The sequence below is a fragment of the Mytilus trossulus genome, chromosome 2, assembly GCF_036588685.1.
Source record: "Mytilus trossulus isolate FHL-02 chromosome 2, PNRI_Mtr1.1.1.hap1, whole genome shotgun sequence".
Taxonomy (NCBI): Eukaryota; Metazoa; Mollusca; class Bivalvia; order Mytilida; family Mytilidae; genus Mytilus; species Mytilus trossulus.
This window is the reverse complement of record NC_086374.1, coordinates 35,992,957-36,065,045: the sequence shown is the minus strand read 5'-3', so window position 1 is coordinate 36,065,045 and position 72,089 is coordinate 35,992,957. Positions and strand designations below refer to the sequence as shown.

General features: G+C 31.5%; 2 protein-coding genes across 2 annotated transcripts; one reads left to right on the top strand and one right to left on the bottom strand.

Annotated features, from left to right (window-relative positions):
* Positions 1–7,987: 7,987 nt before the first annotated feature.
* LOC134705082 (pancreas transcription factor 1 subunit alpha-like) lies at positions 7,988–9,431 on the bottom strand. Its single transcript, XM_063563849.1, has 2 exons — positions 8,933–9,431; positions 7,988–8,498 (listed from the first exon to the last, which is right to left on the bottom strand). The coding sequence occupies exons 1-2, from the start codon at positions 9,357–9,359 to the stop codon at positions 8,314–8,316; spliced, it is 612 nt and encodes a 203-aa protein (XP_063419919.1). The 5' UTR covers positions 9,360–9,431; the 3' UTR covers positions 7,988–8,313.
* A 29,709-nt stretch (positions 9,432–39,140) lies between these two features.
* LOC134705081 (pancreas transcription factor 1 subunit alpha-like) lies at positions 39,141–41,218 on the top strand. The gene is made up of 2 exons (XM_063563848.1): positions 39,141–39,616; positions 40,897–41,218. Exons 1-2 carry the CDS (start codon positions 39,184–39,186, stop codon positions 41,100–41,102), a joined length of 639 nt encoding a protein of 212 aa, XP_063419918.1. The 5' UTR covers positions 39,141–39,183; the 3' UTR covers positions 41,103–41,218.
* The last annotated feature ends 30,871 nt before the right edge of the window (positions 41,219–72,089 follow it).

The following is a 72,089-nucleotide window of genomic DNA, read 5'->3' as shown; positions in this document are numbered from 1 at the left end:
CCTTATATATGTATTATGAAACTTAAACATTATGCTTATTACCATAAAAAATTTATCAAGTTCGGAATTGGGGAGTGTCACTTTTACCTTTCTTGAGTTATGCCCATTTATAAACATAAAAAATGCTAAATCTGCCGTTTCTATTCTCTACCTTTAGTTGCCTCAATCAAATCTTATGAAACTTATAAACAATACATATTACCATAAAACACAGAGCAAGTTCGAAATTGGGGGTAACACTTAAACCGTTCCTGAGTAATGCCTCTTTTATAAAAAAAAAAAATTAAAAAAATATATATTTCCAAGCACCCCCCGCATCTGTGGCAAATGGAAACATTCTTTAATCTTTTCTTAACGCCTTTAAAAGATATATATTTTGGTATGTGAGTCTACTGTGATGAGTTACAGATCGAGTTTACGTTTCGGTGTGCTCCTCTGATTTTTGCCGAAAGGAGTAGTTCCAGTAAGACCCCTTTTTGGTCCCAAACTATAGCAGTTTTACAAAATTGTAAAATGTTAATTTTTAGTTATTCATTGGACAGTAGCATGCTTCTGCTACATAAATTTGGGCTGATTTTGACAATGCAATGCACATATATCGAGTAATAGCAACTTAAAGTCATGCTAAATTACTGAAATCTTCACAATTCTAGTATTTTAGTTAAATTTTAGACGTTTTTTGTGTAAAACGAAAGTGGCTGCATTCGTGTTCATCCTAAATATTGAAATGTAAGTTGTATTTTATGATACTACATAACATATATAAAGGTTGAGGATGAACACGGATGCGGCCACTTTCATTTTGACCAAAACTATCTGAAAATGACATTTTTCGGCATATTTGGTAGATTTTTCATATTTCACCTTGAATCGGTACGTTTTTTATGACTAAACCAGTTAAAATCTTTCACATAAACTAATTGATTCAAATAAAATAGACACTTAAGTGTTTAAAAAGTAGTCAAAATCTTTCGTCAGATGAACATGAAATTTGAGGCCAATATCGTCCTTACCGAAAAGTACTCCTTTCAATGGGTACAAATCATTTTGATACACTTCAATTATTGGGGTCTTGCCGTTTCGGAAGTGGGGACAAACAAGCGAAGAAAACTAGTTTTCGGGTTTCCAGACAGTTCCCTATGTTTGAGTGTATTGCTTTTTTGAAAATTGTACCTTGAAAGGTTCTGAAATCTAATTTACTCGACATTGCGGAACAACCAATTTAAAACTTGAGAAAGAAATGGGAATTAATCTAAAAACTCGAATTGCTCAGGTTTTTTTTTATTATGATATTGGGCCCCGTTTGAAATCGGTCCACTTTGATGTCAAAAGGGTCTAAAAAATTAACTTTGATTGATATTTTATTCAAAAATTGAATCTTTGTGGCTTTTTACCGGATATGCTGAATCTAACACAAAAATGTATACTTTAACAGGAACACTCTAAATTGCAGACGTTGAAGTTATATACATTTCATTATGATATGTTATACTGCTGTCTCGCGTTAGGTTGAAGGTTGGTGCGCCGGTCAAAACGTTTAAACCCGCTGCACATTGTATATGCCCCTATCCTGATTAGACACGGATTCATGCATGGTCACCTTTGAACTTGAATTTCAACAAATAAACTTGCAATATTTCCAAAGCAAGTGTATTTGTGAAAAGTACACTTAGTAAGATACAAACAATACAAGTATACTTTCAGTAAATGAGAAAGGTGAGAAACAACTCGACAAGTAAACATTATTAGCAAGGAAAGTGAACAAAAACATCTTCACAATATGAGAATAAACATTTTGTTCACTTTGTTAATATAAACTTGTTCAGAAGAAGTTAACAAGTGCACTTTCGGAAAGTCGGAAAGTTTAGAAAACAACTAAACAAGTACACAAAATGAAGTATACAAGATGTGTTGCAATACCTCTATCAGACTAGTTTTATGTTACAAGTTAACAAAGACCATGTATACAAGGCGAGTCTATACTTTTTGTTCACTTTGTCAAAGTCAACTTGTTCAGAAGTAGTTAACAAGTATACTTTCTGAAAGTCGGAAAGTTTAGAAAATAACTAAACAAGTACACAAAATCAAGTTCACACGGTTGGTTATAACTCAACTTTACCATTTATTTATGTCAACAAGTTGAGCTGAGAACTGATCAACTCGTGACTATTATAAGCTTCCATAACATTCAGGCAACTGAAGGATCCTCAATGTTTGTCGACAATCATCTTTCGCATGACAACCTTATATTTTATGAATATCCGACTTGTGTTACCAACAGTTTTTATCTTCCCCTGTGTATTTCTAGTTATTCGTGTATTTTTGTTCTTGATTTTATCGGTTTTATATGTTATTTGTATGAAACGGCTTTTGCTACCTGTGACAGAGTTTCAACAACTTGTTGCAGCACTTGCTGGTTCCCTTATAATGAATCTACAATCACGTCTACCCGATTTTCTTCTTTTCCTGATTCATTTTTTGGAACGGTTATATATATCTTTCCTTTTGTTGTTCTGTAATCACATTATTCAATTCAAAACGCTTTCCGATTTGTTTTCAAGTACTCTTGAAAAAAAATTCTTTGACGAAAAGAGTTTATCTGAATCGTTTTTGTAATGATGGTGAAAACGGATTAACATATAAGAACCTGTTGCAGCTCATTGTTCTAGCATGTTGCTGCCTTATAAATAATTCATAATTGAATAAAATTCAAGATTATTTTTTTTATTATAAAATTTGTGGACGAAGTTTGAAAGTCCATTTGCCAATATAACAGAGGTTCGATGGACAATGTTGTGTAATTTATATATATATATTAATCTTTCCTGTATCTTTTCTCGTCTTTTTCATTAAGTTCGCCATGTTCTAAAGTACGGAGCTGGTGTATCCAAACGTTTTCTCTTCTTTTCGCATTGGTTTCTCATTCTGTGCGTTCTATGACATGGAAAGTAACACTACCAAAAGGATGTTTCTTTGAGTAGTACTTCGTTTGAAGGGACAGGTTTAGTTTATTTTTTATCATGATCGCTGGTTATTTTTTCGATCAATAAATTTGCCCATAGTGTCTCCCATATACACTGGATGTCATAGGTGTTACATGCTCATACATCAATTGTATTCAGTTTTACACATGGAATGTGCGTAGATAGTGTAATTTTGTTTTGATAAGGAGCGACCGAAAGAAATGCTTGTATTGGCATCTTTGTAACATGAGCAATTTCTTCTCCTACATTGTTTGTAGAAACCAGAAGGTGGAGTAGCTAAGTTGCTGTATTGATACGTTCACGTTTCGAAGTGAAAATATGTATATATCATGTTTTATAATTAATTTACAGCGAGGGGCTTACTGAAAAGTGACAAACACATTCAATGTGTCCAATATTTAAAGTACTAAAAGTGTTCTTTGTGTCCCTTCTCTAGAAGACTCGAAAATGATAAAAACTACAGATCAAATAAAATTTAGTGCTACATGTTAATGAGGTAAATCTCATTGAAATGTTCCATAAATTTTGTAGCAAGGTATACAGCCGAAAGAACAAAACTAGAATCCCAATTTAAAGGGAAAAAAATACCCTTCAAAATGTGCATTTAATAACCTAAATGTAAAGATACTTGTTGATCTACTAGTACTTATTATATTTGAGAAAAAAAATATATGTTTGTGCTTATACACAATTCATCATCAGAAACAAGTTAGACCGATTCTTTTGAGAATTATCAAAACATGTTCAGCCATTAACATTAAAAAAAGAATTGTTCGTATAATACTAGTAACAAAATTCCGAGCGTTTTTACATGAAGGCTTCAAAGAAAATAGAAGGCTTCAAAGAAAATAAATGCTATTTTAAAGGTAAGAATAAGCAAAACACTGGATGTAGAAAGAATTTTGATTTTGAATTATCTCTCTTACTAGTAATTTGAAAATATAGGTTATTTTTTTTCTTCTTCATTGAATTGAATTTGAGTTATTCCTCTTGTTGTGGATATTCAGATAATAATATCGAACTTTTTATTTGATTTACAAGTAGCAGGTAACATTTAACAAATAGCAGGAAATTTAATTTATAATTAATTTCATAAAATGCCATCTCATTTCTTTTAATATCAATTTATAGACGAGAAACTAAAAGACAATAGTTGAGAATTTTACAGTTATTTAAGACTGCATAATACATCTCAAAATGGGGTTTTTTTTATAATGAAACGCCATAAAAAGCTGAGAAGTGACACCTCTACTCAAATGAAAATGACGATGTAGTTCGAAGTAATTGTTGCCTATGCCATACTAGATGTTAACGGCCGTGTATTAATTTTGTGTCACCAGCAATAAGCAGGTGGCGAAAAAAGGGTTGAGTATAAAAAATGGTTTCCACTGTAACTAGTTTGTGGAATGCTGTGATGATACATGTACGTTTTTATTCTTCAATAGTGACCGGCCTGAAAATAATAATTGACCAACACATTATAAAATCTTTAGCATGAAAAAGGGATTTATTAGCAACTAAACTATTATCATATCTTAATGCAATTTATGGTTTTTCAATATGTAAAGTTAAGTTGTAGTTTGGCCATGAATAGGAAATCAAAATTAACAGAAAATGGGCGTCACCTTTCATCCACCCTCTTAACAAGAAATCAATTTATCATTAATATAATTCTAATCTTCAGTGAATGAGGAAAGACAACCTATAAAATCGTATTGTTATACTATTATAGATCATTATAAATTTTGAAAAACAAACTTCAGGGTAACAAATGTAAATATCCCCCGTATTGTCATACGACATAAATTATATCAAAATATAATTCAACGGCAATAAACTATCCTAATTATAGAACTGTACAGCATGAATCTAGATTGTAGGATAAAACCGACCTTCTTCATTCTTAATTGTAAATCTTTAAAAGTCTGTTTATTTTAGCAAACAATTGAAGCAAAATAAACGTTGTTCGTACGAACAGTATGATTATAAGACTTTCGTGATATTATATAGTTAATATGACAGTATGTGTCAATCATAACATGTAAGTTTACGCAGGTGGCACGCGTTCTGGTGCACATACGAAGTAAGCATATAATTATATTTGCAGATTTTACGTTTTAACTTTATATAACATAACTATTAAGTTGTTTATTGGGAAATAATGTAAGTCGATCTAAGGGCAAAAGGTTTTTCCTGGCATCTTATGCTTTTATGACATCGTCAATTATTCATTGTCACTTTAATTTGTTTAAGTTTTGAAGTTCTCCATTTTTTTTAGGCTAAGCAAATACAGTTTTATAATTTTTAACCTATGTAACATAGCCAAGTCTACTTGTGATACAAGTCTTAGTAACTTCCAACTGCTCTATCAATTAGATATTTACAGAAAATCCATTAAATAAATATAACCAGCTCAGGCTACATTTGTAAGTTTTCCAAAACAATAAAAGATAAGACAAGACCATGGAAAAAAAGAAAAAATCATAACAAAAACATAAATTTTGAAGACTCATTGGTGGCCTTGGACTGTTTTCTGCTCTTTGGTCGGGTTGTTGTCTCTTTGACACATAATTTGTTTTACAAATGGAACTATAACAAACTAAAACGATTTTTTTTAAAATAAAAAGGAAATTGTTTTCTACAAAGAATATCGTTCATTACAATGAATGTATGAGATACATGTTTACACGTACACTTATAAAATGTGTTTGTATATAAAAACAAGGTGCAGAATGCAATACAGAATTCCGATTCTTTGGGAACTTCTTTTGAAATGGACTCAATAACGGGAGGGCGTTTTATATACAATGTGTGGTCTTACGAACGGACATCACTTCACAACCCTGACTCGGAATATTTGTGGACAAACACCAACAATGTGTTAAAAATAAATATTTTTTAATCAATAATATTCCCATTTCTTTCTTCCATTCAAAAAAACGAAAAAAATGTATTGTTCAAATGTTAATTTTAACATACATTTAAACAAAGAGATTAGACAACAGAAAACCTATACAAACACTTTCTCATATGTAAGATGGATGGAATAATTCACTGATACATGATATACTTCTGATCATTCAGAGATCATACATTTATTGCAGTAAGTCAGTGAGGCAACCCCTTCTTGATTTTTATTTTATATAAATAGATGCATATTTAAGAAATACTTTGTCTTTCTATACTTCGTCAATACAAATATCCTTCAAACAAGAGAGAAAGAAATATCAGCTGTAACATTGGGTATATTGAATGTGAAAAATAAATACTCATTAATGTACTGAAGTATTTAAAAATCACTTTCATAAAACATGTTATGTTAATTATTACAAGAACATATTTCTTGAATCTAAGCTTTTTAACTATTAATCTATTTTATAGAGGATTGCTGCATTGTTTTATTCAATCTTTCTTAACGATATAATTACTACTTCGCCGTTTGTACCTAGCCTAGCTGCTATCTAGATATATTTAGCAGCTACATATAGGTTAGCTACACGTACAGTGCCGGTAAAAAATCTACGTAGCCCTATGTAGCTGCTACGAAATCGAACGCAACCCATTGGAAAAATTCTATACAATGCATTTTAAACAGCAAGCAGTTATAAACAAAAACAGAATTAAAGTGGATACATCAATTTCAAGGTTGAGTATAATCAGGATTAATTGTACGTGTTAATATAGTTTTGTACTGTACGTGTTAGTATAGTTTTGTACAACTACCAAGCAGTCCTTAGTCTGTATAGTCAACTTTGAGGGAGACGGCATTTTTTGTTAAGAGATAATAGCAATAGTGTATGTCAGTGAGATTTTTAAAATATTGTGACCTCGAGATATGTCGAAGTCCACATATAATGGTGAATAGATTAACAACCCAAAATGAATGCAATACAAACAATAGGTTATGTCAGAGAGTGGAGCATATATGTCTTTATAGTTGTATGACAGGGGGAACGATAACCATCTATATACTTAAGTACTATATTAGTGAAAATATCATATTTTTAGTTTCCAATAAACAAGAGCAATCCCTTTTCAAACGTTTGTATTTGGCTTGAGATTTTTTTAATATTGTGACCTCCAGAATCACTTTTTAGATACTTTAATTGTCGAAATGCACATCTGATGCAGAAATATAGCAATGTTTTTGGGTTTTATTTCCTAAATCCTTGGAAGGGTTAACTTCCTATATCAAGAAATACTAACATGCTGCTAGTATATCGCATTATCCATACTACCATATAAATGAATATGTCAGTTTCTTTTTTTAGAAATGTGCGTTTTGCATGCCGTCAGAATGTGGGGTTTTAGTGTATTGTGTTATAGAAGGAATTTGTTTAATAATTCTTTTTTTTTAATGAATACTGTGTTTGTTTGTCAAGCAATTTTGCATAATAGAAAAAAATATAAGTATTCGGTTTCAAGTTCCAGCAACACGACGGGTGCCACATGCGGAGAAGGATCTGTTTACCCTTCTGAAGCACCTGTAATCATACCCTGCTTTAGTTGGGTTTATGCTGCTTAGTCTTTAGTGTTTCGTGTTGTTTTTTGTATACTGTTGCTTTTCTTTATGGTTGTTTTTCGCCATTGTGTTGTCAGTTAATTGTTGACTTGTGATTTTGAATACCCTTTTCATATCTTTAGCCTCTCTTTTTGATGAAATATTGTGGGATTAAAACAATGAAATTATATAGTTTTATATATATATATAAGGAAGATGTTAGTGAAATTTTTAATTGTTTTGTATGTACAGCTTAGTGCTAAATGATATGAGAGCAAAGTCTTCAATTAAACTTAAAATATACATATGTTTTTTGTAAATTGTTTTCAAATGTAGTGATAGCTCTTTTTACTGGGTTCTCTTAGTTGCTCATTAAAACGATGATTATGTATGTTGTAAACCGCAGCTGTGTGAAAAGAGCAAGCATTTTGATTTTTATCAACAGTGATTGAATTGTCCTCAGACGATTCTTTTTTATTCATTAAAAATTATAACCTTGAAAAAACATATAAATATAACTTTATTATTCAGTAACTAGTCGTTTAATATATTCGAGCATCAACAAATGACCATACAATATATAGTTTGACTAGAAAATATATTAATTTTAAATATATATATATTTATCGTCAGTATACTTTGCAACTTTTCACAAAGTATTATTCGAATCACAGGCGTAAGCAATCTCAAGCACTATCTGTTAGTAGTCTTATCACAGTTCCTTGTTCTGAAAATGTCTCAAGACTTTCATGGGAATTATACCATATGGAAACAGGCACCTTTATCCAGAGGTGATTTTGGGGATTCACCTTAATGAGTCTGTATAGTTCATCGATAATTATTAAAATCGGTCGCAAACGATGATATATTAATTAGATCTGATTCTGTTGGACTTTCCGGTATCCATAGTTTGGCTGTATGACGATTGTTCCCGATTTTCGTTGTATTTCTACTGTCCGTCCAGGATAAAGAATGACCTAGAAGTTCTTCTCCATTATCTCTATTGGTAAAATCTGAAAGAGAGATAAGAATATTAAGTCAAAGAACTAGAACAGTTTTAACAAAACAAAAAAGAAAAAAAGCATTGTTTTGAGTCTTTATTTTTTTAAATGTTTTACTATCATTTAATAATATCTTTTTGGAACTTAGTTATTATTTCAAAATTTAAGTGTGTATTTTGTGTGTGTGCTTATAACATTTTTTTAACGCATATTTTTATGAAGAATAACATAATATATGTCTATGAAGTCAACCTTACAAAATTAATAGATCACTTAATTCTCTGCTATACTCTTTTTTGCAAGAAACATTTTTGTACATTTTTTTCCTCGTTATCTGTAAGACCGCGTTTACTGACCTTACAAGGCATGATAAAAGACAAAAAAAAAGTGAAAACAAAATAAAGCAATAACTTCGAAATAAAGATTGACAAATCCTAATATCTTACCTGAAAAATGGCACCGAACAATAACCTTCTCTTGTTTGTCATCAGTATTTTTATCCTGGGAATAATCGCTACAGCTTTCAACAATCCCCGAAAGATATCCAATGTAACGAATTGCAAGTTTTAATGTATCCACTTTAGAAAGTTTTCTTTCTGTGGTAACGGTAGGAGGAATAGATTGTCTTAGACATTCGAAGGCTTGGTTTATAGACTTCATCCGTCGTCTTTCCCTCATATTAGCCGCCTTTCTCTGGTGTACCCTTTTAGGTGGAAATGATTTATGTTCGTCACTGCTACTGTCTAAATTGTTAAAAAATACATTTTCTTGGTCGGAATCATTGGAACTCGGAGAATCTAAACTAGTCGAATAATCTACGGCATCGTAGAAATCTAGAAAGTCGTCCTCTAATGCATAAAGATAATTTTCCATTTTTAGATTTATAAGGTAAAGATAAACTTATTCGTGTGACTGGCCCGTGTCGAGATATTAAATAGATATGTACACACTACGATCATATTTATATATTATAACTTAAAATCTTTGGGCACGTGCCACGGTGGGGACCATCGAAATCAACCAATCAGAAGGCCTGTCGCGTGCTTCTCACGAGTAATTTAAAACGTCTTTAAATTTTATTGACAAATAGGAAAACTATCATTTTTGACAAAGTCAAATTTGATACGGTAGAGTTGTTATCATGGTTTAATAGCCCTTGACAGGTACCTGGTGACTGGGTTTATTTTGGGTTTCTATTGTTAATAGTTTTATCACTTTAATACCCGAAGATACCGGTGCCTTTAATAATATTAAGTTAAATCGCTTAAAGTGTCAAATAAAATATTTAAATTTCAATCAGAAATAGTTAGATTTATCAATTTTATGTAACAAATTAGATAAAATAAAATCCCCTGTGACCATTAAGAAAAATTAAAGGCAGTTTATTAATGTAATTCAACAAATCTGGAGCATCAGGAATAAATAGCTAAATATATATATAAAAAAAAACTCGGGTAATTCAAGTTCGATTCATGAAATTTAAACTAAAAATAGCAAAAGAATAAAGCTTAAGAAAACGCAAAAGAAGAATCATCTAAGACAATCTTCGTACTTAACTTGTAATTATCAAATAGCTAAAGTTTCGTATTTCAAAATTATTTACAAAATGTTTTTGTGTGGGTATCGTTGTTTGCAAAAAGATGATTTGTAGTTGTTTCCCGACTGGCTAATATTAAATGCATCAAACTTTGGAAGAATGCAGCTGAACGTTGGTGAACCTGCATATATTTAAAATGAACTCTTTTCATAATAGTACTTACAAGGTCATGTGTTTTTCTTTCTCAGACTGCTTACGACGCATTTACACTTAACTCGTTGGATGTGTACTGATTGATATTTTGTTTGGATACATCATTCTTTTATGAGTATTTATTGTCTTTGAAATAGCTTTAAAAAATCATCTGTGGCTTATTGGTTCATTCTTGTGTGCTCTATGTTGATTTAATGACTCAAGATATGTTCAATTGAATTTCAGGGGTGTATGATAACTCAGTGACAATTATACTTCATCTTTTTTTATCATTATATAATGGAAATTCCTTCATTACAGTTTCATTCCGATGACAATTACCTTTAGTAAGTCGATTGCGTTGGAGTAATGAAACTATAGGCAGTACCAATACCGATAAAAACAGAGTAATATGAACTATAGTGTTGCATAAAACAGTTTAAGATTCCTAGATGGTGCTTCTGAACTTAACAAGGTCATATCACGTGTATTGGTAAATATATTAGGCCTAAGGGAAACTATTCCCTTTTATTCGTTTACACCATTGCATGTATCGTTGTTCTTAGACTTAATTCATATTAAAGCTGTTTGTTTTTTTATACTCTTAAATTAAAATGCTTTATATCTTTGGCTGTCATAATTGATTTTTTAACGGGCGAAGTTAATGTCCTCTGGTTATTTTTGCCCAAAGGTTGCTATCGCAATGATACACACCCAATTGGTTTTGTTTTAACCACGCTGTTTAAGAATCTTTAAGATAACTTTAATGGGTATGTTATGCAGCCGTATCCCCTTATCCAGCTTCTAGTGACCAAAACGGCTATATTAACATTAATTTTTACCTTAAATATATACAGTTCATTTCGAGGTCCTCATGGTGACCGACGTGTCAGCCTTGTAGGTGTCTATAAAAAAACATTGGGTATTTAAAACTAAACGCTTAAGTGTCCAGTGTTAAATTACATGATGGAAATAATATGTAAATGTGCATTTTCTTCTTTGTTTTATTGTGGTCATATTCTCGCGAAATCGATGCTCAAACAAATTATGTTATATTTTCGGACAATATACATATTTATTTTGTATACATACGTATAGCTTATCCTCCTGTTTTACACATACTATAATTTTGAAATGCAGTTACAAACTTATCTTTGCATTATAAACATAAAATGAATGAATTCGGTTTTTGCTAGATTGTAATTATATTTTTTTCTGTAAAGTCCGTCTAGTAACAACAAAGGCTGGACTTTTTAAAAATATATAACTTGAAGTATTATACCAATTTTGCCGTGTTACTCACCCAAAGCAACGGTTTACAAAACTTCGACGATGAAATGATTCAATAATAAAGAATTGATATGCGCAATTGTAATTACATTGATTCAGAAATATTGAATTAATGACAAAGAAAGTCAAGAAAGTAACACTATCACAATAAATTTTCAACATTTAAAATCCTGCTACTGGTAGACTGACATGGACGTTAGACGCCAGTATGAGTACTTCAACTCCGGGTCAACAACCATCAACTTGACAAAAGTCTATTCACTTTCTGTTTCATGCATTTGTTTGCTGCATCTCTCAACGTTTGATGACAACAGTCGTTTTTTGTCAGAAGAGTTATGATAAACATAATTTGGGAGATGGAGTATCAATAAGGCGTGGTTAGCAAAGATTGAAAAGTATTAAATTGAAACATTTCAAAAACCAATGTACAATGAGAGAAAACGAAAGTGTCTACCTCTAGGTCCACCCTGCAGCGTTAAAAATGGAAAGAAATATTAAAAAAAAAAATCCTTTGTGAAATCTTCTAGTGACACTGTGTAATTTTTATACCAGATAAACTTTAAAACAACAATGAAGGCATTTGATGTAATGATTTAAACAATTAAAAGAACACATATGCTTCTCCTTTCAAGTACTTTTTTCTTCTTACACAAGAAACTAAATTAATTGTTGAACGATATTATGAGACACACCACAGCGGATACCGTTAACACATGAGGTCAGATTCACTTGTTTTCCCTGAATGATGTTGCAGTATTGTATTTTGTATATTTGGTAAATTCTGGGCATGCATTTTTTGTTTGATTTTATTATATGCATAAACTTTTAAGAGCCATTTAGAATTGCAAATAACATTGGAGCTTATTTGATTAAATACAAATATTGTTTTCCTTATTTGTGAAACATGAGGTTGCAAAATATTAAACATACACTTGATAATGTTGAACAAACAATAACTTCTCAGACACCTTTCAATATCTAACTTCAAATTAATTATTCAAATATCGAAATCGAACGTTATAAATTATTGATACGGTCATTTTGTAACACGTTATTATCTCCCAATATTTGATTTGACAATATGTAAAATTCATTAATACCTTCTTCATAACATGACACGAGTCAAAGTATGTGTATACAAATACTTTTCAATACAGAGAATAAAATTGAAAATGGAAATAGGGAATGTGTCAAAGAGACAACAACCTGACCATAGAAAAAAACAATTAACAGCATGCAGAAGGTCACCAACAGGTCTTCAATGTAGCGAGAAATTCCCGAACCCGGAGGCGTCCTCCCGCTGGCCACTACAGAGAAGTTTGTTCTAAGGCACATCTTATGTATCCGGTATAATAAAAACAATTAAATAGGAACAATAACTTGTCGTCTGTTCCAGTGGTTGATATTTTACCAAAATAGACAAGTTTAGTTTATAATCAGAAAATTCGTTTCATCTTCCGTTGATATAAGGAATAAAAAAAAAAAAGAGCAGTGAACATAATTATATCAAAATAACCATTATATGCTTTAGATTTTATAGTATTGAATAGCCATTATATGCTTTAGATTTCTATAGTCTTGAATAACCATTATATGCTTAGATTTCTATAGTCTTGAATAACCATTATATGCTTAGATTTCTATAGTCTTGAATAACCATTATATGCTTAGATTTCTATAGTCTTGAATAACCATTATATGCTTTAGATTTCTATAGTATTGAATAGCCATTATATGCTTTAGATTTCTATAGTCTTGAATAACCATTATATGCTTAGATTTCTATAGTCTTGAATAACCATTATATGCTATATATTTCTATGGTCTTGAATAACTATTATATGCTTTAGATTTCTATAGTCCTGAAAAGTCCATTATATGCTTTAGATTTCTATAGTCTTAAAAAGTCCATTATCGCTATATTGCAGCGTGACTGGCAAAATAGGCATGTGTAAAATATATGTCACCCCGCGCAACAGCAATATCCCCAGTTTGAATTTCAGGCTTTATATTAAAGAAAGTTTATAAACCTTAGGTTCTTATTTGTTCCCATTGCAAAACACGTTTCTATATTGATTAACGCAATAAAGTAGTTCTTAAGTTTTAACTTTCAAATATATCATTTCACTGAAATCTATACCTATCATATTATATATTTATTTATTTCACTTTGAATAATTATTTATTCCCACTCGTTCAAAAAAACTCTCACAGAAAAGAGACGGATGAGATATCTTCGGCTAGATGTGTGATTAAAAAATATGGGAAACGTTATACTACCAATGTGTGTAAAATTGAAAATAGAGCCGTAAATTTCTATATTCCGTTAGAGATTCCACAATTGTTCTCCCTTTTGGTACTGGAATGCATTTTTTCTATTTTTAATTCAATTCAATTCTACCTAGTATATTTCACGAACTTAATAAAAAATATTTGCTTGTTAAATTAGGAGAATAAGAAATAAACGAATTTCCTTCTAGTTTATTTAATTTATTCTTATTTCCATCGTTTTATTTGCACACCATGAACAAACAAATTGATTGAAATAAAATTGAAATGAAAATCCATAGTAAAAGTCGTGTCTTTGATATGCATACAAATATAAGCTTTGATGGTCACATTATTTGTTATTTATATTCGGAGAGAACAGTACATGACAAAATTCATATCACAGAGTGTATCACTATAATAATCAATATATACCATTATCATTCAGAGAGCCGATGAGGGCTGATACCGATCGATGGTTAGTGCAGCAAATCTAACGATACATTATACTCTTTTTTTCATATTTTTAACATGGTTTCAAAATGTAATAAAGGGACGTATACACTCATAAGTCGAAAATAAACTGAAAACGTCATGGCAAATGAATTATCAGATTCAATGTTGTTAGAACAAGTGATCTCTAAATTTCTTACTGTGCAGCGATCAACCATCTTCTTGTGCCGTTTACGAGAGAACGTCGATATGAATGGCTCAGAAAAGTAAAATTAACAATAGGGAAATTGAAATCGTCATGCTTTTTTAAATGTTTGTCGACGTCAGTTTAAAAAAAAAGAAGATACACTTTATTCAACCATAAGCTGACAGCTTACCTATGCATTAGAGTTATGAACTTCAAGCAGTCAGGCAATATTGAAATGTTTCTATGCATCAGGCATTAATATTTGCTGCGATACACTTTTTTGCGTAATATACACTTTTCTCAATGTATAAATAACATCATTATATAGATATACTAAAAAAATAATTTGGAAATATATTATCCAAGTTAAAACTTGATCATTCGAAAGAGATTTCTAAAGAAAAAAAAACCCCATATCATTGCTACAAATGTCATGTTAGTGGTAGGTTTAGCTAGCTATAGAATCAGATTCAATACAGCATTTTCCTCGAAAAGTGCCTGTGCCAAGTCAGAATTATAACAGTTCCATTCTTTTAGTAGGTTATAGAGTCTATTGATCTTGACAGTTTTTATGAAATCTCTTTTTTTTACATTCGAGTTCCATATTTTTGTTGATATTTTTTAATGATTTTGTTTTCTTTTTACAATTTATTAAAGTAAGTTTATGATTGCGAAAATTAAAAAAATATTAAAAAAACGGCCACTTCACTCTCTGTGTTAAAAGCAAGAATATGATTTTAAACCTTTTAAAGAACTATAACTTAAAGAAAGCAAATTTAACCTTGCAATGACACAGCTTGTACAATCAATATTGTTCTTTCTCACGACGAATTTTAAAGAAAACCATTCTAAAGATTTTTTTTTTATTAAAATGAAAAATGAAAGTTCTTTAAGTTCTTGAATTTATCGTTAATTGTAAGATTTTTAATTTTCTGGTATCTCACAGTCTGTTGGAAAAGTGTATTTGCTCGAAACAAGAATCAAATAACATAATGTTTATTTAACAAAGGTAATATAGTTCTATCAAGTGTTTATAGTATTCGACTTTCATCGGCTTTAGAAGTAAATTGTTTACTTCTGGATAACAAAGACATTGTAAAGATTAAATATAATCAATATAGTATTGACTTAATAGAGTAACTTTTCTATGTCTAAAGCGGCCCGACAGAGTTCACTGTTGCTTCTTCGTCTTTATAGTTCATTTATCAACAAATTGTTACTAATACAATATTTCCCTCCTTTCTCGGCGGGAATTCTATTCTGTACCCAATTACCTAAAATTATAATATACCACAGTTGATCAAATAATGGAATGACATTTTTGAGTTTATTCGTGAGAAATGTATCATCTTGCAAAATCTGCTAGAATAATTTGTTATATTTACTTTTGGCGCGTGGTTTTTATACAAAGAAAAAAAAGAAAATTCATTAATTTCCTTTCAGAATTTTTTTTAATTTTTCCTAGATGCAAATTTATGAAATCATAAAATTAAAATTTCAAGAAACTTATGGCACAACCCTCTAAGATACTGCTGCCCTAAGAATGTTCTGAACAATTTCGTCACCATAGATCATTAATTTATGACAAAATATGGCATCCTTTAATTCACATGCAATTAGGTGTACCTTTGTTTGAAGCAGCATGTCCTAATATTGCTCTTTCCCACCATCATACAACAAAATGCCATGAAATATTAAAAAGAAGTCCAACTTAAATGAATTATCATATCTTGCAAGATGCAAACTGGCTGGAAAATACATATTTTTTCTGAATATAGAAAATGAATAAATTTCAATATCGTTTTTTTGGTTCTCCCTTGTCGATATATGTTATTCATTGCCACTCTTAAGAATTTTACATGATTACCAAAATAGTGCGATGTCTCAGCTATCGATTTAGTTCCGTTAAATGCTCTTTAGAAATCGTGTCAGGGTGATCCGATGATTACAATTACTTATTTATCTATAAATATCATGTCATAAGTGTTAATAAAGATTATATACTGTTAAATCAAACAAAGCTACTTTGTAATCAGTCGATTACTTTATTTTTACAGAAGAGAATGATATAATTAATCACATTAAAAATTGCAGTTTGGTCTCATTGTAAGTATACGAAACAATGTTTTTTTCAATATATGTATAATGATGATTGTATTATATGAATTACAAGTGGTTGGCGGCGTTTTGAATTTGCGCCGATTTTTTCTCTATCTGTGTTAGATTTTAATAAAATATTGAATCTTGCCAAATGAATACATAATCACAAGAAAAACAATATCAAGATAGGCACACCGTCTCTGTGACTCAAGCGACATAGGTGACGACTATCATTACATTATAGAATGTAAATTACTTGAGTTAGAAAGAATAAAATGTTAATTTTGAAAAAATCTTTAAATTTGGACAGCGATTTAACTCAACAAAGATTGTAGTAAAAATAAAATGTCCATTTTTCAAAGATGCAAATGTAAAAGTCATTCCTTATAGTTAATTGCAACAAGTATTTTTCACTCATTTTATCTTCATTTCGGACTGTAAAACCAATGGTAAATCTGGTGATAGTTATTTTGCGGAATGTATAGTTATACAGTGAAACCTGACTAAACCGAATCCTGCATAAACCAAACATTTTCTTAAACATCGTGTTACCAACAGTATGCGTTGTGAACCTGATAAAACAGAACATCGGCCTAAACCGATCAAAATAAGTCCCGAAGAGGTTCGGTTTAAGCAGGTTTCATTGTAGTTGGAAAATGAACTATGAAATTGCCTTGTGACAGGGTATCTGTATACGTAGCGGAACTCTTGTAGTAACCGTACGGCTCCCAGATATGGGTTGAAGGGGTCAGAAGGTCTGTTGTAATACAAATTATGTGCTACTTTCAAATATGCCGTCGTTGATTTAGTAGCAGTCACAATTTAAAACCTTTGTCTCGGTCGACATACTTCACAGAACCTACATCTATTGAACGTATTCTTTATTAAACGTCCTGAATATGCTAAAATATTTTCCACTGGGCTTTCATCCGAAAAAAGTTTCCGAATATAAATGCTTATTATAATATCAAATTAATTAATTATAAGAAAAATAAAATGTTTGTTCCTTGATCAAGATGGAGATTTTAAAATAATAATCATCTCTTATATCACTTTGATGTAAGCTTGCAACATTAGCGGGACATTCAGTTTTAACTTGTAATTTGTTTCTTGAGTTTCGGAGTGCTGATAACTTCTCGACCCCGAGTACTTCAGAGTTTTGAAATATCTATATATATGTTCATTGATCACGCGCACCGCACGATTCTTTTTATCGCCATTTGATAACTAAAGTGGTTAATCAAGTCCAATGGGAGAATACACCTACTGTATGTAATACAGATGGAGGGTCAGTAAGACCTGTGGTCAGTACCTTATCATAGTGTCAACAAAAATGACCGTTAAAATACAAAGAAGGGATTATAAAATAAGTGGCTGAAAATCCTCAGTCAATATTTCCACTATCTCTTTATTGATATAAATTGATAATAATGAAAAATAATAAAATCTGGATATAATATAACGCAATCCAATAATATAGTAGACTGCTAACGGCCATTAAACCTATTAAAAGAGTCCGACTACCCGAGCCATTTTAGACTCTAACTTAAACACCTGTGTACAGGTGATGCAGAAAAAGTTATTCACAATGTATAATCATTAAAACATATGAAAAAGAGTAAACACCATAAAGACTACAAATATTTAAAATATTTGGTTGAAAAAATATTATTAATAATGCAATTGTCTTTGGAAAATATAAAACAATCTTTACCCAAAAAGGTTAAAAACGATGACCATGCAGAATGGTGGAATTCAAACATACATCATTCCGGCAATTAATTAGAGAGTTTATTTTAACAGGAACATCTTGTTGCGGGGGCATTAAAACATCTTTTAGATATAAATAAAAAAATATATATCGGGTATATGCCAGTAAGTGGGTAATCCACGAGGCAAAGCAGACGAGAAAAACTGAAAAACTATAAATTAATTAAAAAAATCGTTTTTGTTGTTGGATATTTCATTCGGATAGTCCAGTCTAATCCGACATTTCTCAACCAATCAACCACCCAATAACTTATAGAATATAACTGATGAATTATGGAATTATTCATAGGCAATATAGGAAAGGTGTACTGACATAAGTAGTCTCTAAACATATTAACTCCAAATGGAGCTTTCGTTAGTAGAAGCCATATTAACTATGTGTATCAGTGAGAAAAATGTTAAACATAAAAATATAGTATATATACCAATACACATAATTAAAAGCCGCCTGTTGATGTTTCATAGCCTGAACGGTTTCAGTCCAAAAAGGACCTTCATCAGAGGCAGAATGGTGGATTAATGCTTGCACCCTATTTGTATAGATATGGTAACTGGCGGTTGAGTTAACCGCGGTTGAGTTATGGATATATTCATACCTTTCATACTGTTTAAAACTGAACTAGTAAGATGAAAGACCTATGGAACAAACTTCTGGATAATTTTAACCCAATGCTCATTCTATATTTTTTTAATCGATTTTCTCATTATCTCAAAGATACGTGTGTGTATAGAAATCAATGTGACTGTTTTCCATTTTATTTTATTTTTTACCTCGAAAAGAAGAATAAAAAAGATAGATGTCTTATACTCAAATTAATGTGTGGGTCTATAAATGAATTACACTCAAACTGTTATTATATAGTCAACATATTAATATACGACATGTATGTTGCTATATTAAACAACTTTAGTTTTTTCATGACGGTAAGTGGCTTGCTAAATAAGACGATGGCCCCAAGTTGTTACTTTCTTGTTCGTTTATCATATTTCAATAATAAAGCAATTAGTCGTGTAAATGTCTAAACATCAAATAAGGTCAAATTGAACAATCACTACAATATCCGCCAGGGGATATAACGTTGACCACTGGGTCACATAAGAACGAACTCGTGTTATTTTATTTCTCGTCAACACGACTTATCCTTGCTAACTAAGGATCTGAACACTGAGATAGACGGATCATTTATATCCTTGCTCTCTACGAGTCCTTTCATCAAACTGGTCAATTACCGGACGCAATATGTTCCCGGACATTGAAAATTGCCAGGACAGATGTAGAATTCGTCGCTTGATTACTTTTCAATGATTATAACATACATTTATGAAACGAAATGCACAATGAAAAGTTTATCAAATATTGTTAATACTTTTGTCAAGCTGTGTCATGCGTACAACAAATATTATCAGAGAGAAAGCATATCAATTGCACAGGTGACATTTATAAAAAAAATGAATGTTTAGAAGTATTTCTCTCGATTAATTTCTTTCCACCAGTCCCTCTTTCACGATAGTTTAAACAGTAGAAACTTTCTGATGACAAAAAGATATGTCTTTAATTGTTCTATTTTTGACGCCTCCTCAACAACGTGCAGGATATATAGAATAACGGGAGTGTATTTTTTTTTATCTGCATTGTGTGTCGAAAGGTTTATATCAGCATGGCCTTGGACGGTTTTAGTAATCATATTAAACGATTTTTACAAGAGATTTTATGCGCATTGGAATTAGAAATGATAGGAATAATTGCACTGCGATCTCGCGCCTACATTCTTGAAGAGTATTTATCAAACGAGTTTAAAAAGAACTACAAATGCGTTGTATACTTTTGAGATATGTATATTTTTTTCCGTTTGAAAAAAATATATGCACTGTGACTGTCAGCTGTTATTACTGAATGGGCCAAGAAAACACTTTTCGGAAATAATAATTAAAATACAATGCACAAGTGTCGTTCAAATGGAACAGTTTTCCTGAATAGCATAAACGTGTCCCTGTATATGCTTGCATTTAAATGCAAAATAGTTTACATTGAGCAATGTTTTTTTTTTATAAGAATTTATTAATTTGTTCGAAGACACATATCAAAACAATATACTGACATCTTAATCAGCAAATAAGGCAAAACTAAATTCCTAAAGCAGTCTCAGAAAAAATGAATTTGTATTTGTGTATAGCCGTAAGCGATATAATAGCAAAGTCACCAGAACACACTTCTTCAAGATAAGATAATGGTAATCCGTAATATTCATAAATATCAACGAACTTGGTGACTTTATGTATTGTTTCGTAGTATTATCTATGAATAATAATTGTTTATGCAGATTTGAAGTCAATTTGTTTGCGAACCTCTTCTGTGTATATCTGGTCATATTAGGAAAACAGATACAGTAAGCCGTTAGGCCGAGTTAAGGAGTTTGAACTACTACAATATGTTGATAAATTAATCAGCTGTCTTTTGTAGCGACCCTTCACTTTATCCTGTAAGTTTTGCTTAAGAGAACTATCTAGAGCTGTATTTACTGTAAGTTTGGTGTAAAAGGTAATAATCTTTGATAAATATAAGGTTTAATCTGGTACGTTTTCGATCGCGTGACTGTCGCGAGACCGATATCCACACCTTTTAAAATCATTTCATAATTTCTAAAAATCACTTTTTGAACATACTTGTAATAATTATTCATAGTTTTATATCAAAACACTCGTGGTTAATGTTTGGTAAATTCAAGACAAATACAGATTTTTCTCAAAATTATAGTACTTAATTTCTATGCCAATAAAATGATATCATATAATTGAAGCTAGATCTTATAAAATTGTATCCATCCCATTTTCATAATGATTTAATACCTTGTTTACTGTGAATACTGCTGCCTTTCTGATAGTGCACATAACTATTGTAATTGGATACGTTGTCTTTCTCTGATATTAAAAAGTTTTGGATTCCTAATGAAATTGGCCTGGAGCATCACTGATAAGACTTTAAATTTAATTGTCGAAATCTGGTGAAACAAAATTAGAACCAAAATTTTGCTTCAAACAATTAGGTAATTGACTCTCATCAAAATTTTACCAGACCAGATATATTGAAAATATTCTATGCGAGGAACAAAATGGATTCCGTAAACTCAGATCATGCCTCGACCACATATACAGCTTATGTACCATTCTAAGAAACAGAAAAACACTCAAACTGGAAACATTTATGTGCTTTGTTGACTTTTCAAAGGCTTTTGACTCTATTGACCACACTTTACTGTGGCACAAACTTATGACTGTCGGAATTCACGGGCATATGCTTAAAACAGTCCAAAGTATGTATTCCGTTTTGAAAAGCTGCGTCCGTATAAACGAACAATATACAGATTGGTTTTCTATTGGTAAAGGAGTCCGTCAGGGTGAGAATTTAGCGCTGACGCTATTCGCCTTATTCATAAATGATCTGGTACCTGAAATAAACGCTCTGGGCTGTGGAGTTCTACTAGAAAATGACTTTTCACTCAGTACGTTGCTATATGCAGATGACATAGTTTTCATTTCTAGCTCTGCCGCTGGCCTACAAACACAACTAGACACGTTAGACAACTGGTCGAGACGATGGCGCTTAAATGTGAATATTGACAAAACTAAAGTACTGCATGTAAGGAAAGCTACAGTTGCACGAAGCGAATATGTGTTTAAAATTGGCGATAAAATTGTTGACTATACTTCACAGTATCGCTACCTAGGTCTTACAGTGTCAGAAACAGTAGACTACAACATCAGTGTAAACGAGTTGATTACTGGTAGCAGTCGTGCTTTGGGTTCCCTTGTTTCGAAATATTACAGTACAGATGGATTTGATTATGATACATATACTAAACTTTTTGAAAGTACAGTCGCCCCAATTATGACCTACTGTGCTGGAGTATGGGGGTTTAAATCATATGAAGGACTAGACAAACTGCAAAATAGGGCTATACGGTCTTTTTTAGGAGTCGGAAAGTTTACACCGATACCGGGAATGACAGGTGAAATGGCATGGATTCCAGTCTCTATCCGAAATCATTGTCAGATGATAAAGCTTTGGTGTCGTATTGTAAATATGCACTCGGAAAGATTACCATCACGAATATATGCTTGGGACTGTAGTTTTTCACGAAACCACAAGGATACGTGGTACAACAATATAAAATCAATTATGAGCGGAAGTGGACTTGATACTTTATTTAACTCGAAATGTACGGATGGACTTAGTACCAAGTTTATTAGTAGTTTTGCAGAAGACATGCTAATGCAAAAGTACCAGATCACATGGGAAAAAGCCGTAGAAGCTATGCCAAAACTCCGCACGTATAGAGACTTGAACACCACATACAGTGTTCAGCCGTATCTAAAATCAGACATTTCACGCCATGAAAGATCAGCAATTGCAAGACTGAGATGTGGTGTTTTCCCCCTTGAAATCGAGAAAGGGCGTTATCGGGGAGTTCCAGCTGATAGACGACTTTGTAAAGTTTGCAGAACTGGAAGCGTAGAAGACGAAAAACACTTTTTACTACATTGTCCTACCTATTCGTTACAGAGAAATCGCATTTTTATGGACTGTCAACAGAGATATAACTGTAATTTTGATAACATGTCTGACATGGATAAATTAAAATTTTTACTTAGTGCCGGTGTTAAAATAGTGTCAAAATTTATCACTAACATTTGTGATATTAGAACACAAACATTAATGAGAAAAAAATAACTACTTATTTATTGTACATTTAAATTGATATTTGATAATTGTAAGATAACTATGGGAATTTTATAGGTACAGTGCATCATACGCCTATGAAGGCTGGCTGACATAAAATATTGTTTCATAATTGTATTATAATGTTATATCAGGCTGCACTTTAATAAAACAATATATATATATATATATTGATAGAGCAAAAAGTGAATACTTATATAGTTTTTATCAATAAGTCGACAAGTTTAAAATACAGATTGTGTGTATAATCTTTGCTGTAATAAAGACATCACTTAGGGAAGTTTCTGTCAATATTTTTTTTTATATTTAATGGACTTTTAATTTGTTTTAAATACAGATCCTATGAACTTAATTCACTTTCAAAAATTACAATCATAATAAACTGGTTGGGTAACACCAATTTATTATTAAATTTCTGCAAAAGGAATCATACTCTTACTATTGATATAGTTAAAGGTATCGTCAATTAATGATATCTACTGGGCACTGTATAGATAATGTCCAATAAAGTCACTGCAAACACAACATTAGAAACAACAGAATTTTACCGATGTTAAAATCTCATATATTTTTGACATGCTGTGAAGTTTTCAGTCTTGTAAAATACCTACAGACAGTACTGTTCAACTAACATTGATTCCGACCCGACGGATAAACATCCAAGGCAACAGTAGTTTACTGACGTTCAAATATAAAAAAAACTCCACTATAATATATATTTTAAGATGATGTGTGTATTGACACGTTGTTAATCTACCAGTCTTGTGGAATACCTAAGGATAGGAATATTCAACTGGCACTGATTCTGGTTATAAATAACGGGCAACAGTCGTTTACCGACGTTAAAATCTCAAAAATCAACTATAGTATTATAAGATGATATGTCTACTTTTTGGCATGCTGTTAGGCGATAAGTCTTGAGAAATACCTAGGCATAGGAATGTTCAACTAACATTGAATCCGACCCGACGGTTATAAATCCGGGGGAACAGTAGTTTACCGATGTTCCAATCTCAAAAATCCAATATTATACGAATGTATGTCTACTTATGGCATGCTGTTAAGCTACTAGTTTTGTGGAATACATACGGACAGGATTGTTTACCTGGCAGAGTACGACCCGACAGTTATATATGAGAGACAACAGTAGTTTCCCGATGTTCAAATCCTAAAAACCCTTTTCATAAGCAGATATGTCTACTTTTCGTCTGCATAATTATATAAGTATGAAATGTCAAGAAACATCCAGCTGTACATATATGTATATATATAACTGGTGTCTGGATAAAGAGAACCAGTCAGTCATTGCAGCAAACGGGATTAATGCTAATATCTTTGTTTGTTGTATTTGTTAAGTCATATTGTATGACAAAGGCAATACAATGACAACCGAATGACATGCTTAAAAAATCTATATGTAAAAAAGAAGATGTGGTATGATTGCCAATGAGACAACTGTCAACAAGAGACCAAAATGACACAAACATTAACAACTATAGGTCACCGTACGGCCTTCAACAATGAGCAAAGCTCATATCTCATAGTCGGCTATAAATGTTCCCGATATGACAATGTAAACTATTCAAACGAGAAAACTTACGGCCTTATTTATATAAAGAAATTAAATAAAAACAAATATGTAGCACATACACAAACGACAACCACTGAATTTCAGGCTCCTGACTTGGGACAGCCACATACATAAATTATGTGGCGGGGTTAAACGTGTGAGTGGGATCCCAACCTTCCCCTAACCTGGGACAGTGGTATAACAGTTCAACATAAGAACGAACTATAAAAATCAGTTGAAAAAGGCTTAACTCATCAGATGAACAAAAATACAAGTGGCCGTGGCCGGGTACTTGTACATCCCGACGACAAAAAGACACTATGATTATATCTAAGAGTACTCAGCTAGTTCAAAGCCAATTACAACTAATAAAAAAATAATGCATCTAATACTAAGCTATCAATCAGTACACATCCAACATCCAATGGATTTAGTGTAAAGACGTCATAAACAGTCAGAGAAAAATATGACCTTGTGCAATGCCAAGTTACGGGTATAGACAAATTGTAGATCCATGAGTGTGTATTTGTATATAACATACTAGTAATATTTAGTTTGCTTTTAATTTACTGATAACAAAATCAATATTTATACCAATAAAACAATATTCAATGATCTTATTACAGTGTTGAATTGGTAACCTTTTAGAATAAGTTTATTTAAAGAAGCGATAAGTTTACAAGGATCATTTCTAAAATTCCGGGCACGGTTAACAACATTTCCGTAAAAATGAGGATGTGCTTTCCCGTTTAAAATAAGTTTTCTACAGGTACAACCAAACTTCTAAACCAAATCTATGGAAAAATTTAGTAATGGTTTCAAGTAATTAATGGTTTAATAATTTACTAATAATACATAGATTGCGTTCGATAAAATAAAAAAACGTCACACCAGACACGGGCATAGCTAACAAGCTGTGAAATATAAACACCGTAAGATGATGCCAAAGGAACATCACCATCTAAAAAGGGAAAATTAACAATAGGGAACGAAAAATCGTCCCTTTTGTCGTAAATTTTAATGTGGAGTTTCCCGTTTGAAACCAAAATATCTAAATCCAGGAAAGGACAGTTTTAACCGCATAAATTAGATTTATTTAAAGGTTCTTTGGGGTAAATTTCAGCAGTATATTGAGAAAATTCTTGATTATTTAACGAAAAAATATCATCAAGATAACGGTAAGTGTTGTTGAATATATCAATAAATTGCAATTTCGACGGGTATTTACTGCGTTTAGTCATAAACTGTGATTCGTAACAGTACAAAAACAAGTCTGCTATTAAAAGGGCACAATTAGTGCCCATGGGTACACCTTCAACCTGGCGATACACTTTGTTGCCGAAACGTTCATAAATATTATCAAGTAGAAAATTAACAATTCCAATCATCTCATCACACCTCCAGTAAGTATATCTAGCATATTTACCTTTCCAAATAGAGAAATAGGCTTTAAATGAGTTGCAGCAACTATATTTGCATTCAGCTTTACCAAACGACCATTTCATTAAAAAGGAAAACCTGTGTTTAATAAGATAGTGTGGAAGTGTAGTGTAAAGAGTAGAAAATGATAGGCCTTCAACATAATATAAATGTTCTCACTATACTTTAATTCAGAATTCGTCGCGAGACTGCAACAGAAACTAATAAAGATTTATCACCAAAAACAAACAGCTTTAAGGAAAAATAACATCATGACATAAGCAACCACAGCTATCAATACCGGTATGACTGTTAGTCCACCAAAACAAGAGATGCCTTCATCCACTAAAAGTCTGTTTAAAGTACTAAATCTAATCAAAAGTTTCTAAACTGGACATTTTAAATTGAATTTTGATGCTAAAATGACAAAAAGAATTATTCAACATCTGTGAAATATAAACTCCATAAGTTGGCTAGTACAAAAATAAAAAAAACTGAAAAATCAACCAAACCTTATTGTCAGTTATATAGTGATGACAAAATGTGATACGAAAAGTCTATTTTTATTTTTTTTCTATGTTTCACGTGGTTTAACTATTTGTGTATTATTTTGAAGACCATATGAGTATTTGAACCGTACGCGTCGGACTGTAAGCGTACGGTCTGCCTAATATTAAAAATTAGGTTGATCTTGAAAGTTATTAGATACCAATATAAATTGCAGATCAACCTAACTTAAATCTCAAATTAATATAAAAAGTTCAATTGTAATCGGAACTTAATATTTGATCTATTTAAAAAAAAGTCACGCTAATTTAATCTGTTGAAAATCTCCTGTATTTAGCCTGTTTGTAATACATTAATTGAAATATGATCACTGAAATTGAAGTTATCTAAAGTAAACAAGAATCAAGAAGACATTTTTTTAGAATATTTAGGAACTTGATAAAAAAATGCAAATGCAAAGAAACTTGCAAGAACAAAACATATAAATGTAAAACAAAATGTGACGTTCCTTGTGGTAGCAAGTGTCACTTGGGGCGAGAATACCAAAATAGGATTCAAGCATATAATTGAACAAATATTAATTTCAATTGTTCGCTTATTCACCAAATTCATTAATTTGTAATAATAACATTTTGTAAAAATAAAAAATATATTTCGTTAAATTTGTTTACATTTCACCAATTTGATCCAAATTATGTATGTTCAGTTTGTACGGGACCGTACGGTCCAAATACTCATATTTTCTGGAACATAGTTAAACCGTCGTGTTATTCAGCATTGTCTATCATTTGTAAAACAATAACTCATCTATCTATGTATCAATATTAGCGTTGTAATGTCTTGTTTGCTTGTTATATGAACTGATAATTTGTTCGTAAGAGTTTGTATCTAGCAATAGTTCAAATATTGTTACATTTCATACATAAGGTAGAGTTCTAACAAAATACAAGAGTTATTGCGCTTGTTTATTATTTAAATACAGATTTAGTGGACAACGTATATTCAAAGTTGTGCGAAAGATTATGTAGTCAAAGCAAAACAAAAAGAACAGGAGTTTCTGTACAAACAAATCTTATCGATGTAAAAAAAAAAACCTATTAAAATATTCATGTGCTTGAGTCCACAAAAGTCATCATCAGAAGAACATATCGGGTTTCTATTTAATGGAACCTTCTTGCAATATGAAAATTAAGTAACAGTTACATTTCTAGTGGTCTGCGTTTTAACAAATCATTTTTTAAATGAATGAAATCGAGCAGAAAATTAAAACACAATATGCATTAATATAACGTTTAAAAATATATTAAAAGTTACTAAATACAAACTTTCGAATTTTGTGAGATAATAAAAAGCATGATGTCTGAGTATCATGTCGTCTAATAGACAATTCGAAGATCGCTCCGCGTAAGGTTTTGTCGCGTGCTGCACATTGAGATGCATTACACAACCATTATGATATGACAGAAAATGTAAATTTTCTTATATCATTACTTTACAATTTTCTTTTTTATTGAACTTTTATATTATCTGGTTCTTTGCCTAAATGACATGTATTATAGAGAATTGCTGACCGATAAAATTGCTATTTAATTCACACTGGGCATATTTGAAAGTGCTGTGCGAGAGTTATTACTTTTAAACTGAAGCTTATTTAGTAGCATAACTAATTTCATATTTGTTGAATTTCATTACCCAGTAAAAAGTGTTTATACATGTTTGCTATGCAAAAGAAGGCATTCAATGTAATCTTTATCTTAAAAGGGAATTAACATTTTTAATCCGTAATTTTTTTTTTAAATAATAAAAATACTGAACTCCGTGGAAACCTCATAACGGAAAGTTCACAATCAAATGGCAAAATCAAAAGCTCAATCACAGCAAACGAATGTCATATTTCTGACTTGGTACAGGTATTTTCTTTTGAAAAAAATGGTGGATTAAACCTGGTTTCATAGCTAGCTAAACCTCTCACTTGAATGACAGTTGCATAAAATCCATTACTTATATATTGACAACAATATGTAAATACATCAAACAGACATAATAGGAAATAAATTCCAAAATAGTGGTACAGCAATCGAAACAGGTATCTTAAAAAAATTACGCCAGATTTTCATTACATTTTTATTTTATTAAACGAAATAACTATTTTTGTGTTGAGGTACGATTATTATCTATAATGATTAATACTTTTAAATTTCGGATTTTCAAATATTTTGGCCTCGAACATCTCTGAAGAGACATTTATGGTTAAAATGTGCATCCGGGTATTCGCATACGTACAGTTTATGTTATAACTACCACAGGGTCGATACCTCTGCCGGTTGCTTGTTTGTTTCCGTGGTATAAGCATCACAGTAGTCAGTATTTCGGTACTGGCCTAAAAATACGGGTATTGTTAATTTAAATTTTGAAATTATTTGCAATCGATCAATATATCACCCTCCCTCTAAGATATAAATCCATGTCCAGATTTTGCTATATTTAATGTTATTTCTAGTTGGATCTGTTTTCAACTTTTGTTTTCATATAGTTTGGCCTCAATCTTCACCAAAAAGACATTAATTGTCAAAATGCGCATCTGGTTTATTATAATTTATGCTGTTTATGTGTTTCTAAACCTATATATAATACATTTCAGATTTTCAAGCCTGCATATACAGTATATATGTATAAGTTGATACGATAGTCCAGAGTTGTGATACCAATTATGATTACCTTGACAGGGTTGCTGCATACAAAAAAGCTGTGAAATCAAGAAATTTTTTCGTTAACCGTTATTGAATATCTATATTGCAGATGAAAACGAATATGTTATAGCTGCCGCTACCATAATTCCGTCCTCTTTTCCTCGGAATGAAAAATGTCAACGAATTTGTATTTACACGACGGTTGCAACATGTGAAGAAGGATTTGCTTAACTTCCGGAGCACCAGATATCAAAGTCTGTTTTTGGTGGAAAAGCTCATGCTGCGCAGTGGTGAGTTTGTCCTTTTGTCGATAATCGTTTTCTGTCATAGCTTTGTTAGCTTGTCTTTGAGGTATATGGACTTATTCATTCCTTAGGTATCTGCCAACTTATTTTTGATGTCATGACGTGTGTGAATAAGATCCACTGGTGTGTTTATGTGTCATATGTATGAGAATTGATCAGTTATGAAATTTTTTTAAAAATTTGATTATTTCGTATTATATGTCGATCAAGGCGAGGTAATTCAAGTCAAAACTTATGATTTAAAGAGCAATCTATCCTAATCTTCTTGCCTTCCCACGTTCAAAATTTAAAAAAAGTATCCATATAATATCCTTTATAACAATTGTTCATATTTTGATGTTCGTCGATCCATATTACTGTTATATACAATTATATACATTTTTTTATGATCTGAAAATAATAAATAGAAAGGAAATTTTATACTTAAATGAAAATAATTTGGATTAAAGGGCAAATTCTTCACCAATCGTGTTAACAGTAATTGTCTTTGATTGACTATAAATGTTTTTAAAAAGGCTTATATACATTGATAGATTTAAATCACGATGTAAAATGGTAACGGACTTATCGGGATTTTGTCGGCGTTTCCGCACTAATCGGTTTCGGCAACGGACTAACCGCGTTTTGTTTTGTAAATGATTTAATAAAATTTCTTTGTAACAAGATAATCATACTAGCATATTTTCTGTGTATAACTTTTATCATCCAATAGATAGATAGTGGATTTATCCTGATCATGGATGCTAAAAGTTGTTACTTACTTCAATTTCTCATATTTGAATTTTCTTTTCAATACTTGCAATATTTGAATATAAATAGACATACTCTGGAACTAAGTAGGCTGATTGATTTTTATACCCTCACGTCTTTGAAATATAATATTTTAGATTATACTAATCATTAAATTGGAAGGTATAGGGTATGCATTTTCTTATATATCTGTGCTTAGGTCTACAAACACCTTGACGTATTTGATGAAAAACAATAATATCCTCGTTTTTGATTTTGTATTTAAATATAACAAACATAATATTTTACTACAAGTAATTTCATAGAAAGATTATGATGTGAACAAAACATGTTTTGGGTAGGGCTGCTGTTCATAATTAGATTTATAAAAAAATATCTTTTAAAATCACCATTTTTAGCAAAATATTTTTATATTCACATGGGCATGACGTCATAATGACATGTATTCAATAACCAGAATTTAGCACTTTATTCATAATTCAATAAAATGAAGCAATTGTTTTTTTTTTAGTTTTAAGAGCCGACAATGTTATAGGTCTATATTTTTTTTCATGAATCCTCCCTTCCTTGTCTGCTAAATTTATTTGGGTAAATTAAGGTAACTGTTACAGTAGTTTACCTATGTTCAAAATGAAACAAAGTTTACGTTTGCAAAGGACAGCTAACAAAATGAAACCAATACGGATAAGTATGAAGCACTCAAATCTATGGCGGGTTCCAAATCTATGACAGATTCATAATCTGTAGCATAGAAATATAGGTTTCTAAAATATTTAATCCGGCAATTAATATAATTGATATCTATTTTGAAAACCACAAACTAGTTAACTTTGTTTTACTGAAAGAAAGAAAACACAATCAAATAAAGCCATTATTGTCAATAGCCAACCACATTTCAAAATTGGCCACGTGTCTCAGCCGTCCGATTATTGTACTTCCGGAACAGTTTCAATTTTTGCACGTGATTTTATTTCTTTTTACTTTGTGACAGATATCGTATTAGGTTTTAATGACTGGACATTTACATACTTTCTCCTACTCGGGACAAAAATCAGAAACAAAATGAGTATTTTAATGTTCTAATACCAATCTATCATTATCTGTTTTCTGAAATATAATCCCAAACGACGTTCCAATTTCTTTGGACATGCAAATAAAAGTTAGCCATGATGGCTAAATCTTATCAACCATTTCACGAACACCTTTCAGTCTGTTAAAACGTAATTGAAAGTGTTAATCAAATTCAAATTGATCACAAATTTAAAAAAAAATCTTATTTTGTATCTTTCAAATATATTCATGAATTAGAAATCTAAGAAAAAAACCAAAAGATATACCTGATTTCTAAGAGACCAATTGTGTTGTGTTTAAATTTTTCGATCATGACATTTTGCCTGCGTAGGGATTTGCATTGCGATTGTCACATGGATAGCTGTGGATACTTACAATAAAATCGCAATCGGTCTTACTGCTTTGGAGTTAATGCGATTCCCAGTTTTGAAAATTTCTGAAAATTCTTATTATGGTCTTCAAATTGAATTGTTTGCTCATTGAAATATTAGACACAACCATCTACATTTACCTATATACCATTAACATAAAGGTTGAATGGTCAGATTTCGAAATATAATATATTGGAACCCATTATCCGAGTTTATTTGATAGTGCCAACAAAATTCAGTTATAAAAAAAAACGTAAAATAACAAAAATGCCTAACTCCGTGGCTGATTCTAAACCAAAAATCATTTAGCAAAAGGCAAAATTAAAAGCTCAAACATTTCAAACGAATGGACAAAAATTGTCATGTTCCTGAAATGGTACAATAATTTTTGTATGTAGAAAGTGGTGGATAAAACCTGGTGTAATAGCTAGTTAATCCTCTTACTTGTATAACAGTCGTTTGATATGTGTTTTTTTAAACGCAAACTAAGTGCAATTACGACAAATCTTTTAAAAACGGCTAAAATTGCTTTGTGATTTTGTTTTTAGAATCAGAAAAATAAAAAGTATAGATCACTACTGTTTTATTTTATTGGTAGCTTGACCTTCATGTATTGGATTTGGTTCATAAATATCAATAGACCATGTGTAAAATAAAATGTGATGTAAGAACACATCTAGTAAACAGCAATTATTATATTGATATATTTTACAAACAGTTCGTAATACTGCATCACATTGAATCACATATTTATGTTTGTCCCTCAAAGTTATTGATTATTTACTTATTGATTATTTTTTCCGTATGAATTTAATTAAACAAATAAAAGAAGTGTTTTTCTTTTAAATTGTTAATGTTTTATGGAAGTGAAATAATGTCTTATGTGGGAGAAAGAAAAAGAAAAATGAGAACAACTACGCGATGATTTCTAAAATATTGGCAAAAAAATCAATTTAAACTTTTATGCAATCTTTTCACCGGTTTATTCTGCAACATTTCAATCTTATAACAGCAAAACATTATTTGTTGATATTAATGTTCATGTTTTTTTAATTGATATTATTTAATCGGATAACACATTTATTATGATATTTGTATATCTAGACTTACATTTCCATGTTTTCCGTAACTTACTTGCATGATCAATTTATTACTATTTTCGGGTTTTTTTCAGAGCAAAAATCGTGGATACCCTTTGGTAAAATAGAATAAATTTTCTTTTCAATTTATACAATAAAAACTCCATTCTCAATAAAAATTAATAAAAAAATATTTAAATGTCCAACATTCATACGTGTGCCATCACGACTAATTTATATTGCTTAATAAGTCATTTGTATAAAAGAAACGGACCAGTAATTAAATTCCAATTTTACTCTTGTAAAAAACTAGATTTTAATTGCATCATAGTTGAATAGAATTGACCATTGAAATTGACATTATTATCTTGTCCTTTATAATAAACCATGGACCAGAGATAACTCAAATGACATATGTATTGTGTGATTCTCCAGGACACGATCACAAATTTACATTTTATAGAATAATTTCGTAGAATTATGGTAATATGTAATAAAATGACACGTGACTTTGTAGAGCCAATTAAATAAACCTATTAATAAACTCAGAAGAAGTTAATAATTTCAAAAGATTTATCCAGAAAGTAATTGGGACATCTTTTGGCTTTACTTGATAATAATTTATGGCTCGTTATTACGCTTCACAAATGTTGTTTTTTTCTCAATTTGACCGTAAGCTTTCAAGTAACCATAACGGATAAGGTTATAGTTTTAATGTGTCATCCTTTATAAACTACAGGTGTACTGTCTTTAAATTACACTCAGTGGAAATTGTCTCTTTTTAATACGTCTGGACACATACCCAGACTTAACTTTAATGCCGATGAAGATTAACGCAATTTTTTTGGCCTTAGTTGTTCCTTTATGTAAATGGCATATGTGCTGGTTAACAAAACTAGTTTTTTTAAACGCGATATTTATTTAAACCTTGTTTGAAAATTACTATTTGACTACTTGACAAAATCAACCAGTTAATCGTCGAATTGTTTAAAAATGATAAAGGAAAAATATTTGTTCTCTTAACCCGATAGTTGAAAATATCATCAATGAACCTTTAAAAGTCTTGATGGTGAAGACAGTTTAATTTAAAAAAAAATGTGATTTAAACCCAAAAAAAGGTAACTTTTACCTTTTATCCTTAAGCATTCACCCTAATGCTTGTTTCATTTTGAAGCTATTCGTCCTACATTTTTTTTTACATTTTCACCTTTTATGTCGCTTTTGTTTTGTTCACACATCATTGTCATTATTATGGAAATTTATGCGACTTTCATACAATTTATATGTTAAGCTAGGTTATAAAACTAAATTGTTTAACTCACCATTTTCTACATATGAAATGCTGGTACCAAACTAGGAGTATGTTATCCATTCGTTTGATGTTTTTGAGTCGTTGATGTTGCCATTTAATTATGGAAATTCCGTTAATAAGTTATCTTGGAGTTCAATAATTTTTTAATTTTACTGAAAATCACCTGAAAATGTAAATATGCAAGTTAAACCATTTGTATTCCTGTAACACATTTTGAAGGATTTTATTAACCCCCATTTTTATAAATTCTGTAGAATCTGATATAATAAAGTGCATTATTTTCAGGACAAATTCTAATACTCTGAAATATGATTCCCCCTTGATGATTATCTAGTCAAATCAAGAACATTCTGTTATGTTCTGGGCAAAATAGTATTTGGTACTGATGATTGAACTTTTTTTGGCTATGGAGTGTCACACGAAAGTTTTTTTTATTATTATGAATATAACACAATCTGTTTGAATATATTAATTATTTTCTGGAAAAAAGTAAAATCACAAAAATACTGAACTCAGAGGAAAATCTTATCGGAAAGTCCATAATCACCTGGCAAAATCAAATGACAAAACTCATCAAAAACGAATGGACAAGAACTGTCATATTCCGGATTTGGTTCAGGCATTTTCAAATGTAGAAAACTGTGGATTTTATAGCGCTAAACCTCTCACTTTGTTGGCAGTCGCATCAAATTCTGTTATATTTACAATGATGCATGAACTAAACAGACATAAGAAATAAAATAGTCAAAATAATACTTAGTTTATATAAGTTTTGCGGATATAAAAACTACTATAAGGGAAAAGGCAAAAATTATGCAAAGTTGCCACATTATCTATAAGACAAAAAATAAAATGAGCTCAAGTGAGCAGCTATTACAACAAAAATATAATATTACCGAATTCCAATGTAAAATAAAAAGTTTGGGTCGATAAAAACTGAACCAAAAAAAATCATGATTTATCAAACTATAACCAATGGCTTAGCAAGGCGGTTGATGTTCACGTAAAATTGGATGCAAATAAAGGCAACAGTTATGAAGGTCATACAGACGAAACTTCGACGGTCGGTACCATTTTCTATAGCTGTGCTTTCAACTATTGCAAACCCTGATTAATTTAGGGACTCTGTGGGATTTTTATAGGAGTATTTCGTAATTAATATCAATGTACTATTTGATTGTACCCTATGCCAGAAAAAATTTAACGTACATGGTTTCAGAAAATCATTTGACCTTTGACCCATAGCACGTGTCGGACTTTGATGACAATACAATTTTTTCCTGCCAAATTTTCTTCATCTTTAATGCCAATTAAATATACATGTACAAAAAGTGTTAACATGTTGATAACTTATATACGCTGTCTTTAAAACATTTTTTTCTGTTTACTAAAGCTTATGTTGTAGTTATCAGTTTTTACAAATGGTTAAAAAAGGAAATACACAGATAATAGTAATAAGATTGCAAAACAGAAACAAATAAATTTGACTAATACTGAACATGTTTAGCAGGACAGTGGTTATTTTATTACTTGAATTATTAGTAGATCTACATTTACTGTTTCATAAAAAGGGAGCTGCTCTATTGTAGGTTATTTAATATTTTTATAGATTAAAGTAATAGACCTTATTGGAGTTAATCATGGTTTTGTTTTCTATTCTAAACAAATAATTCCTAATCCATTCTTTCTGACCGGATATTATATAACACTTGCTACAAATGAATTTTTGCTGAGCTATTTATTTAATGTGTTTTGTTTAATTCATTTGCTATCGTCTTTATAATCCAGTGCTGTTCTGCTGGCTTACTTAATAAGCTTTTCTGTATCTGTTGTTTTGTATCTATAACAGTATTTATGCTTGTTATTATGTAGCGTGCTTTTGTTTACATTTTTGCTTGAAAAATGTATGTGTACATATATATTAATCTGTAATAGAGTTGTCACTGACTCAGACGTACTTATAAATATAGCTATTTTCTGTGACTGTATCTTACATTAATTTGTAGGATCATTTACTATAGATAATTTAGCTGATCTGTAAAAATAACATCTCCATGCCTTATATATCATGTTCTGTAGTATGACGCTAGATTAAACATACGTGGAAAGGTAACACCCGGCCACCGTAAGCTTCATTTTTCTATGATGAAGCCCAGGTGGTTGTGTGCTCTAGCGGGACGGCGATTTGATGTCACGATAGCTCAGTAGCATGGGTTCGAATCCCGGCGAAGGAAGAACAAAAAAATTGCGAAAGCAAATTTACAGATCTAACGTTGTTGGTTTGATGTTTAGACCGAGTTGTATATATAAATATATATATAAGTACGTCTGAGTCAGTGACAACTCTACAACAGATTTATCCATCGGATCACCAGCAATGATGGTGATACATGGCTGTGTACATCATGTTTATACAACTCGTCTAAACACCAACCCAGAAATGTTAGATCTGTAAATTTGCTTTCGCAATATATATTATATATAGTGTTAAACAGTCGGTTTATTTTCTGCATAAGAAAATGACTGAACCAAGTCAGGAATATGACAGTTATTATCAATTCGTTTGATGTGTTTGCGCTTTTGATTTTGCCATTTGTTTAGGGACTTCACGTTTGGAGTTCAGGTTTTTTTTTGTTTTACTTTTTTCATGCATTCATCTATTGGTTTTACTTTCGACGTTGCTGTTGCAGTTAGGTGCCGTGAACGCAATAGGTTTTTAACGTGTTTTTAAGTTGTCTACCATTTTTTATATATAGTCTAATATTATATAATCGAGAAAGTGTATGCTATATACTGTAAGTACTTTCAGCTACAAAAAAATCGGTTTTGTTTGCTTTTTTGTATTTTTTTTTATCAGTTACAAACGCCTTTTTGTTTGTTATTTTTATCTGTATGTTTGTTATATTCTTTTAGTCAGTTGTGTTGTATGTATGTGAGGCTTGTTTACACAGTTTTAGCCGCTGTAGTTTTAACACACTTAACTTAATATAATATGTTTGGATTGCTCATCAAATTTGTCAATTGAACGGAACTGTCAAAAACGTTATACAGGTGGGAGGTTTGTTAACTATACAACCAGGTTAACCCATCATTTGCATCGGGAACTACCTGTACCAATGTCATGAATATGAGATGATATAACAGTTGTTTCCCATTAGTCCCGTTGGTTGATTAAAACCAACGATCGAATTCTTGCATTCTTTTAATTCCCTCTATTTTTCTATTCGAGTTCCATTGTATAGATGGTGATATCCTTTATGCAAAGGCAACGGCCCATGGTGAAACCTGCTTTATAACCTAAACATTTCTTTAATTTTTATCATTCAAATATAGTACACAAGTCTATATAATAAGTCTAAAATGTCTTCTAACCAACTTAGTGGAATTTGTAAATAAAACAATAAATCTGTAACAGTATCAGTTAGACCGCTTCCGGACTACGCTGGTCGTGTAGGACGAATTACGTTCTTAATATTTACCCTACAGTTGCATTACATCATTAAGATTGTAAGAAACATTTGTTATGAAGCAGACATTTTCCCACCAAACATTGATCCGCTGGTTCCTAATTTATAATGAAATGTTTACATATTCCATTTCCTAATGTTGAAACGAATCGGAAAAGAAGATAGACAATTATTAATTTTTAGTAAATAGCACTTCAGGGTTGTAATCAATACCAAAAAGATGAACATTGATTGCAACGGGCTTAAACATAAAGGTACACAATAAAACATTGTTTGATTAAACGCTCTTAAATGGTAATTACATTTTATCAAGTTGAATGTAGCTGGAATTTGAAAAAAATAAGGAAATACAATGTTCTTCAATTGATCGGTTCCAGACTATTCGACTTCTAGAGCTTTTACACATTTAATGCAATGTGTAGAACTTTATTAGTGAAAAAATAAATAAAAAATAAATAGAAAATAAATTCATTGAATGAATGAATGAATAAATCATTGAATTAATTTCTATGGAAATAAAAATACTTATTCATCAGACCATCACGAATAAAATTACAATTTAAAAGTGAAAAGAAATGAGTAACTTAAACATGTAATTTTGAATGAATTTTATAATCCTTCAATGTTCCGCGTGAACTTTCTTTAGATAATATGCGATGTCCGGAAAATTATTTTTCCATAAACATTTTGTGCATCTTTGCACCTGTAGCATTTAAAATTCATGGTTTTTATCTGTTAACATTGTAACAATGGACTATTCGTTTTTATATTTTGAAGTTAATGATCCTAAAAATCTTAAACAGTTATCTATTTTGCAAGTTAATTTCAGATTCAGATTTTTAAATTAAGTATCCTCAATCAATTATTGTCCTAATAATCTCTGACAGTTACGAGCAGATTATTCCTCATCCCTTTATGTAGATCTAGTTTTATGTTAAACTAAGAAAATTTATACAAAACATCGATCTTTGATATAAAAACACGTTTTTAAATTTATAGCATTTTTTTCGCCTAGGTGTAATTGGAAGGCTCGTGTATCATGATTTTTAAAAAGATAACTGTTTTTGAATGGGTAAAATATTTTATTATGATAACATTAATGCACAATTGAAACCTCACAATGTGCAAAATCTCCTTTTCAAGTCATTTGCGGACAAAAGTCATTCATCAACCCAATATACATCTTTTTAAAATTGCAAATTAATTTTTCTGCCGACGGCGCAATACAAAGCGAAAGTGGACAACACCCACTTAGACCAAAACGTAAAGTGAAATTTGAAACGAACAGAGCCTCTTTTCAATATTGTTATACTCGCGTTTCAATGTTGACAAAATCTGACCTTTGATATATTCGATACATATTTTTGAAACTTAGCACTTGAGATGTTTTAGATTAATCATTTTCATAGGACGACAAATCTCGCCAAGACATAATTTGCATCTCCTGGCACACGACAAAATAAAACAAATGATTTGATTGGCTGTTATCGCGATTAATACACGTGCCCAATGTTGACACAAAAAGATAAAACATCGTTAAACATTATTTTACTACTTAAATAGAAAATCACTCGTGTATTTAAGAAGGTTAATTACTCAATACTTAAGAAAATTATTGGACATGGAAAGTCTAGATTTTGGGAGAAATATTGAAATATTTAGAACTGATTTTCCGGTTTCTCCTTACTCATCATTTAGTGAAAGTTTATCACCTATTTCATCTGATTATTCTTCATGTAATGAAAATGACTATCATAAATGTATCAAACGAAGGAAGACTAAGTATGGTCACATTCAAACTTACCAACGGGAAGCCGCCAATTTACGAGAAAGACGCAGAATGCAGTCAATAAATGATGCATTTGAAGGACTTCGGGAACATATACCAACATTACCATACGAGAAAAGACTTTCCAAAGTTGACACTTTAAAATTAGCAATAGGTTACATTGGCTTCCTAGCAGAACTTATAAAGTCAGATATAGAAAACGGTGATAGTGTCTCATCAACATCAGATGACAGTACCAGAAAAGTTATAATTCATTACCATACTGGTGAGTACACTTAACATTGTATACCTACAGACTTACTGTTCTTGCTTTTCAGTATGCGATTTCCTAGTTTTTCATAAATCTATAAACTTTTTCAAGTAACAAGTTTCACATTGAGCTTTTTAGCTGTGACATTAAACATATTGTAGAAAATTTTTTAAAGCAAAAGATACATACATGTATTAAGTTTGAACACACCGTCCACTAAAACTTCCGTTCGGTCAAACTTAAAATTCAGACAGAAAATGGTAATTAATAAGCAATAAATGTTTATTCAGAATGCACATTTCTGTAGTAAGTCACATTTCTTATTTTTATGAAAATTAAAAAATAGATTAGATGTACAATTTTAAATTTTCAGTCTAGAAGTACCGAGAATGTCTTTCAATACTAGTTACATTTTTTATCTGGCATCCAGTGAACTAGCTTGTGGAAAGTTGTCTAATTGGCAATCATACCGTATCTTTTTCATATAGCTATTATTTAATCGTATAAAATATTTTTTAAAATGTCGAAATTTCTTTTCTTTTTTATTGCGTATTTTTGCGTTTATTCTATTATATAAGATCGCAAGTCACAACATTATGACTTGGAAACAATACTTTTAGTGACATTAAAACGTTTATGGATTTTTTTTGATATTTATTAAGTTACGAAAAAAATGAGGATATAAATATAACTGCTCCCCTTAAAAAAATGTGTGAACTAACAACAACGTATGTCCAGTTAAGGATTTTCACTTTAACTGTCCTTTTATATTTTTTTGTATAAAAAATATAAAACAAGTATTAATTTACCAAAACACTGCACCATTAACTGAGTAAGGTTGGAGCAGTTTTCAAATTTAATGAAAACAGGTATAAAACCAACCAGGAATAACATGCGTTTGGAGATCAAGCAATTTAGTTATTATATGATTTTCGATTGATTACAACATTTTAAATAGTTTACAATTTTTCCTAGTGAAAGATATCTCTTTGCAAGGCCATATTTTATAAATTAATGGTCCTTTTAATTTGCCAATATCTAATTTTATATTAGGCGGCAAAGTTCACAAGTACATTTCAAAGAAATGATTGCTGTTCTTTATCAGTATTAAAATATTGTATTGAAATAATTGTGTTATTTACGATGTAGAATAGAACATTTAAATGTTTACTTATTCCTCATCTGTTTATGAAGAATAAACAGAGTAAATATTTGTCATTGATGCGCTTCTTTGTCATATTTGCAGATGACCAATTAATTTACACTGGTTTCTTTTCTTTTTTTGCACGTGTCAGGCTTGTTTGCAGACGACAACTCGATATATGGTGGACCACCTTTAGCTGGACATTCGTTATCTTGGAAAGATGAAAAGAAACCGCAACTTGGACCAAATAAAACGTTCTATGCTAAAATTTGGACACCTGAAAATCCCTCGGAATGTAAGACTATTGGCAGTGATGAAGATATTACACATAAAGTAGATTCGACTGTAAAAATCTAGATTCGATTTGATTTTCTATGTGTACTTTGTATGTTTACTACTTTATCGTAAACAGAGGGTTTGGTGCATAATCTTGAATCTATATGTTCCATTCAATGTAGGATCAGAGACCAACGTCTCGGGTGAAATTTTGACTAATTCAGACCTGTTTACGACGGATTTGTATATGAACAGATATTAAACTACCTAGACATTATTTATATGTGCAATATTTGTTATTATATATTTGTATTTATTGTTACTATCTGTGATTTATATTGTTGAATAAAATTTACATGCTTACATCATGATACACTTTTCCATCAAGACAACGTAAAGAGATTTTATGTAACGAAACCGTGCACCATTTTCGTTCTTTTTAAAGAATTATTACAATAAAAGGTATAGGATATTCCATTACCGCCTAATGGTGGAACACAGCAGTCATTAGGCTTTGGATCTATCTTAGTATAAGTTTTGAAATACGAAAAAAAAATGGCTATTTTTATGCAGTTTGTATAATTACAAAACAGCGACTTGAATTAACCGCGAATAACAGCACTTTAAAGCATTACATGATGTAAGTTAGGAAAAAAATGCATTTCTTTTAACAAAATAATGTTAAACTAAAATAAATGTTGATAAGCGATTGGAGCAGGGATAGTTGTGTCATTGGCAATCATACCACTGAAATGTTTCACGAATTGCATGTAACTTGATTCGTGAATACATTTTTAGAATTATTAGAATATATCGCTGCTTCTCTAATCCACGCATACTTCATTTGTTGAAAATGACGAATTCAAAAAAATCAAAAGTCTATACATTAAAGTTGTCCAAACTGTTATATAAGTTGATAACATTCCGCATGATATATTTTTCAAAATTTCAAATTACATACATTGTATTTAGTTCACTAATGAGTTTGAATATCGAAGTGATATCTCTCGCCACTCTTTGGCGAACATCAGATGTGTCAAGTCTTATATAACAGTTGGTTTCTTCACTTTATATATTTTTAAATGTATAGTGCATAAAAAGTGACGACAGGATTCGCTTAAAACATCACAATAAAACGCCAACCACTAGAAAGATACTAACAACATGAAGAAAAATAAAAAAAAATGAAGTTTGATTGCAAATGAGACAACTCTCCACAATAAACCATATGACACAGAAACTAAAAAATATTGGTTACCGTACGGATTCAGGAATGAGCAAAGTCAATACCGCATCAAGAGCTCCCGAAATTACAAAACAATTCAAACAAGAAAATGTATACAATAATGGTCGAAAAACAAACATGTAACAGAGCAACAAACGAACACCACTGAATTAAAGGCTCCAGACGTATTGACTAACATGCACACTTTGTATATCCGACATAAACAGACAACGGATTATCTCCACAGTGCAGCTACTGACAGAATGAACACATTAACAAGAAAATTAAAAAAAAAAACACATGTAATTTGGAAGGCGGGCTATTACTAGTATATCGAAAACTCCACACTCTCTTTCTTAACTTGCTAGATTCCTTACTTCGAGCAGGGGAATACGATGGGAACGGTTAGGATAAATTTGCATTTTGTGATTCCCTCTCCATGTTTTCGGTCAAAAGGTATATGGAAAAAACACAATAAAAATGATTAAAAAATCATTGAACTATATACATCTTATATACCTTCTAACAAAGTCCAAAATAGAAATTAATACTACTTGTACATAAACAATAATGGCGATTTGGAAGACACAACAATTATGCCATCTTACACACTAGCTTCGGACATTGATAGATGTTACACATTAACTTAAAAAAAGATACACAGTAGCACGACCACTCGACATACACATTGTAATATTGCACAAAGCATAAGAAGATATATAAGTGTAGGACATCTATAAATTGTACTAGCTGACTATGTTATTTTGTTTCTATATAATGGTTTATCCACATATCATTGTCACGTCCAAATATATATGTACTCAAATAAACTGTTCAAATATCTTTCAATTCTCAAATGACTATCAGATCAATTACAAAATGTTTAGACACTTTAATATGTTATTTGAGATTTAACGACATTTTCTGTTGAAATATTTTTTTTTGAACAGAGTTATCATGTGTCTAATAGAGGCTATCTGAACACACCTGGCTATTTCGTTCATCTGAATGAAGACCCAGTAGAATAAATATATAAGTACCGACATTGCGGGAAGTTGTATGCTTCAGTTCTACCAAGAGCATTTCACGACATATATTAAACATGTTTATATACGGGTATTTGTTTTTTCTAATTTCCCAGTTTTTGTTTTTTTCAATTCGTGAATTAAACGATCAGTTCCGTTTCACTATGTAGGTTAAACAGTTAAGCACATTTAGCCTACACAAATAAATTTTCAATATTTTCAAAAAAAAAACAACGCTAAAAGAAAATTGTATAACCTAAAAAAATATTTATCTTATTAAATGTATTTGTAAGAAGTTGGTCATACATTTCATCTATAGTATATGAGCCACCACAAAGTAAAGTACAATTGATTTATCTTACTCGTCTTACCATCCTTTTGTCCCATAATTCCGTTATACCAACATTGAAAATTTAACCCTTGTGCGTACCTTATTTTGTTTTTCTTGAGTACTCTTTCATTTTGGCAGGGTAATTTATTGGAATCATGGTCTGTATCCATTTTTTTTGTAACATCACACTGTTTGGCAAATACAATTCAAGATTTTGTAAATACCGAACTCGAAGCAAAATTCAAAAAGTCCCCTAACAAATGGCAAAATCACAAGCACAAGCACATCAAACGAATGCAAAACAAATGGCACATTCCTGACTTGGTACATGCATTTCTTTATTTAGAAATTGTGGATTTAAACTGGTTTATAGATAGCTAAACCCCCTACTTGTATGAAAGTCGCATGCAATTTCAGTATATAATCAATGTGGAGGCCAAAAAAAACCCAGACGAAATATGTAAAAATGTCAAAAAAGGCGTATATCAGTTAACATTTTGTTATAATATTTATCATATAATTATATCAATTTGACGTCATGACCGTATAACCAGTTTGGAGAAATCAATCAGAATTTGTGTTGGTCAGTGTTATGACAAAACACAATATGTATTACAATTGTTTCGGTTAATCTTAATGGTTTGTGCTTGAGATGACACTGACTACATTTACCGATGAAGGTTATTTGTAAAATGTTATACATGTGTTCTGTGAATCTCTGTATTTGATCTCAAACTTGCTTCTTTTATAATGGGGGTATATTTTTAGTGGAATCAATATGTGCTTGTTTGGGTTTACTTCTTAGATCTCAATGAACATTAAACGCTTTGATAAAGTTGTAAATTTGTCAATTAGTTTGCCATATTTCATAACAAATAAAGACACTTGATTTGAGAGAGTGATGCCATGTTAAGGAATTTTTAGTATTTTGGTATATAGCACCATCGTCTATGAGGATTTTATGTATAAGTCAAACAAATTTAGGAATTGTTTTTAATTTCTGTATTTTATACAAATTTAAAGGCGTATTGAATTTAATTATTGTATATAATTTTACTAAAATAAACTGTTGTTTTTCCGTTACATGCCTTGATTTTTTTTATGTGAACACCATTTGTGGATGCATTGCATTATCAAACGGTGAAGTTCTTAACATCTTCTAAATTTTTTTAGCAATAAACTATTCTGTCATTTTCAGTCTTTTAGTCATTTGTGTGCCCCACCTACGATAGTAGATGGCCATTATGTTTTCTGGTCTGTGTGTCCGTTCGTCCGTCTGTACCGCTTCAGGTTTCATTTTTTTTTATCAAGGTTGTTTATAATGAAGTTGAAGTCCGAACAACTTGAAACTTAGTACACATGTTCCCTATCATATAATCTTTCTAATTGGAGTGCCAAATAAGAGATTTGTTCCCAATTTCACGGTCCATTGAACATAGAAAATGATAGTGCGAGTTGGGCATCCATGTAGTGTTGACACATTCTTGTGTATACCTATTCACTGTGTTAAATTTAATATCGTCAGTAGCTTTTCAGACAGATCGGTGTGATGTAAGCGTATAGGTACATAACAACTAATGAACCGTCTGAGCAGATTATAATTCACTTCAAGCAAATTGTCATAACAGTGCTGAAACGTAAAAAGTAGTAAAAAAGAAAAATCCTAAACATCATTTTAATCAACACTTCAGATTATATTTCTTTGCTCATATATGTATCGAACACAATAGTAAAATGAAATAAATATATGTATGTATATATAGTATTGTATATTTAATCTCATTTTGCCTTCATACTTATTTTTCTATATTTCTGTCACTGCACATTTCGTACTGCCTTTTGTTTTCATTTGAATTGATTGATATTTTAAAGTAATTCTTTGCAATGATAAGCAGCCTAATGAATCAAATAAAAGATTTGAAAGTGAACCTTTATATATCATTTAAAAGTATTTTGTTTCAGTATAATCATAAACGGAAAGGTACACCTGTCGATAAAAGACAGAAATAGTTTCGTTGCACATTTACTGTAAATATGGACAGACGCCTATAATCAGAAAAATGATATGCAACTTCAAAATTTGGTTTTAAATCTTTTATTAATGACTAAAAAATTCCGAAAAAAAATAAATATCATATGATAACTTAGTTTTATAAAATCCTATTAAATCAGCATACACAACGCTAACCTGGATGACAGGCTCGAATTCTCAAGATGTTGAAATAAGGAATGAAGTTACAAAAAAGTTTAAAAAAACAATCAAAATATCCGATTTTATCTGAATTGCTGCTGATTTGTATTAAAGGATTTGTCATATTATGTTTGTATCCTCAAATCACGTATATGTTAATATCTGTGTCATCTTGGTCTTTTGTGGATAGTTGTCTCATCATACCACATCTTCTTTTTTATAATATCTATATATATTCAAGAATAAACAAATCATTTGACTGCATGGGTGACTACAACCAATTCCATAAAAATAACTAACATTGATGTAGTGCATGTTTCCCATAAAGCTAAGAGCTAACGAGAGCTAACCATAAAGCTAACGAATTCTGAGGTATATTCAGAAAGGACGGTCCACAAGACCTGACAAAATCAAACGTTAGATTAAATCAAACTACGGAAAGAATGGAAACTATCTGGCAAATTCCTGACTTGCATTTGTACATGCATATTCTGACTTAATCTTGGGTTAAACCTGCATGGTCATAGCAAGCTGAACATCCTACTTGTATGACAATTGTTTTTAGTTCCGATATATTGAAGAAAAAAAATCGTGAGAAACACAAACACACCCAATAGTTATCCAGCAGCTACAACTGTGTAAACAAAATACCGCAGACATACAACGCAAACTAAATACAAATAAATCTGACAAAGACGCGAACATTGTGTTTTTATTATTGTAGTTGCTTTCAAATACATTATAACAAATCAATCTCAGAAAGACGCCAACATAAAAGTTGATAGCAATGTACATACAGTAAATTAAACACAATACCAAACATGTAAACACTTTCCCGAAAATTACAAATTAAATAAATACCAATACCAGGGTAAATAAAATGAAAACCACACAATAGAAGCCACGTGCATGCGCATCGCTACTCTGGACTCAGCTGCACCAGGAACGCCCCCTCCCCCCCCAAAAAAAACACCAAACAAACCCACGATAGGTTGATATATAGATACCAAGCCACGTCAAGAGTTTAAGTACAAACAAATAAATAAAGGAAAAACTGTAAAGTAAATGAAATGATACACAATTTCAACAACTAGATTCATAACTCAAGACCATCTTTTATCTTACCTTCTATACATTTCTAGGAATATGATTGATTAAAAGCGACCTCGTGGAGACCGTGTATATTCAATATTAGGTTAGTAGGGAGGCGGGGCTTATTTCAATATTAGGTTAGTAGTGAATTTGCGACTTAGGCACTGTTTAATTATTTCAAATATTGAAAGTTCTTTTTAATATTGTTATATCAAGGTTGTTTATTATAAATATCTATCGTTTACATTAGTTTTTTTTAGTGCATATCAATTGAAGTAGGTTTTTAAAATTGAACACCTGAACGCTTTAATACAGAAATAAGGAGATGTGTTATGAAAGCAAATAAGACAACTTTAGTCTAAATTCAACACATAAAGATAGTCGGTAAGATAAATTCGTTACATAGTGTGCTAGTGACCTAATATGATATATACAGGGTAAGTAAATTCCATATGGGGTTCGAGCTTCGCTCTCACCCCATATGGAATTTACTGACCCTGTATATATCATATTAGGTCACTAGCACACTATGTAACTAATAATATTGTTGTGTGTGATAACCATTGAATATTAAGCCTTTATGTCTTGTAACTTAAACATCAGATACGAAGCATAGTAAAAAAAAACATCTCAATTCAACCAATAGGTGTCATGGTCAACATAGTATCATTTAGTTCTAGACATACGAAACTTTGCTGATGTCCATCATATATTGTAAGCTTTTTATTAACAACAAGATGATGAACTGAAAAGTTTTAACTAGTCGCAAGTACTTGAAATATGAATCTTCTGCTGAAATAGAATCCGTGGTTTCATTGTGTTTTTGGGTTTTTTTTTTTTTTTTTTTTTTTTAAAGATATGAGTTTTGGATTCCTCATAAGTATTTTCCGTCCCTTTTCCCTAGATCTAGTCCCAGTTGTCGTGTATGCAATCGTGCTCTTATGTCCCTTTTTTACGACAGTCCTATACAGCATGTAACCTGGTTCAATATTTTAACAAGCTTTCAGAATTTGCAATCTATAGATATTTGAAAAAATGGATAACGGTTGGTTTTATGCCAATAAGATAGCAACTAAACAACACTATCGAAATCAACATACAGAGGGCAACACACATGAGCAACATGGCAGCTTCCATATGTGCAGCAGGATATTTTTACCCTTCCGTAATATCGAAGATCAACCCCGATTATTTTGGTGGAATTCATTTATCTCAGTCTTTAATTTTCTATGTTGCGTTTTGAGTACTAGTGCTTGCCTCTGTGGCTTTTTCATCTTTAGCCATTGTGTTGTCAGTTTATTTTCCCCACTGGTATTTTTCGCCTCTCTTTTACAGCTTTTGACAACACCCATGTGATAAGTAGGCCTTCTACAACTAATATATAAATACTACGAGTTTACTCAAGATGTATTTCAAATTAAAGAAATTTAAAACTCAAATTGTACAAATCTTTTGCGGAAAATCAACGAAAAAGATTAAATATTTTGCCTTTTAGTTTGTGTATTTAAACTTAAGAATATACTTTGGAAATATAACTAAACGCTCATTCCTTCGATTTAGGTTTCTTATGGGAAAATTTAGCAAGACATCATATGGTACCAGGGTTCTAACATCGACCGTTAGACTTGATTGTGTATTGCCTTGAGTAAACAAACTACCGGAAATCAATAACGGAAAAATACTTCCAATTAGGAAATCTCAAATACTATGACAAATCATCAACACGGCTTAAAACATTAAAAGCGGTAATTAGTGGAAAATGTACAAATAAAGATACAAAGAAAGAAAAATGAATGAAAAAATATTTTCGGAACAACTTTGAACCGTTAAGTTGCATTCCTGTTGATAGAATTCTTGCACAGCTAATGAAACACTAATTAAAAGCATAGACAAAATCAAAAATGTGTTAAAGGGTATAAAGCAATGATAAGAATAGAGTATTACTTATATACTCAACCGACTTTATAGTCTTTTAAGATGCTAAAGTCTATATATAAATTTTTATTCTAACGTTCAGTGGTATATACGAGGACAAGAAATATCTAAGTGCCGGGAGTTTTGTACATCCTTATTCAAGGCTTCTGAAATAAGGTCCCATTCCGACTAGACGTGACCGAGTATTTATACATCCGCACAGTCAAACGGACTCTCCTATTTCTTTAGGAAGCACTGGTTTCACTGCCCGTTTGGGGTAGACCAATCTGTATAATTAGTATAACGTAATCAGAGATCAATATTTTAATTAGGTTGGGAGAAGACCAGAGAGGACCACATTTGTAATCCTATACAACCTTTGTTTTAAGGGTATACGAAATATTTCTGTAATTTCGACAAACACTGTATTCTTTCCACCAGCATTACAACTATTTATCCGTCTTTAAATACATAATTTTAATCAATACCATATTACTTTCAAAACTTATTCAAATATTTACATATCGCCACTGTCACCTGCCATGAGTAGGACCATGATGGCCGACCATTATTTACACACAGGTACAAATCCTAGGGTAAAATAGCTAACTTGTCGATAATTCATTAAGTGAGACCCGCACGTGCATTTTGTTTGTAAAGTTAATATTTACATATGGTTTTAAATAATAAAGTTCGTTGATGAGGACTTTCTAAGTTGTAATCGGTATGAATGTGTGATACATTGTAAAAGGCAAAGTAATATGTTTGTGGATATGGAATATCGCATAATCACTTTTGCAACGAGCGAAAGTAGAGCTTACGTGTCGTCACAGCATCACTAGGAAAAAAGCCATTGAGTAACGTTAACAAAAGGTTAACAAATCTTTACATTTTACGCTGTTTGCAATGTATAATAACATTCAATTACATTTATCGATCACATCACAAGTATAATAAAAGTCACGAATGACAAAAAATAATTCTGCTTCTTTTATAGACTTGTACTTGAGTAGAAGCTTCAAATGAAGTCTCATATTTGAGTTTAATCTCGAATCTAATTCACCCGAGTCTCGTATCGAGTAACAGTACTTTCAGACTGAGTTCTTAGATAACACCGTGTATTCTTTTTTTATGTATATAGGATCCCCCCAAATATTTTCTTTATTTTGTAAATTTTTGAATTTAGGAGAACCATTCTGTTTTGTTTGTTTTCAAAAGTAAAATAACTGCGCTCCGAAAATTATGTTGGTTGTTTTCAGAATGTCTTAGTTTTATCCCCCACCCTTTTTGAATTATGAAAAAATCCACGTTTAAATGTATTTTTTTTTATCGCGGTGTATACATAACAACATGCAAAACTATATATTTTCTGATAAGAGAAATATCCACTTAAAATTTTGAGCATTTTCAAAATTTTAGATTTACCTTTATTCTTGGTTATACATTTATTTCTTTATAAAGAACAATGAAATGGACAAGGCTTTAATAAATCAAGTTATATCAAATTAAGAATTAACTAAAAAAAAAAAGATCAAACAAACTTTAGAATCTATTTCATTTTTTTTTTGTGTACAACTTCTTTCAAATTGAAGGATATGGACGAACTTTTGACAGTGAAAATGCACATTATAAAGGATAAGGCATTAATCCATATTTTTCTATATTCAATAAATTAACGAAGGGTTTCTTTATTTGAAAGGAGGAAAAAAGAAAGAAAATTATGTGTAAATACGTAAGTAAATATAATATTTAAGGAGGTAAATTCAAAGAAATATTAGTTCTCATCTTACCATGATCATACAAAAAAAGAGTTTGAAATCGAGCTTTTTTGTTAAATTAATGATATGCAAAACATTAAAATCACATACAACAGAATATTGTTTATAGACATGAAAGTGATCTGTGGGAATCATAAAATGAACGTTTTTACAGTTTTATAATTGTGCATAAATCGCCACTTTTGGTTAAGATGACACCAAACGTGTGCTGGTAAGTAACGGAAGACCCCTGCACGTGACATCTGCATGTGTCTACTATCCAGTATTTTACAAGGTATTAATAAATGTCGCCATTATTTTTGACAAATTTATATTTGACAATAATTGCAGATCTTTTGCATCTTTTTATTGCTAGTGCTACTTGTCTTTCCCTTTTATTGCAAAGCATTTTGCACTAAATATTGATTCGTTTGAAATGTCATATCAAAGATGATTAAGCAAAATCAAAAACAGAACGTTCTATTTCTCAAAACAAATCCACTTTTTTTTAGCATAAATTTGTCCTATGAAAAAAAAAAGCAGCCTGGGTGTTGATAATTTATGTCATTAACACAAATCGTAGTATTACACAAATGCCTACATATTTAAAAAAAAATATACGCCACCAAAAGAATATTCCTACGATAAAGTTATTTAAGTTATACAAAAAAAAAGGTTCAGTCAACGTGAACCAAAAATTCTTATGTCTTACTTGGTATGGATTAATGAGATGTGCGGGTTTCACACCAACGCAATAACAATACCAATGGACATCAACATTATAACTCTCAATATCCCTGGACATGTTTTAAAAATATTAAGAGTATAATTTCAAGTATGGAAGCTATATTTCTGATCTACAATAGGAAATAGTAATCATCTATTCAATGGGAAAAAATAAGGAGATTCAAAATGTTTTACTAATTTTTATAACGAGACTTTCATTTGAAAAAGAAGCCTTCATGGAATTAGGATCCGTCCTTATAAGAAACGCAAAGAGGTTCTAGTCTAGAATATAGAGTTTTCTGTTGTTTCATATGTTTATCAGTTGTGAACTTTTGACTATACGGGAGGTCAATACATCATATATGGACCTATTTAGATTAGATATATTGAATCGATGTTCATTTTTTTTTTATTTTCATGTGGAGTTAACAGAACTGAATTTATTGAATCGCGAAATTTTATTTTCATCGAGTTTTTGTTACTGAATAGACACAGGTGTAAATAGCTTCGACGCACTGGGCATGCGCGTGACTGATAGCAAACACCTTCTGTGTTAAAAATAATAACGGTACTTTAGAGCTCCGTATTTAGAGATTATATTTGTTTTCTTTCTTGCAACCTTTTGAATAGAATGTCCAGTCGTAATCTAACCACCATTAAAGAAATATGAACAACATTATTAACTAACTATTGAATTGTTTAATGAAATTATATAACAGATATGTTTTATCTTTCGAGGGTAATCTTTAAAACAATGTATACTTGTACTTAATTTAAGCGACCACTTAGAGTATTCACCATATAGGTTTTTTTCTATAAATTTTAAAACAGGGTAAAATAATATTTATTGGTTAGATATTCAATGTCTGCCCTTATAAGGAAAGAACCAATTAGTTTTGGAAACTGAAAATTTGTGGACTATTAATTAATATTGTTACCAAAATATGCTCAAGCTCAAATCTGCAGATTTAAACGATTGTACGTAATATCATATACTAATAACATAATGAAGACGAATACACAAATAAGCTTATTTAATCATATATATGATGATGATGATAGGAACATTATTAATGATATTTTTTAACTTCGGATTAACACAAATGTGCAATGTTAAATGCATAAAAAGAACTTTTTTGTAGTCAAAGATGAGTTTTCATTTATTGTTGGTATTTTATCAAGATCCTTCAATTCTTTGTGTATTTATTTTATGTAGCAGATGCTTTGTGACATACACCTGATATATAAGTATTTGTAAGTAGTTGAATTACAAAAGCAAACATTCATTTCAAATGACATGAACATTCCTACTGTCCAAATATAGAGAACAAAAGTTTATCATTCTATAGTACTTGACGTAAATACTCTAGCCAGATGGTGAAAGAAACTTATATTTAAATACATTATTTAAATCACAAACAATAATTTGTCCAAAGCCTTTCGTATACAAATTTACTTCTCAAAGTCTTCACCATTGTAAGATGTAAAGTATCATCTTTATAATTCAATACGTAAAAACCAATTTATTGCAATGCTTCGTTGCATTCGATTAATCCTGTCATTATCGACCAACGCATGCGCCATTCGCTTTCATGTGTCATATGGTGGGAAATTCAAAAGAACTATTTAACTTTCACATTGACTTCTGAAAGTTAATCAAACATTGTTTCCATAAACAATTTACTGTTCAATATTATTAATCATCAAGTACCGTTATTCCATTTTTGGTAAAATACGCATTGAAAGCTTCCCAATTATGGCTTTAGTTGATATATCTGGTGTAACCTGCAGCTGCATCCTTGTGATGGTTCCTAAGGGATGATGATTGTTACTGTTTTCCGTTTTCACGTGTTGATACGAATTTTATGTCTCCTTATCTGCCTTTCACTTCTAAAACAAATGAATTTGACGATTTTAATGTTTATCTGACATGTTCTCGACGGGACTCTTCTCGTTGTCCGCCTGACGGACGGATGCGTTTTATTGAAATGAATATTTCATTGCTCATAAAATGACTGGATTATTTAGTGCCACTCGATTAGTATTTTGATTATTAAATCTAATTCAAGTTCAGCAACATTCACGCCATGAAACATCTGCTTTTGAGTCGCTGAAAGAAGGGAATCAAATGAAAGCGATTTCTTTTCATTTTCATGTAAACTTAGAATAATTAGAATATAACAAGGAACACCTCACTAATATCGAGTTGCTTTCATTGTGCCTTTGATTAATTGGAAGCTGAATTTAGATTTTCGTTATATGAAGATCATATAATCACAAAACCAAGACCGACAGCAGAAGACAGGTGATCTCGCGAGAAGCGCGTGCATTGCCAGGGAGAAAGTTTGCAGAATTTCTAGTCAACAATGAAGAACTGCATGATGTTAGATAATATCTGGTTAGGTAATAAATTGATTTCATCATTCTGTAGAATAGAAACGATGGCTGCAAGTAGTTTTTTGAGAAGGTAGCGTGATGATCGTACAAGGAGTGTTAAGATTTCGAAAGCTGCTTATGAACGCCGTGCTGGCACAGGTCTGTGAATACAAATCACAAACATGAAATATGTCTATTCTATGACAAAATTGAGAAACGCATACTTGTCCATCCAAACTGCAAACTGTATTTGTCTGAAGACGGGTGTATGGGTAACTCAGCAGATGGATAGGGTGTTAAAATGACTACTGGCTTAATCAAATTATACTTTGTCAAGGTGTTGTCTTTAAACTGTAAGGTAGATATGTTATCACGATTCATTGAAGCGCCCGTTGCAGACTGCAGTATTGCCAGTGCATATAATTGTCCATCTGCAAGTTCGCCTTATAGTCTGATAACTTTTTCTGGAGGCGATCTATCTTCTTTTGTTCTTATTATATTTTGAGATTTGTTTATCTGCTTTAAAGTGTTCACAACAGAAGTGTAAATACTTTAATCAGGCAGTCCACCTGTTGAATACACTCTGATTATCAGATTAAAATGTATGCTTATTGAACTTTGAAGAAAACTTTATAAGTTTATAAACTTCTTAGATTGACTTGACAGGGAAAAATAAAGGCGGCTAAAACAAAATACTTTTTAAATTTTGTTCCTTAGAGAAATATATCTGCAAAGTTTGACATCAGCTTACGTACAGATGCATGTAGAAAAAGTAGCTCAAAGTAAGTAAAGAGTACCATCAGTAAACAACTTATCGTGCTTGAAGACCGTACAGTGCAATGGTTTACTTTTACAAATTATGACTTGGATGCAAGTGTCTCATTGGCACTCATGTCACATCTTCTTATATCTATTGGCGACTATTTGAAAATGTTACATTTGACCTATAGGGAACAGCTTCATTTTACATTAGAAAAGTTTATCTTGCAAACTGGTTCGCATTTACCTACATTGTATGCTAAATAGATGTATTGATTTGAAAAAAAAGACCATGATTGTTAAAAGACATCGTAGGGGAAACAGACTCGAACCCAGGACAGGGTTTTATGAACGCTCTGATTTCAAGTTCTTTCTATCCATTACAGATCCTCTTACTGAGACTGCTTAATGCATGTAATGTACATATTCGAATAAGATGACTGGGGAACCCTTAAAAGACGTTTATATATAGATAAACTATATTGCAATTTGATTGTGAAAGCAATCTTATTGGACGACTTCTTCAGACTGGGTGGACGATAAAACCTCATAAACAATATTCGCCAATTCTTAATCTTAGCAAAAGTGGTTAAAAAAGTAGTACTATGGATAGTTCAAACTTTCTATTATGTCATTCAATACTGTGTAATCGCTAATGTCACAGTTTATTAATTCTTTTTATTTTTCATTTTCCCTTTTTTTAACAAACATAGTTATGATAAATATGTTCAATGAAACAGACTACGAAAAGGTAATAATTGGTAATACAAAAAAAAAATACATAAAAAGCTCTATTTCAACAATATATCAATTTTAAAATCCATCTTATTAATATGTTCTTTTCTTGAATGATCACACTGTAATATCATTTAAATGATTTTTTTTCAGCTGATAATTTAATGGGCCAACTGTATGTCTCTCGTTATCCAAGCATTTAGGCTGAGTCCTATAAAAGACCAATGGCAAAGGTAATAATTATTTATGATAATGTTAATACAAATTATTCAAATGGCTATTTATACATTTGATAATATTAATCAATATCACATGCCTTATTAAATCAGTGTTACAAATATATTTTAGTGACACATAACATCAAATGAACGAGTAATTGTAGCTATTTTTCTAAATATTTTCTCGCGATTGCATGGTTGACGATTTTTGAAATAACATTTGATCATCATTTCAACCGCTGAAGTTATGGTTTATTTTTGAACATACAATGGACATGGTGACTACTAATGTCATTTGGAACTGCGACTATGAACAAATGAGGTAGTTAGTTATAGTTGCTTTTAATATATTGCATTCTACAGTCCAATTTTACCCTACAACTTGTGGAATCTTGAGAACTAAAGTTCATGAAAAAAGCAGCTAAATGGGACGCTTTTTTAGTACTACCATTTAATACAACCAATCACGCGTAAGACTGAGAAAGCTATATGAATTGTTTAAACATATTGACAGTTTTTATTTGCTGCATCTTCGTCGATATCTCACTGACAAACAAACATAATTTGATTGTTATTGATGGTTATTATATGTGTAAGCTTCCTGAGATAAGACTATCTCAGATATGTGTAAAAAAGGTAAAATCACAACAATTCTGAACTCCGAGTAAATTTCAAAACGGACATCTTTAATCAAATGTCAAAATCAAAAGCTCAAACACATCTAACGAACGGACAACAACTGTCATATTCCGGACTTGATACAGATATTTTCTCATGAACATCACGAACACAATTGTTTTATAGCTAGTTAAACCTCTCACTTGTATGACAGTCGCATCAAATTTCATTACATTGACAACGATGTGTGAACAAAACTAACAGACATAATAGGTATAAATGTCAAAAATAAGGGTACAGCAGCCAACAATATGTTATAATCTAAATAAAAACAAACAAATATGTAACAAAGAAGCACAATACAGTATATAGACCCAACAAAATGTATACAGCACAGTGTTAACTTGATATCAATTCCTCAAGTCATGAACCTGAAGTCCAATGGTTTTCATCTGCTATATTGGTCCACGTCTCGTTATTATTTATATTGTAAGCATTGTTTTTCACATGCCATTATAATATTCTACTCTCGGATATTAGGACAGGTACATCACGTAAGGCCTCATGCTACACACTTTCTTTCGTTTTGGTAATCTTTTTTTTTTAAAACTTTTAAAATTCAAATTTATGATTTTAAGTAATTTTGTTTCTTTTATTTTAAAAAGATGATAAATAAAGGCAACAGTAGTATACCGCTGTTCCTATGTCATAAAGCGATTGTGAGAATTAAAAATAAATCCGGGTTATAAACTAAAACTGAGGGAAACACATCAAGCAATTTGTTGAATCTAGTCGAGCATTCATGATGCAAGTTCACTATTGACCGTGCTTTTAGACATACTTTCATCTTAACCTTGTACACCTACGTTAATTTATGTTAGGCGGTTGATGTGTTAATTTCGCTACACATTTTAAATTCTCGCATAAGAAATTATTTGCTCAATTGGGCAACTGACCATGTTATTGCCATTCTACATTACAAACGATCAGTCTTTTTTTTCTCATCTGCGGTAAAATCATACAATCGTGGTATTGTTATCCGAAATAATATTTATAGCTAAATAATATCCGATCTGTGGTTGAAAAGTAATTATATCATTGTCACTCCGTTTTACGTTTTTTAAAGTTTGAATCCAAATGGCAGAAACCAATTTTAAATGATTTTTGTTGTCCTGTTATCCGATAATTACTATCAGTAAATATTTCACGCATTTAACTTTTGTTGTGGAAAATGAAGCGAAATAATTTGTAGAAATTTACTATTTGTGTAGAAATTGTTGTAGACTCGTTAAATAAAAAAAGAGTTTAACTTTTTTTTCTAGATAAAGTTATTTTAGTATACCTTGGATAAGGTTTAGCTCATGATAATTCTTTTATTGTATCACTTCACCCATTCATTTTTAAATAATTCACATTGGAACACTTTTATAAGGAGGGGTAAAAATGCTGTTTAAAACAAACTTCTCGTATTCAAACTAAAAAGTAATTACTTTATATTCATATGCAGCAGACTTTAAATAGGAGCTTGAGATAACAAAGTTACGCTTTATTATTTATGTCCTCTAGCTTAATTAGTTTGTTTGATATGTAAAACACATCTATCATATGTAATTTGAAATATAGACTAACACAGATACAGTTAAGATTGCTTGCTATCATGACTTACTTCTGGCTGTTGACAATAATTGGCTACCTTGAGAAATAGTATATATATATATACAACAAAAATATGATTTAAGATTCCCAATTGTGAACATTCCATGTCTATCTAGTACAGTGTCAGCCGCGCCTACGTGTGGAGTATATATTTCCAAGTTGATTCGATATTCCTGAGCCTGCGTTTCCTGCCTAAATTTCTTTGACAGAGGGTTGTTAAAATATAGCTGCTTACCCAAGAGCCAAAGTGTTAAAGTAAATTCATACATACGAAAACTGTACATCACAAGTTGGTTTACCTTAATGCAATATGACAATGCATGTAAATGCTCCAATTGTCGTAGGAATATGTTCCAATGGTCGTACTAACTACAATTCTGCCCTGTTTCTTCTAATGTTACCTCACCGAATGATTTTATTTTAGTGATAGTAAAAGAAAAATGCCGCACCATACAGGACTTTGAATTCCGCTTTTTTTGTGTAGTAAGTAAACTCTATTTAGTTTTCTATGTTGTATTTTTTCGTCTCCTATTAAACGTTGTTTACCACTAATTTGTCTGTAATCATTAATCTCATTAGAATATTAACTTTGGTATCTTCCGCCTCTCTCTTATATGTAACAAATGAAATCGCCATTGCCCTATGTCCAAACCTAATTTCATTTACAAATTGAATATTTTCCGAAATACATACATACTTGAATATTGTATATGTGAAAGAAAAATAAAAACAAAAACAATACAAGAAACAATTGGGTTTCAGTGGACGCGATGGCATTGTTTGCTATCATCTAACCGTTATTGGTGATAGTAACAACGAGGAATATTTTTTATAATGTTTAAGAATTTGAAAATTTCACAAATATGAAAATTTCACAAATTTTCTAAGTTGAACTTCGATCGATGTGTTTATTATTTTTATGGCCTTTTCGATCATTAGGCTCTTCAGCTATTTCGGTTTTTATACATCCTGGGTTTTCAAATATTCGGCTTTAAACTTTCCTGATTAAAGCAACCTCAATTTAGCGTTTCGGACGCATACAAATTAAGTGTAGTTTCTCGTTTTTAGCCTTTTTATCTACTTTAAGAAAGCAAAGATAGACCAATTATCACTTTAAATCGAAAATTAAAGTTAATACCTTCTTCTTAATATTAGCGTATATATAGCATTAAAGAAGAAATGAACCTCATCATCGCGAGCAACACCATTTACATATAATGTATCATATTGGACTCGTGTAGTTTGTTATCGATGAATTATGTAGAAAAACGTAGCACTGTTAAGAGAACATAAACTTTCCTCTGACAATACTTTAAAGTATAAATTTTGTAAAACCTAGTTTATTAAATCCTCTATAAATAAAATTGAGTAAGAGGTCTGCAAATGAAAACGCTTAAGTAATTGGTTGGCTTTATAAATATTTTGATATGAGCGTCACTAATGAGTCTTATATAGACGAAACGCGCGTCTATAGAGGAGAAAAGGTCAAACATAATTCAGGCACCAGGCGTATGTTACCTTGCTTAATTTTATATTCGGTCGTTGTGCGATTATTGAAATAAATTAACTGCTTAAAGTAAGGATGTAATAAACTACATGTAAATTTATGCAACCTGGAGTATGTCATTTCTGTAACCTTTTGTAATCTTTAGTAATATTTCTGTATTATTTCACCTGTTTTATCAAACTTTTGTATGGCTTGTAATGAACCAGAGTATGACATCACAAAATGTACAAATTATGATAAACCCCTAAATAAAGGAATAGGTTCATCAAAGGTCAATTGCTGCTTGAAGTCGATTTGTAATTCTATCACAACTCTGACCAGGTAATAATTTGATTTTAATCAAGTTAAAAAATAATGATATAGGATTTAGATCAACACAAAACCTTAACTTATCTAAATTATGTCCCTATCTCCCCATTTAAAATCAATTTTCAAAATTAGACAAACATCAAAAATATTCAGTAAATGGTTAGCATAACATTGTCATCATATCGATGCATTGCTATAAAAAAAACAATCGATATTTGAAATTAAAGTATTTTAGAGAGAAAAAAAATGGAATTAGGTGATAAAATAATAAAATTGATCACCTTTGCATCAAATGATGATGGATGTTTAGCTCAGTACCACCCACTTTGTTTCTCTTCCTAAAGAGAAATTGCTACGAATGAAATAAAAGAAAGTGACAAATTTTGTCAATTAAGCGGAGAAAAAGCTGAAAAGAATGACTGATGACTGCAATATTTTTTATTCATACATTGTTGAGTGTAAGAAGGTACTAATTTTACGGTTCAAGTCTTTTAAAACCCAGTTTAGAAATTTTAGGTCAATTGTTGAAAAAAAGTTAAAAAAGACCAGTGTTTCCCAGATCAAATTTTCGAGTTATAATGTCTCTATTAAAACATAAAGGATTGACTATTTTATTTTCGAGTATTTTTATCTCACATTAAGGGCATAATTTATCGTAATGTTCAACCATTTAAGATGAAAGTGTTAGCGATCAAAAGCCTTGAGACCACACTTTTGCAAATTGCTGTAAAGTAACTCAGCCTTTTTTTAAGGTTCTCTGTCATACTAGTGACACGCGTAGAAGACGTGTTTCTATGTCATAAATATAACTTCACGTGTATCTAGTTTGCAAAACAAATGAAGAGCCAGAAAACTTTATTATTAGAATTTTATTTAAACGGAAGTTTCACATTACGATTGATTTTTATGATTCTTTAAATCAAATGATTTTTGTACATTTACAAGATCAAATACTGTATTCGCCATAGATTATGTTCCTTTGCGTATCAGCACCGCCAAAAACACGTACAATAATTTCACTCTGAATGACCATTTCTAAGCACCCTTTCGTATGCATGAGTTTCCTTTATATGTGAACGTCATTGAAATTTAATCGTCGTGGGTCTAATAAACAATTCATTTCATTGTTCAAATAAATTATTCTGGTATACAATACAAAAAAAATCAGTGACAAAAACAAACTTGATCGTTAAGTCAGGAATGATCGACAGCACAGTGCAAAGAAATCTCCGCTATTATTAAAGATACATACATACACTTAGATGATTCTTTATATAGATGTCATGCACAGCATATACTACTCCTGCCTGACAATTGACCCAGCTCATGGGGTAAAGGCGTCTGCATAACTTCCAAGAGTGTGTTTTTAGATATATGCAGCTATACCTGGTAAAAAATAAAATTGTTGATATATTTAAATTAAGACCCCACACCGAGTTTTTAATCTTTGTCTTAAAGATTGTATGCATCTTTAAAAAGTTGCTGTACATGTTTTGGCAATGATTTTCATTTGTTTTTATATTTACCACTGCACAAGTGATGCACATGCCATTATCCTAAATATTTTCTTGAAAATATAACATCAAGATAATCTGTGTCATCTAAGTGCAAAAAAGTTTCCTCAAAATAAAAACACACTTTTTTTTAAATGAGAAGCATACATATATAAAATAGATGTTCCTTTTTTAAATTATTTTTTACTTTTGAATAACTTAATAGTTATCTTAATACACCTACAGCAGAGCATAGCTTCAACGGTTTTTTTTACTGCTATGATTTATTATAATTTGAAATGCGATCAATGAACAACTTCTTTTGATTTTGTCTTCAATTCAATTTGTTAAAGATAAATTAATGTTCAATTAATGTCAATTTTCTTAAAAGTCATAAAAACGCTTTCTTAACGATTTGCACGGGCGAGCAAAACATTATCTGAACCTCTGCATAGTAGTACTAAACATTCACGGATGGTTTGACTTGATTCAATGCTCTTTGACACATGTTTGAACGAAGTTGTCATTTTTGACATTGTTTCACTACTTCAGTAACCGGATAAAACAATTAGATTACTATCTCGTAATAAAGTAATCAGACAATTTACTGACAACTTGATTAAGAAACTTAAGAGAACAAGATAGTCACGTGGCTATTCGTGATTGTTGCTTAAAGATTATAATGATGTTTAATATTTATGTCATTTTCATATCATGAAAGACATATAATTGGAATTAAAGTTTTTGTACGGGTTATGTGCTGACGAGCAGTTGATTTGATTATTGTTTGGTGAACGTCCATCATTGTCACGACAAGTTTATATATGATAGATCACTTTGTATGATCTGAAAAATGAGGCCGCAAATTATAAACTCCATCGAACCAGAGAAATTTAAAAAGCACCTGATAATTAATACAGCAAACGAGTGTCGTTTGGTCATTTCAATTTATTTTCTTGCATATGAAAAGACATTATAAGTGTACTACGTCGAGCCAGTATTTGTCTCACAAAAATGTTATTTGCAAGTATTAGATTATCAGTGGCATCGACCCAGTGGTGTAAATAGTTATTAAAGGTACCAGGATTATAATTTAGTACGCCAGACGCGCGTTTCAACTACATAAGACTCATCAGTGACGCTCATATCAAAATATTTATTAAGGGAAACAAGTAAAAAGCTGAAGAGCATTGAGGATCCAAAATTCCAAAAAGTTGTTCCAAACACGGCTAAGGTATTCTATGCCGGGGATAAGAAAATCCTTAGTTTTTCGAAAAATTAAAAGTTTTGTAAACAGGAAATTTGTAAAAAAAATACCAAATTATTGATTTTCATGTCAACACCGAAGTTTTGACTACTGGGCTGGTGGTACCCACGGGGACGAAACGTCCAACCAGATTATGTATGATTTCAAATGAGACAATTTTTCATGAAGACCAAATAACACACATTTCAAAAGACAGAACAAACGGTCAGATTCATACCGCAAAACATGAAAACAAAGTCATTCAGCAATCAACTAACAAATAGCCCGAACGTTTAGAGTTTTGCGAAGCTGTAACATGATCGATAGTATGAAACACTCCCTTGCATAGGACAGTGGTGTAACACGACAACATAAGAAAAAACTGACTGTAAAACTCAATATTTGAAAGTCACTGACAGAAAAAACATAAAACACAAGTTAAAAGTTTTGATATGCCATCACATTCTAAGATATGCTCTAGTCATATGACACGGGAAACCAGAGAGACATTGTGACCATGGATTTTTCGAAGGCATTATACACTTTACCTCTTGGTCGACTCCTGCACAACATGGATCAATATGGAATTAGAGGGAAAATCCACAAATGGCTAATTTAATTCCTAACTGAAAGAAACATGTGAGTCCAACTTGAAAAACACTGAAGTAATGCTTCAGTTGAATCTTGAGTCCCACAATGCAAGTTACTAGGAACCATCCTCTTTTTGTTCGACATAAATGATCTAACAGATGCAGAACACTCGTCAGTCGGATTTTTGCAGACGACTGTTTGCTGTACAGGGAACTAAAACACCAAAAATGACCACAGCAAACTACAAGAGGACCTCAAATCACAAGAAAAATTGGCCGACGACTGGGGTATGCGTTTCAATGCCACAAAAATGCTAAATGATAAGTATAAAAAGTAAAAGCTAGCGGTTCTTCGACCTTAAGATTCACTTGCAAGAACAAGTGTCATCTAAGCCATATGTTGGTTTACAAATACAAGAAGACCTTAAACGGAAGGAACAAATACCAAATGCATGCAACAAAGCCAGTGTCAAGCTAGGCTTCATTATGAGAAACTTGCAACAATACACTAAAGAACGCCGTAAAACAGAATATTTAGCTTAAATAAGATCACGTATGGAGTATGGATCAATTATCTGAGACCCATATACAAAAAAGACATCGATAAATTAGAATCCATACAAATAAACTCATCATACAAATGTAGATACTAGGATTGAAATTTTATTTTTACGCCGGACGCGCGTTTTTTCTACAAAGGACTCATCAGTGACGCTCGAATCAAAAGAGAGGGACTCGATTCATCACTTAAGACTACAAATCAAAAGAGGAAGGATGTATGACAAAAATGCTACAAGAACTTCAGCTTCCGTCACTACATCAAGACGACATTAGCATCGACTGATTTTCTTTTTAAAGTGGTTGAGGGCAAGATACAAGCGCTCCCACCAGACGATTTTATCAAATTTCTCAAAACAAAATGACAAATTATAGCTACAATCTATAACAACTTTACAACTCAGAACATTATTGATCATCAAGTCCGTAACAACAAACAAGCGAGCATAGTTCCTAACAGACCGAACTATTCAAAAACTCTATTTTGTGTGTACTGCATTAGAGAAGAACTATAATAATTATCGAAAGGATTTACAAAAATGTAAGATCATAACTGATATTCCCTAATGACCGTGCGAGAACCTCAATGTTGCTGGAAAAAAAACCACTTGTCGTCATTACCTGGATTCAGTACATGTTTATTTATGCATATAACAATTCAAAATTTAAAAAAAGATACGAAGTTTCCGTTGAAGACTTCAATGTTCAGACACTTTGTTTCTTCCAACATGTCTACATCCACTTGAAGGTTTTAACATTGATCATTCAGAACATCTACTCTATATCTGTATAATTCATGTTAACCTTACGAACAAGCCTGTACCTCATAAACAATTTAATAAAAGAAAATATGTTTAGGTACATTTCAACACCATACAACCCTTAAGGTAGACAACAGAAAAGTCCAAAACCTGCCAAAACGAAAATGGCAAAATAAAAATTTATGAATTAAATGTTAAAAGGAAACACATATATGTTGTCGCTTTTTTAATTGATGAAATGTCATTAAATAACGTCGTTTGATTTCAACATCAATTTTTTATTGGAAATGATAATGCCATGCAGTACCTTGCATCTATAACAATATTTGAATTCGTTATTGCTCTTGGAGTTTCGGAGCACATTTTACCATGATCTGTCGAAATACTTGCAAGGTACAGAATGTGATCTGTTGGAGGCTACAAAGGAATGTAGAACTGTAGTTAAGTTTTTAGGAGCTGAGCGAAGCGATGAATCTGTTTTTGAATGAGATTTACCGATCGGCATTACCTTTATCCGAACCGTTTGATATTGTTGAAAATATGCTTAGGCGGTGTGGTCAACAGTCTACAAGAGCTAAATACCCTGAAACACGCCAAAGCAGTCGATGATTGGAAGGTCTCATTATATTTTGCGTTCATAGACCACATAATACAACAGGAGTCGCGTCTGATATCATCAGAAAATCGCTTCTTTGAGTGTATCTGTTTCCTCTCGTTGGAGAAAATATAATAAAATTAACGGTACCAATTTTCTTGCACCAGATGCAGTACATCTATAATACTAAAATTACGAGGTCCAATTTGTCAGCCGTCATCACGTAAAAACAATGAATCAAAGAATTCAACTGTATATATAACTAATATAGTACAAAAGGTGTAGAATAAAAATTACACCACTCCAGGCCCTTTTGTTTTCCACGTAATTAATATTGCCAATAATTAAGAAGTTCCGGGTGGAGTCCGATACCGATACCATGCAATAGTATATTCACCTGTTACCTATTACCTTATCTGTACGTTCCGCATCTGACAGGCGCACCAACAAACGGTGTATTCAGGATTAATATGCTATATACACGGGTCATAATCACAGGGTTGACACTACTAAATTGTCAAATTGTTACCTATTGTAGTATTTTAATCAGTAAGACTTTCTAAGATAACAATACGAATACTAAAAATCTGGACTAAAAATAAGGCGTATAGGTACAGTTTAGGTACAGTTTTCAATTTGTTAGCGGGCATGACGTAAAACAGCGAGTCAAAGAATTCAACTTTATTTATAACTAATATAGGACAATGCTGTTGATTAAAAAATACTCCATTCCAGGACCTTTTGTTTTCCAAATAATTAATATTACCAATAAGTTCCAGTTCGACGGGTTCAAACAGAAAGATTTGAAAGCAGAGAAAACTGTGTATCTTATACTCGGCATGACTTTATCAGATGGCAATACTTATAATAAAAAAAGGCTTGGGCATAGTTATATACTTTAATTCAGTCACGGACCCGCGATATCACGGGTGTGTTCTAGTATAACATACGAACATTGGCCTAATATTTCATATATATTGTGATAACATTTCAATATATTGATGTTATCATTTTATATATTGTGCTAATAATTAATTAGATTGTACCTAACACTTCAATAAACACCCGCATTGTACTTTATATGTTACAGATTACAAAGATGTTTTATTATGATTTAATAGAATAAATTATATAAATTTCATTAATTTTCTTCATAATCATATCTTTTTATACCCCAGCTACGAGTAGAGGGGCATTATGATTTCTGGTCTGTGCCTCCGTTCGTTCGTCCGTCCGTGCGTCCGTTCGCCCCGCTTTAGGTTAAAGTTTTTGGTCAAGGTAGTTTTTTTTATAAAGTTGAAGTCCAATCAACTTGAAACTAAGTACACATGTTCCCCATAATATAATCTTTCTAATTTTATTGCCAAATTAAAGTTTGACCCCAATTTCACGGTCCACTGAACAAAGAAAAAGATAGTGCGAAGCTCAGGTTAAAGTTTTTGGTCAAGGTACTTTTTGATGAAGTTGAAGTCCAATCAACTTGAAACTTAGTACACATGTTCCCTATGATATGATCTTTCTAATTTTAATGTATAAACCCCAATTTCACGGTCCACTGAACATGTAAAATGATAGTGCGAGTGGGGCATCCGTGTACTATGGACACATTCTTGTTTTCATTTCAGTTACAATGTATTATCCCTGAAAATTTTAGTGATTAAATATAATCTCTAAACTAACCTGTGATTCTACATAATCCCTGATTACACAAAGTTGCTGTAACATATATGCGATAGGTAGGTCTAAACAAAAGACAACTCTACGACAGGTTCATCCATTGGATAACCAGTGAAATTGATACAATTTATTTTCATTCCGTTATGTTTGGAGTTTTCCTTATCTATTTCTAGGTTTAGTAACTGTGAAACAAGTTTGTAGAACTAGTTTGATACTTCAACTTCGGACTTTGTTTGGCCCTATAAACATTTTTTGATTCGAGCGTCACTGATGAGTCTTTTGGAGACGAAACGGGCGTCTGGCGTAAAACATAAAAATTTTAATCTTGAGTTTTTTGATGAACTTGTTTGATAAATATCTATATTAAAGTATTTGGTACTGCACGGACATTTCTTAGCCGGTGTTACGTGTGGGATTCTTTAGTCGTATATAAGTACGATACTTGTATAATAGGTATCGAGGTGCTCACAGTAACTCCTGACGCAAGTTCTGGCCAAGAACATAATGCTACTGGTGAAGATCATCATGATTCAGAATCTCGCCGCGATATAGCCTTTCTGTGCTAATGCGGCGTAAAGCAACAAACAATCAATCAATCAATGATTCAGATCTGACTACCGATGGGGCCATTTCACTTTTCACTTCACTTTAAACAACGCTTTAGAGAAACACAGAAAGAGTCGTTGATTAATCATTTTGAGGCGCAGTTAGGCAACTGGTGTCTTCTTAATGTAATTTACATTCAAGACCGAAGGAATCAAGATTCAGCTTTTGTTTGAATCCGAACGCTTGGATAAACTTTACGCCATTGAAATAAAATTGAGAATGGAAATGGGGAATGTATCAAAGAGACAACAACCCGACATTAGAGCAGACAACAGCAGAAGGTCATCAACAGGTCTTCAATACAACGAGAAATTTCCGCAACTGGATGCGTCCTTCAGCTGGCCCCTAAACAAAAATATACTAATTTAGTGATATTGAACGCCATACTAAACTCCAAATTGTACACAAGAAACTGAACTTTAAAATAATACAAGGCTAACAAAGGCCAGAGGTTCCTGACTTGGGACAGGCGCAAAAATGCGGCGGGGTTAAACATGTGAGATCTCAACCCTCCCCCTATACCTCTAGCCAATGCAGAAAAATAAACGCATAACAATACGCACATTAAAATTCAGTTCAAAAGAAGTCCGAATCGGATGTCAGAAGATGTAACCAAAGAAAATAAACAAAATGACAATAATACATAAATAACATCAGTCTACTAGCAGTTAACTGACATGTTTAATTACTGCTCGAAATAGAAATTCTAAGCCGTACACCAAACTATATACTGCAAATAGTGGTTCAAGTCGAGGAACATTTAATTCTACAAGCTTTTTTCGTGGCCTTAGCCAAGACTGTAGTACAGACGGAGTCAAAGAAATATCAAAGTGCTTCTATTGCAATCAACCTGGTCAATTCGCCCGGAACTGTCCTCAAAGAAGTATCCCTACAGCAACGTTTATTGAATAAAAATGTCAGCAGGATAAACTCAGGATGTAGTTGAGTATTTATTTGAATTTGTTACTAATTATGTGATCGAAATTACTGCGAGTCGACCAAGTCTACATTTTGGCTTGCCTCTTTTTTAGCCATGTAGGTAGATTAGAAATGTTAAAATTCGGAAGAATTCAACGACTGAAAATGCATATCATATTCCAAATTACTCTAATTATCAGTACAAATTTGCGGAAGAAAATGTGTGTTCTTCCCTAGCCGGGATTTAAACTCACACTATTGGTATATCGAGACAATACCGCCTGCACTATGTCAAGCGCTATAGACCACATGGCCACCTAGACTGAACTAATAATTCAGCTTTTGGTGACCTAGTTTAACTTTTCATCATCAGTACTATAAGACAATAACAATCAAAATCAAGGAGTAAACAAAAACTCACAAAACCAAAGGACATTTACATCAACATTGAAGAAATCTGTGGTTACTAAGGCAAAATCCAAGACCCCTGACAACAAATTTAGTACTTTAATCAACATCGCCTCACCAAGATATATTTCTGAGGAACAGGAGTAAACGATCGCGGCCTGAGTTGAGGACAATGAGATGCTCTACAACCAGACAAGAAAAGAATTTAAAAACAATGCAAAGACAGACAAGATGTTGGCAGATTTTGGGACGACAATTGGTTTGAATGGTGAGTGTACATTTCTATATATTTATCAGTGAAATCATTTGTTAATGTAAGTACCATTTAATAAATCAAATGTTATTCCAGTGTGTGAAATGCGTTTTGATATGCGTGCGACGTACGATTGTTTTAATTAAAACGGTTTATGTTGGTAACCACGACCATGTGTTTATCACACACCAGTCGTACGACTGTGGTAAGACACTCTCACGAAAGCCATAAGACAGTGACATGTCAAAAATCGTTGAACCAAAAGAAGCATGTCCAATTTTCCTCTCACGACACATGACAGGTCCACGATGCTCAAAATATCGTGCGACTGTCTTACGACGATCACAGATGACATGGAATTTGACCAAATTTCATGTTGTGTCGCAGCATGGGTGTGTCTTGGGTTCGTTGTGACCAGGGCTTGACTTTGGAATTTTAACCAAAGGAGAGCTGTGCCTTTTTTCACTGTATGGATACCAAAATTACTCGAGTTTCTTAACCATTTTTTTCGAGCATCACTAATAAGTCTTTTTTAGACGAAACGCGCGTTTGGCGCAAATACGGGTCGATGCCACTGCTGCTGGAGCTTTTATTCCCCGAGGGTATCACAAGCCCAGAAGTCAGCACTTCTGTGTTAAAATGAATATCAATAATGTGGTCATAATTATAAATAAAAACTAAAAAAAACCTTTAAATTATTGAAATACTTAGGCTTTTCTACCGATGAAATAAATTACCTTAGCTAAATTTTTTATGAATATCTGGTCCTCAATGCTCTTCAACATCGTACTTTATTCAGCCCTTCTAACATTTGTTTTAATTCGAGCGCCACTGATCAGACTTTTGAAGACAAAACGTGATTTTGGCCAAAATACAAAATTTCAATCTTGGTATCTATTGTGATTTTTTATGCTAGTTCGTTCAGGTTTTCTTATCTGTCTAAACTATTAATATAAGTTTTAACAGCAATCGAAGCCGGGCTTCAGCAAAAATGTGAAACTATACCTTGTCTTCATGGACGTGTCAATCCGATGTGAATACATAATAACTTCTAAAGCCCAGTTAGAGTATACGGTCAAGTTAGTTTCCTCTTGCAATAATTGACTTTTATACATAATCACATGAGTATTTCGAATATGAAATAAAAATCATATTGAAGAATTGGTCTAATTTTGTTTCAAGGAGGATTAGATCATGTTTGTTAAACCATACAACACTCTGATACAAACCCAACATTCTCTGAAACTGATATCTTAAAAATGCTCGATTTCTTTATTGTCAACATTACGTTACAAGAACGTGTTTTAAAAACAACAACATTTCTCTATTGGAACTGACTGTACTCCGCTTCTTGTCAGTTTGTTCTTTTAGTGAATGCATTCCTTTGAGATATTTATGGAAGCGTTGTGTACCGTTTCGAAATTTCTGTGTCACAGATAACCAGCCACGATATTTCTCCAATACACCTTATCGCGAATCCCGGCTGACCCGGCCGCTTGAACGTTTGACGCATAAAACAATTACTTTTCTATTGTGGCGTCAGATATTTTGTATTATGACGTCAAAATTTTACGGGAACCTGTGTGATATCCAGTAATGGCGGACATATAGCGATAAGGTGTATTGTTGTAACCACAATCTATAAACTTCAATTGTACTTTCACCGTTTTGTGTTTATCATGAGAAATGGTACATGTACCACTTGTAAAGCAGAATTTGATTATCGATCATGAGCACATATCACTCCCACTTTTTGTAGGATAACTGTTTTGAGGACTAGTTTGTTTTTTCGTCCTGTTTTCTTTTTCTGTACCAAATTGTTGTCAATTTCTGATAGATTTTATTTTACATAGAATGTGTCACCGAGTGCCTTATCAACTATAAAGCCTGCCTTATTAACTATACTAACGCAAGTCAGAAAAACGAAAATTTGACTACTTGAAAATTTACAGCGTTAATGGTACATGTATATCAATAAACCATAGGGATCATGTAGTGCAGCTTTCAGTTCACACATGCGCGAATTGTTGATGCTTTTGCTTACGATCTTATTTTTGGTTTAGGTTGTAGATATAAGAGCACTTGAACATTTATTTTCAATTGTTTATATTGCACAAGTATTTTTTTCATGTAGCGACGGCAATGTCTTTTTGGGTGCGTTACTGCAGATGGTACCACAATAGTACAATTTAAAATAGTATAAAATTTGTTTATAAATTTCTGTCGATTAAAAAAAACAAATGTCAACTTTATTTCGGAATGCTCAACAGGATTTTTCGAACATAATTAATGGATTTAAAATGAAAGAATCAACTGAATTTCCTAAGATTTCCCTTTTTGCATGAAGTAAATTGAAATAATGACAATATTCGGTTTCTATGATTTTTTCTCTCACCAAAACAAGTATTTGTTAGCTGTCATGATCACTATTTAACAAGGTTATAAATTGCTATGCTTGTAAATTGACAAATACATACCAAATAGAAAGGTGGGTTTGCTCACGGAAAACTTCTCAGATTTTTGAAATATGTGTTTGCTCCAGTCCACTATTAGGTTCAAATACAATAAATTATAAATGCTTTGAAAGTAACCAGAGACATATGTCTTTGAAGTAACCAACACAATGACCAATATTATTTGAAGTGTTTTTATTGATAATTCAAATAAAGACTTTATTATTATTTTTTAAATAACATTACAAACGATCAGTACGAAATTTTATTTCACGCGTTACAAGAGAGATAACTCTTGTTTTATTTTCAGCCATGAACAATTAAAAAAAAAACAATAAACTTTCAGTATCTCATAAAAAAAATTCACACATCGATTTGAATGTTTAATAAGTATATGATACGATATATCGTGACAAGAAATTGTAAAAAATGGGTTATATTTAAATTAAATTCTGTATAAAAAATTTAAAAAAAATTTAAACGGCCTACATGTGTGTCTCCTCATCATTTGTATTTGACTAAGATAAACGTTGAGCTATATGTATCATTGAGATGATGGCGAGGAACACAACTAAATTAAAAAATAGTAACATATATTTGAATTAGTTTCTCTGTCACATATAGAAAAGAAACAACTAACATAATTAATTCAGAAAAAGAAAATCGAACCAGCATTAAATGGTTTAGAATTACATAGTATCGTGGTTAGATGTATATTTTTTATAGTATATTTAATTTAAAAAATCACAATGATTGACCGAAGAAGAAAAAGTATTAAAGAAGTTAAAATGGCTTGTTATACAAAAGCTTTCTTTATCTTCGGTTTAGTATACAAGCTATTAAACATGAGTGTTCGTTTGGCTGTAATGTATGTATAAATACGCTTTCAGTCTCTGTTTTAGGAATACTAAACCTCCTGTTTGGTTAATATGTCAAGCATATGAATGCATTATTTGCCAGTGGACTGATATTTGCGTATTCTTCATTAAGTATTTAGCAGTAAGAACAAGGACTTGTCGGATCAAAGTCTTTTTTGTATTTGTCCCTGTATGGCAACGTGATTCTCTGTGG

Bases quoted from the DNA above. Each gene is read 5' to 3' on its own strand.
- LOC134705082 (XM_063563849.1), bottom strand. From the start codon at position 9,359: ATGGAAAATTATCTTTATGCATTAGAGGACGACTTTCTAGATTTCTAC. The intron at 8,499-8,932 runs GTAAGATATTAG...TCTCTCTTTCAG, and splicing joins TGTTCGGTGCCATTTTTCAG to ATTTTACCAATAGAGATAAT.
- LOC134705081 (XM_063563848.1), top strand. From the start codon at position 39,184: ATGGAAAGTCTAGATTTTGGGAGAAATATTGAAATATTTAGAACTGAT. The intron at 39,617-40,896 runs GTGAGTACACTT...TGCACGTGTCAG, and splicing joins TATAATTCATTACCATACTG to GCTTGTTTGCAGACGACAAC.